Here is a 72,089-nt window from a genome sequence, read left to right as displayed (position 1 = left end):
CTCCTTTGAAAGCCTCGTTTTTAGTCTTACGCATCCGACCTGGAAAACTTTGCAGCCAATCTTATTTGTTACAGTGTATCGTGCACCAGGTCTTTATTCAGAATTCTTATCAGAATTCTCTGAGTTTTTATCAACTTTGGTTCTTAAAACAGACAAAGTAATTATCGTAGGTGACTTTAATATTCATGTTGACGATGATAAAAATAGCCTTACTGTTGCATTTAACTCTATATTAGATTCTGTTGGTTTCTGTCAGAGTGTAAATAAACCAACCCACTGCTATAATCACACTCTCGACCTTGTTCTGACTTATGGTATTGAAATTGAGCAACTATTAGTCGAACCGCATAATCCTGCTTTATCCGACCATTTCTTAGTAACTTTTTTAGTACTATTACGAGACTACAAAGCATTAGTCAAAAGCTCTTGCAGCAGAAACCTATCTGTTAGTGCTATAGCCACATTTAAGGAAGAGATTCCACCAATACTTAACTCGATAGCATGTCTGAATGTAGGGGAGGAAACTTATACAAAATGTACACCACCCCAAATTGATCATATTGTTGATAGTGCTATAGATGCGCTGCGAATAAAATTAGACTCTGTTGCTCCTTTGAAAAAGAAGAAAATAAAACAACATAGCATAATGCCGAAACCCGCAAAATAAAGCAAAAGTCTAGACAACTTGAAAGGATATGGCGTTCCACTAAACTTGAAGAATCTCGTTTAATTTGGCATATTACTCTCAATGAATATAAGAAAGCACTGCGTAAAGCGAGAGCAGCCTACTACTCTTCATTAATAGATGAGAATAAGAATAATGCAAGATTTCTTTTCAGCACTGTAGCCAGGCTGACAGAGAGCCACAGCTCCATTGAGCCTTCTATTCCCATAGCACTCAGTAGTAATGATTTGATGTGCTTTTTTAACGATAAAATTGTTACTCTTAGAAACAAAATTAATGACCTCTTGCCTTTGACCAGTATAGTGTTATCAACAGCTCCCGGAAACGTAAGTTCTAATATTACACGAGATAGTAAACTAGAATGCTTTTCAGCCATAAACCTTGAACAATTACATTCAATGATTCTCTCTTCTAAACCATCAACGTGGATGTTAGACCCAATTCCAACTAAGCTGTTGAAGGAAGTTTTCCCATTAATTAGCACTTCTTTATTAAATATTATGAATATGTCTTTATTATCAGGCTATGTTCCACAATCATTCAAAGTAGCAGTGATAAAACCGCTTCTTAAAAAGCACAACCTCGATCCAGAGGTTTTAGCCAACTATAGACCTATTTCTAATCTTCCGTTCCTCTCAAAAATTCTTGAGAAAGCGGTCGCAAAACAGTTGTGTGATTACTTAAAAAACAATGATTTATTTGAAGATTTTCAGTCTGGCTTTAGAACACATCATAGCACAGAGACAGCTCTGGTTAAAGTCACAAATGACATTCTAATAGCCTCAGACAAGGGACTTGTCTCTATTCTTGTTTTGCTCGATCTCAGTGCTGCATTTGATACTATCGACCATGATATCCTATTGCAAAGACTAGAGCACTTAGTTGGCATACAGGGAACTGCTTTAGGCTGGTTTAGGTCCTATCTATCTGAACGCTCTCAGTTTGTACGTGTTAACGATGAATCTTCCACACAAACCAAAGTTAGCCATGGAGTGCCACAGGGCTCAGTGCTCGGACCTATTTTGTTCACATTATATATGCTTCCGTTAGGCAATATTATAAGGAATCATTCTGTAAACTTTCATTGTTATGCGGATGATACTCAACTATATTTATCAATCAAGCCTGATGAAATTAATCATCTAAATAAAATTCAAGACTGCCTTAAGGACTTAAAAACGTGGATGACCTTAAACTTTTTGATGTTAAACACGACCAAAACTGAAGTTATTGTACTTGGCCCGAAGAATCTACGAAACAAATTATCTAAAGATATACTAACTATGGATGGCATTAATTTGGCCTCCAATGAGACTGTAAGGAATCTTGGTGTTATATTTGATCAGGATTTATCCTTTAACACCCACATAAAATCAATTTCAAGGACCGCCTACTTCCATCTACGTAACATTGCAAAAATCAGGCATATCTTGCCTCAAAACGATGCAGAGAAACTAGTCCATGCATTTGTTACTTCTAGGCTGGATTATTGTAACTCTTTATTATCAGGGAGTACCAAGAAGTCAGTCAAGTCGCTTCAGCTGATTCAAAATGCTGCGGCTCGTGTACTAACCAGAGTTAGGAAAAGGGACCACATTACTCCTGTTCTGGCTGCCTTACACTGGCTCCCTATAGAACACAGGATATAATTTAAAATTCTTCTTCTCGCCTACAAAGCCCTTAATGGGCAGGCGCCATCTTACCTTAAATAACTCATTATACCCTACTGTCCTACTAGGGCATTGCGTTCCAAGAATGCAGGGTTGTTGGTTGTTCCTAGAATCTCTAAAAGTACAATGGGAGCCAGAGCCTTTTCTTATCAAGCTCCACATTTGTGGAATCAGCTTCCAGTTTGTGTTCTGGCGGCAGACACCCTATCCGTTTTTAAGAGTGCGCTTAAGACCTTCCTTTTTGATAAAGCTTATAGTTAGGGCTGATTAGATTCAGCCCCTAGTTTTGCTGATATAGGCTTAGTTTGTCGGGGGACATCTTACTTCTTCCTTCTCTCTGTCTATACCTGTGTACTCTCATGTTCCGATTAACCCAGCTTCCCCAAATGTCTTTCTTTTTGGTGTCTATATACGCTGGGATCCGGAGTCATGGATGATCCTGCGGTCCTGTGTCCTGGATCGCGAGCGCTGGATCTTGAGTCGTGGCTGTGGTCCTGGATCATCGGTCCTGGATGGATATCTTCGTGGACTCATCTTTCTATTATACACACATGCATTTCCAAACATTTGGACTACCTATGTTGCAAATGTATTATCTTTTCAATTTACACACGGCATCTATTGCACGTCTGTCCGTCCTGGGAGAGGGATCCCTCCTCTGTTGCTCTCCCTGAGGTTTCTCCCATTTTTCCCTTTAAACTGGGTTTTCTTCTGAAGTTTTTCCTTGTACGATGTGAGGGTCTAAGGACAGAGGGTGTCGTATTGTCATACTGATATTCTGTACACACTGTGAAGACCACTGAGACAAATGTAACATTTGTGATATTGGGCTATATAATAAACATTGATTGATTGATTGATTTATAAAGGTACAGGCCGGCGCATACCGCTCATGGAATCCCTCACCATATGAACTCTGACCCCTCAAGTGTATGAAAGAACAGCCAGAAACAGAGGAAGAGAGGCAGAACGTGACTACGTGATGCATTCTCCTAAATATTAAACGAGTAAGAGGTGAAGAAACACAAAGCCATCATGCTTCCCCTTAGAATAGGGTGGAAATTATGAAGACCCAAATTATGAAGAGGGACAACAGTGAAAAGGCCCAACGTGTCCAACGTACTAGCACTCTCCAAAGAGACAGAAAGTCAAAGTATACGCCGAGAGGCACATCGTGACTACGTAAATGCACTCTCCCGTATAAATGAGTTCAAGGGAAAGGGGGTGAAAAACTAAAGTAATCAAAAGCAGGAAGTAGAGAGGCCTAAATGCCCTCTCCTAGATTCAGTTAAAGGAAAGAACTGGGGAACAAACAAGTACAGGAGGAAAGGCCCAATGAGTCAACGTCAACACACTCTCCTGGAATAGTTCAAGGTAAACGGGGTAGGAAGCCATAAGTGCCCACTACCCTTCTGTGAAGAAAGAGGGGATCTGCAATGGCTGGAAACTCAAAATTAAAGAGGTAGAAGACCCAGACACTGTCATGACAACAGTCAACATATATAAGAGTGCAGGGGAACTTCACACAATTTGGGCTGGACTTTCTCCTCATAAAGGAACGGGCCCAACAGGAGAAATCTGCCCCCACTGAGAACAACCACACCCTGCCAGAGACGGACACCACCCCCACTTCTGGCTGCCCCACAGCTGAACCTGAGGAGGGACAACCCGCCGGCACAGAACAGGCCCAGGACCCCCAGCTGAACCACACCATCACTGACCTGAAGGTGAATTTCACAGAGTGGGAGAGAGAGCTCGTACAGTTGCGAGAGCTGATCAGCCAACAGCCAACCCAGGACACCACGGTCCAGGGGGACTCGTCTGCCATCAGCACAGAGCTCACCAAGCTGAGGCAGGACAGAGACAGCCACAGGAGAGAGCTGTCCACCGTGAGGACTGAGGTGCGAGAGCTGCAGCAGGACAGAGAGAGTCACATGGCACGGCTGGCCGCTCTGACAGAGGAGGTGAGGGAGCTGAGAGAGGAGGGACAGAGCTACAGGAGAGAACTGACTGCTCTATCTGAGGAGCTTCAGGAGACAGAGAGAGTTGCACAGGCCCTGAAAGAGCAGCTGGACTCACACCCAGACCACAACCAGAACCCTGTGGCCCCCATTGAGAGCAGCCAGAACCCTCCGACTCAGCAGCCACCCTCTACCCCCAGCTCCATCTCTAGCCCACAGGCTAACCCAACTCCCAGATCTCCCCCATCACACAGATGAACACCACCCCTAGCCCACAGACCAACACCACCCCTCATCCTTCCAGACCAGCACAGCAGAGAGGAAAGCCAGACATTGTCATCCTCATCGACTCCAATGGCAAATTCATTGATGAAAAGAAACTTTTCCCCACCCACACAGTGGCTAAAATCTGGTGTCCAAACACCCAACATGCCATGGACCTGCTGTCAGAGGAGCAGCTGGGATCCCCAAGCCACATTATCATCATCCACACTGGCTCCAACGACCTGAGGAGCCAGCAGGAGAGAGTGTCAGAGTCACTCAGAGGAGTGATGGAGAAAGCCTCCACCACCTTCCCCAACAGCAGAGTGGTCATGTCAACCCTGCTACCAAGGAAAGACCTCCACCCCGACACCATCCACTGGATCAACAGCAACATGTCCAGAGACTGTATCCTGAGGCCCAACGTCCACCTGGCCCACCACGGATATCAACTGTCTATACGACCAAGTCCATCTGTATAAAAATACAGTCCCCATCTTCGCCCGGACACTGAAAGACGTCGCTCTCAATAGAGACCAATCCACACCACAAGGAGCAGCCCGGCCCAAAACCCCCTTAGACCAGAAAGGCACCCCACTGGACCACCACCCAGACAACACCCATGGAGACAAGATCATCCTCATCTTCTCCTACACCATGACCCACTAAGATCCCACCAGGGCAACTATGATTACCCTCAAACAAGGCCAGAACCACTCCTGTCCCCAGGGGTCCTACCCCAACCACAGCGACGGAAGCTACACCCTGACCCACTGAGTTATGCTCAGGCAGTGAAGAGAACAGCAGGCCCAACCCTTACCACCACCACCCATTAATGCAATCCAGATCATTTATTATTTCATGTTGGAATGTCCAGGGTCTGAGGTCCTCTGCTTTTGGCCTTAAGAGCAGGACCCCAGACTTCACCAAAGAGTCAGGAGATGTCCGGGGTCTGAGGTCCTCTGCTTTTGGCCTTAAGAGCAGGACCCCAGACTTCACCAAAGAGTCAGGAGATGTCCGGGGTCTGAGGTCCTCTGCTTTTGGCCTTAAGAGCAGGACCCCAGACTTCACCAAAGAGTTAGGAGATGCAGATGTGATGGTTTTACAGGAGACCTGGAGTAGAGGAGACATGTCCACTGGTTGTCCCTTAGGCTATAGAGAGATAGTGTTCCCATCCACCAAACTCAAAGGAGTGACCCAGGGCAGGGATTCAGGAGGATGCTCATTTGGTACAAGGAGAAACTTGTACACTCAATAGAACTCATCAAAAAAGGCACATTTTCAATTTGGCTCAAAATAAAAAGAGAGGTGGTCGCCATGGATAAAGATATTTTCATGTGTACAGCCTATATCCCTCCATCAGAATCACCTTATTATAGTGAAAATAGTTTCTCCATTCTTGAAGATGAGATCAATCAGTACCAGGCCCAGGGAAGTGTACTGATCTGTGGGGACCTTAATGCCAGGACAGGTATATAACCAGATTCTATTAGCCCACAGGGAGACAAACATATACCTGGCCAAATCAGCATTCCCCTCCCTTCACATCCCCACAGGAACAACTTTGACAAAACTGTCAACAAAAGCGGGCGGCAACAACTGCAGCTGTGCCGAACGCAGGGCCTGTACATTGTTAACGGTCGGCTTCGAGGGGACTCCTTTGGTCACTACACACACAGCTCTCCTCTTGGCAATAGCTCAGTAGATTATAGCATCACAGACCTCGACCCCTTCTGTCTGAGGGCGTTCACAGTCAGCCCCCTAACACCCTTATCTGATCATAGTAAAATTACACTCTACATTAAGAAGACAGTAACAGACCCTCACACAACAGAACCCAGTAAACTGAACTATTCCAAACAACCTTATAGATGGACAAACAATAGCAAGGACGAGTACCAGAAAGCAATCAGACATCAAACAATTCAATCTCAATTAGACAATTTTCTATCCACCCCGTATCCCCACAGTAACGATGGCCTGAATCAGGCTGTGTGGCACCTTAACAGCCCACCCCGTATCCCCACAGTAACGATGGCCTGAATCAGGCTGTGTGGGACATTAACAGCCCACCCTGTATCCCCACAGTAACGATGGCCTGAATCAGGCTGTGTGGGACATTAACAGCCCACCCTGTATCCCCACAGTAAAGATGGCCTGAATCAGGCTGTGTGGGACCTTAACAGCCCACCCCATATCCCCACAGTAACGATGGCCTGAATCAGGCTGTGTGGGACATTAACAGCCCACCCCGTATCCCCACAGTAACAATGGCCTGAATCAGGCTGTGTGGGACATTAACAGCATCTTTGACAATGTGGCAGATTTATCCAATCTGAAAAAACCACAATATCATAAATCAAAAAAGTCAACCAATGAAAAGTGGTTTGATACAGACTGCAGACATCTGAGAAAAACCCTCAGAAGTTTATCAAATCAAAAACACAGACAATCTGACAATCCTGAGCTCCGCCTCCAATATTGGGAAACACTGAAAGTATACAGAAGAACACTCAGAACTAAAAGGGAGCAACATGTGCAGCACCAACTTGAAATCATTGAAGAGTCCATTGATTCAAATCATGTCTGGAAGAAATGGCACTCTTTCAGCAAAGCACACAAGGAAGAACTGGCTATTCAAAATGGGGACATTTGGAAAACACACTTTGAAAACCTGTATAGTACCGTTACACTGAATTCGGCCCAAAATGATCTCCTCAACAAACTACACATTCTAGAATCAGTCGTTAAAGACAATCAGAACCCTTTAGACTATGACATTACTGAGGAAGAGCTCCTGGCTAGACTCCAGGCCCTACAACCAAGGAAGGCCAACGGTCCTGATGGCATTTTAAATAAAATGCTCACATTTAGCAGCCATAAGTTCAACACTGCCATGTTGAAACTATTCAACCTCGTTCTGGGCATTGGTCATTTCCCTGACATCTGGAGCAAAGGAATCATCACACCAATATTTAAAAATGGAAATAAATTTGACCCAAACAATTACCGAGGCATATGTGTCAGCAGCAACCTGGGGAAGTTATTCTGCAGCATCCTTAACAGCCGACTGCAAGACTTCCTCAGTGAACATAATGTCCTGAGCAAGAGTCAGATTGGATTTACACCACAACATCGGACCACAGACCATATATATACCCTCCACACCCTCATTAATAAACATGTTCACCAAAATAAGAAGATTTTCTCTTGTTTTGAAGATTTCAAAAAAGCATTCGACTCAATTTGGCATAACGGTCTGTTCCTGAAGTTGATTGAAAACGGTGTTGGGTGGAAAACATATGATATCATTAAAACAATGTATACCAATAATAAATGTGCGATGAAAATGGTCAATATGGAAACAGATTTCTTCCCCCAAAGTAGAGGGGTGAAACAGGGCTGCAGTCTCAGCCCCACCCTGTTTAACATTTATATTGATCAATTTGCAAAATCATTAGAACAATCCGATATCCCTGGACTCACCCTCTCTGACACACAAATTAAATGCCTCCTGTTTGCAGATGATCTAATATTGCTAGCTCCATCTAAGGAGGCATTACAACAGAAAATGGATCATCTGAAAAGCTTCTGTCAGACCTGGGCCCTGACAGCTCACCTGGAACCCTTCTGTCAGACCTGGGCCCTGACAGTTCATCTGGAACCCTTCTGTCAGACCTGGGCCCTGACAGTTAATCTGGAAAAGACCAGGATTATGGTCTTCCAGAAACGACCCAGGGGTCAGGGAAATCCACACCGGTTCTTACTGGGCTCCACTGGCATAGAACACACACACAGCTACACATATTTGGGACTCAAAATTACTTCAACAGGAAATTTCAATCTGGCCATTAATGATCTCAGAGACAAAGGAAGAAAGGCTTTCTATGCTATCAAAAAGTCTTCAAATATAGATATACCTGTTAGAATCTGGCTCAAAATATTCAATTCAATAATAGAACCAATCATACTGTATGGTAGTGAAGTGTGGGGTCCTCTTGGAAATCAAGACTTTGATCAATGGGACAAACACCCAATAGAAACCCTATATGCGGAGATATGCAAGAGCATCCTGAGAGTCCACAGGAACACCCCCAACAATGGATGCCGAGCTGAGCTAGGCCAATTCCCCCTTTTAATTAGGATACAAAAAAGAGCAGTCAAATTCTACAACCACCTAAAAACCAGCGATCCCAACTCCTACCATTACAAAGCCCTCCATTGCCAAGAGGAGAACATAGAGAGGAGTCCCCTCAACCAGCTGGTCCTGAGGCTCACCTCCTCTAACAGGACAAGGCCTCAGGACAGCCCTCACACAATCTGGCCCAACCAAATCATAGCTAAAGAAAAAGAAAATTACATCAACTATTGGACATGTACCACGAGAGCCCAAAACAAACTTCAATGCTATTTGTCTCTAAACAGACAGTACACGGTGGCAAACTATCTGAGCGCCATGACTGATCCCAAACTGAGGAAGACATTAACAATGTACAGACTCAGTGACCACAGCCTGGCCCTAGAGACTGGTCCACACAGGCAGACCTGGCTGCCTAGAGAAGAGAGGCTGTGTCAGCTCTGTCCTCAGAGACAGGTGGAGACAGAGAGAAGAGAGGCTGTGTCAGCTCTGTCCTCAGAGACAGGTGGAGACAGAGAGAAGAGAGGCTGTGTCAGCTCTGTCCTCAGAGACAGGTGGAGACAGAGAGAAGAGAGGCTGTGTCAGCTCTGTCCTCAGAGACAGAGAGGAGAGAGGCTGTGTCAGCTCTGTCCTCAGAGACAGGTGGAGACCGAGAGGAGAGAGGCTGTGTCAGCTCTGTCCTCAGAGACAGAGAGAAGAGAGGCTGTGTCAGCTCTGTCCTCAGAGACAGGTGGAGACAGAGCAACACTTCCTGCTGCACTGTCAAACATACCAATACATTAGAACAAAGTTCTTTACAAAGATAACATGTAAACTCCAAGATTTTGAATCACTGTCTGACCAGAATAAAATGCAACATGTATTTGGAGAAAATAGTGCCAGCAGCATAGAAGCAGCGAAATATGTGAGCGCATGTCACAGCCTAAGAGACAACAACAACAACAACACATAACAGCTGTTCCTCTCAGCTCACTCTGATTGCTCCTCTACTTCATGTGACTTTCTTTTCTTCCTTTTTACATTTGATACTTGAGGTTTTGTAATATATTGTTGTAAATTGTTTAATGAATGAATTGTATTTGTATGTTTTTCTTATCATATATCCTTGACGCTTTGGCAATATTGTTCACCTGACATTCATGCCAATAAAGCATATTGAATTGAATTGAGCTGAAAAGGCGTCCAAGAACGCTTCCCCTCTAGTCCAGGGTGAACATGTAGGATAAGAAACAGAGATAGAGAGCACAACGACCTATCTCTTCGTCAGATGCACTCCCCCGCCTGGATAAGCGACTCTGTGCCCCATCCCCCTCTACCGGACCTTAGATCCAGAGGGAGAGGGGAGGGACCAAGCCCAAGGGGGGGTTTAGGGTTTTAAAAGAAAACCCAGCAGAGATCCAAAAATGGATGAAAAAGTAATTACAAAACGGTTTATAAAACCAAGAGGTTATTTCTCACATTTCTAAAATGTTCTAATCTAATTCAGGGTTATACCAACTCAGCTCCAAGCAACCAGACGTAGCAACCAGTCAGTCCAGTCAGAACCTTCTCTGAGGTCTCCCCGCCCGCAACCTACTAATCATAAAAAAACTGAAACCCCATAAAATCCCAATAATATTAATAACACTTAATAATATTAAAAATAGTATCAATTCTGTGGATAACTAAATAAATAAATAATTAAACAAAAGCCAGAGAGAAAAAGTGAGTTTTAAGTGTTGATTTAAAAAAAAAAAAACAGGGTCTGGGCCGACCTCACATGGAGGGGCAGAGTGTTCCAGAGCCTGGGGCCCGCCGCTGCGAAAGCTCGATGCCCTCGGGGTTTGAGCCTGGTCTTAGGCACTATCAACAGCAGCTGATCAGCCGACCTTAAGGCTCTGCCTGGGGTGTAGCGATGGAGGAGTTCGGCTATATAGGCAGGAGCCAGCCCATTTAGGACTTTGAAAACAAATAAGAGTTTAAAATCTATTCTGAACCGAACTGGAAGCCAGTGCAGTGAGGCCAGAATTGGGGTGATGTGGTCACGCTTTTTATGGCCAGTGAGAAGACGTGCAGCTGCGTTCTGCACTAGCTGCAGGCGTCTAATTGAGGCCTGGTCTATACCCACATACAGAGCGTTGCAGTAATCCAGTCTCGAGGTAATAAAGGCGTTAATAACCCTTTCTAGGTCATTAGAAGATAAAAACGACTTGGTCTTAGCCAATAGTCGTATTTTGAAAAAGCAGGTCTTGACTACAGTGCTAACCTGCTTATCAAATTTAAAGGCGCTGTTGAAGGTCACTCCAAGGTTCATGACAGAGGGGAGGATATTTTTACTGAGGGAGCCCAGAATATCAACCGGGGAGACTGTTGGTTGGGATCCAAAAAAGATGACCTCGGTCTTGCTCTCATTGAGGGTGAGGAAGTTTTGGCTCAGCCAGGATTTTATCTCCATTAAGCAGTCCTTCAACTGCTGTAGTGAGTTGGCATTTTGATTGAGAGGCAGATAAATCTGTACATCATCAGCGTAACAATGGAAGGGTTTATTATGTTTTGTGAGAATTGAACCTAGGGGCAGTATCTACAATAGGAAAAAGATGGGGCCCAGAATCGAGCCTTGGGGAACCCCACAGATAAGAGGGGCTTTGGCAGAGGAGAAGGCACCTAGCTGCACTGAGAAGCTACGGTCCGTCAGGTAGGACCTGAACCATGCAAGGGCAGAGCCTGTAATACCTGATCCACAGTGTCAAAGGCAGCAGTTAATCCAACAGCACCAAAACAGCTGGGCTACCTGGGCGGCTAGGGGCAGATCATGAAAAACTCTTCAAAGGGCTGTTTCAGTGCTGTGCATAGGTTTAAAGCCAGACTGACATTTTTCGTGGATGCCATGCGTGGTTAAAAACGACCTGCATCTGGGCGTAGACTACTCGCTCCAGGGCTTTAGATAAAAAGGGTAGCTGGGAGATGGGCCTGAAATTTGCGAGAATGGAGGGATAGATTTTTCTTTTTAAGTAGTGGCTTAACCACGGCATGTTTGAAGGCAGCTGGGACACATCCTGAGCTAAGAGAGGTGTTTACAAGCAATAAAACACTTGTTCCAACGGATTCAAAAACATCTCAGACACCATTCCCTCTCGCTTCCTTAGTGGCCACAGGTGCGAAAGCTCTCTCCAGAGCTGCTGGAAGCCCAATCTCGGGGACCGGAGAAAGTGGAGCAATATTCTCGCCACGCCAAGCAACAGCCGAGAACAACCTCAACCTATAAGTAACCTCGTAAGCCAAGCTACTGATGCTGGACAGGTTCTCAGTGGCTGCACAATAAACAGCAACAAACACATTCATGTAAATAAATAGCCAAATAATGGATCAACGCTCTGTCTAATATGTTCACTAGCTGTTAGTGTTGTTGCATAGCAACCACCTCGCACCGTTTCGTGCAGAAGGCAACGGAGGGACCATTTTATTTTGATCATCATTATTTACTAATAGAAACAAATTGGAGTGTAGTTTTCTTTTATATTGCCACACTTGGTAACCGTTTTATAAAAGCAATAGCTCACTTCAGGCCGTGATATATCCTCATTGCATCACAGCTAAGGGGGTTGAACCACGCCCCCTAGCTGTGATACAATGAGCATATACCACGGCCTGAAGTGAGCTATTGCTTAAATGTACCATTCAAACCTAAAAGCTTACAAGGTTTAAAAGATACCTTCTCCTTTTAAAATGAGAAAAAGTCTCGAGACAGAATCCAGCTCAAAACGTTTATTCAGTCATCAGAAACGTCCATGTTAAAAGTGTCACAGGAGAGGAGGATTATGGGTAATGTAGTCAAACATGATCATCTACATATGATCAGATCAGCTGATCTGTCAGGTGAGTTCAGTTCTTCCCCCCCATGGTGTGCTTGTCGAACAGGTACTCGGCCATCTTGTTGGTGTTGGAGTCCATTCTGCTCAGATTAGCGATGAAGTCTCCGAGCTTCTTGATGGACTCGACCTGCTCGTTCAGGTAGTGAGTCTCCAGGAAGTCACACATCTGAGGAGGAGAAGAGAGCAGACGTTAACAACTAAAGCTTCAGAGACGTTGAACCCCAGAGATCATCAGTGTGTAGTTCCTCATGTTCAGCAGGTGTTCCTCACATGAGGGTCGGCGTGGTCTGAGGCCAGTTTGTGCAGATCCAGCAGAGCCTGGTTCACGTTCTTCTCCAGCTGCAGAGCGGCCTGCATGGCCTCCAGACCCGAGCCCCACTCGTCTCGCTCTGGCTTCTGTAACGAGGGAACACCACCAGTTAGAGGGGGAGGGTACATAAAGCAAAGAGCCTCAGTCTTAGGCTGCGGCCACACGAGGACGAAAACGGCTGGCGCTGGAACTTCCTCCACAAAAGCAGCGAAGAAGCATGGTTGTCATGGTTGCCCTTCTGTTTATTCTCCGCGGTGGGGGCCGAGGGAACCGGGCAGAGTTTTTCGCCAGTCAACGTGTATTAAAGTTTAAATCTTCCGGACAAAATGATAAGTGCCGGTCAAAGGTCTTCTTTGTTATTTATTGAGCTTTAAAACAAATGAATAACGACTCTATATATTATAGTAATAAAATACACGGAGCCTCTCTTTTTCCTCCCTCTCTTCGGACAGCGCCAGTGTCTGTCTCATGCAGCAGCTGATCCAGTAATGAGTGACCCGGCCGACAGTAAAAAAATAAACATATTTATAACTAGTTTAGGCAGTTTGAGAGGTAATTAAAATAGCTAAGGGTGATGATCTGACTTGAAGTGTGTGTGTTTTGCTGCAGCGGGAGGAGGTGCAGGTGGGCAGAGCTGCGTGTCTCCGTCCTGTCAGATTAGACTTCACTCGCGAGAGAAAGATAAATAATCTGAATTCAGGGTGCAGTTTACTTTGACGTGGGGTGAGCAGCAGAGGTGGGGAGAGGCGGGGCTATTGCCTCATCATTATTGCTGTAGATGTTGCACAAACAACTGTAGCATGGTCAATAGCATCCGGAGCACGATAGCAACTCTGCGATCGGCCATTATTGTTGTTGTTGTTGGTGGCGAAACACTTCAGCAATGGCGCGGGGTAAGCGGAGGTGAGCAGAAGAGGTGGGGAGAGGCGGGGCTAATGCGCAATCACTATCAGTGATCTGAAAATGTTCGGATAGGGTGTACACACGGAGCCGTTTGACCCCCCAGAGTTGCGTATGCCTTTCTATCCACCTTGGGACCCGTTATCGTTTCCTCAGTCGTTTAGTGCCGTATTCGGTCGTCCTCGTGTGGCCGAACGGTCTATATGACACTAAACAGTAACGCAAACGACTGAATTCGTCCTCGTGTGGCCGCAGCCTTAGTCTTAAATAAGTGAGAAACATGTTTATTTTAAGACAGACTTAGGAACGCCACCACTAAGTTTGTCCCTTTATAATAACCCGTATGCACTTGCAGTCTACAACACTTCTCTTCATTTAAGCACACTAGTTTCTCATGTTTACATAAGACATTTAAAAATATTTGTTTATGTACTTTTTTTATATGCATTTAATTATATTTTGTACTCGAGCCCAAAGCCTTATTCACAAGCCGCTGTAACAAGAATAAAAACCCTTTAAAGTACATTTAATCTATTAGACGACATGTCAATATACATACTAAGATTAGTCCTGTACAATAAAACAGGACGAGGTGCAAATGGAAATATTCTGTATTTTTCCAAGCTACGCCTTTAATGCATCCGTTAAAGTCAACGCCCTGTTGCATTATGGTACATATAGTTGGATAAATGACCCCCACCCTAAATGAGCTTTCTCACGGCGCTGCCAAGTCACCTGAGCCGAGAGCCAATGAAATCTGTGGCTTTAACGGCACTAGGATGTTGAGATTTAGGGTAAACATTTTTTACCAAAATAAGAGTATTTAAAGTCTTAATACTGCAGTTTAAGTTGTTCACGGTGTACCAGAGATGTTCACAAGTCTTTTTTTGCAAGTCCAAGTCAAGTCTCAAGTCTTTGGTCACGAGTCCAAGTCAAGTCTCAAGTCTTTGTGGGGTGAGACTTGATCAAGTCTCAAGTCTTTGGTCACGAGTCCAAGTCAAGTCTCAAGTCTCTAAAAAAATAAAAGTCTCATGTCTCTTCTGGTTGTAATAAGCCAATGGTCTGCTGCTATCCAGTCTGATAAGAATACTGCACAGCTATATCTAAGAAATTCAAAGCATTTACTATATCTATTAGCATACAGTATCAGTACTGATTAGTTGTTTGTTATATGATCACTTTAAACAGGCTATTGCAATATGAGGAAAAACATCACACTGTAGCTAAATGCAAACAACTTATAAGCAAAACAATTCAGAATCAGAAATACGTCAAATACCTCTTTGTATCAACCGTATTGTTTAATTACACTGGGTCTCTAATGACATCTTTTAAGTCTACTATTAATAAACATATTCCTCTATCCTCTCACTCAAAGCCAGTGTCATGGTAACCTGATAAACCTGTAACATTAACGTTACGTGGTCAACAATAAACCTGTAACCTGCCTATAAACCCACAGATGTATTTATGTATGTAACTATGTATTTTTCTACGTTTAACGTTAGCCAGTAGATGGTGGCAGCGGGTAATGATTAACGTTACCGACCTTTTTTATGTCATGTCAAGAGTTGGATGTCAACGCCACTCAACTCAAACAAGTGTGACAAGCAAACATTTACTCATCTTTTCAAATATTCAGTTACAAAGCTAGTAGCAAGCTAAGTTAGCATTACATAGCTGATGCTGAGCTAAACATGTTTGCTAACGGTCCATGTGTTAATGTGACTGACCTCTCCGGGTGAGTTTTCAAGTGCCTGATGAAATTCGACGTTGTTGCGCCAGCATCCTTGATTTTGATATTGCAGACTTTGCAGTGTGCGCTCCTTTTGTTGGTGCTGCCGGCATTTGTTCGAAGTTTTTGTAGTTGAACCTACGGTACAGCCGCAGGTGTGCCGCCGGTGCCATTGTGTTACTACGAGGTAGTAACACTCATTACGTCTGCGTAATGAGCCCGGCTAAAGTAACTGGATGGCCTACCTGCCTGTCAGCCTTCCATCTGGGCACAAACTTATCTCGTGCCCTCATTGGTCATGTGCGCGTTCGTGTGTGTTGGAGGAGGCGGGCTCTATAAGGAAGTAGCAGCCTCTAGCAGATTATCTCCGGTTGTGTATTTTCAAATTCTAGCGATCTCGAGCCGGTTTCTCTCAAATGTACCTACCCCACCTTAAATACGCCAAAAATAGAAAACACAATGATTGTTCACGAGTCCCAACACACGAGTCCCAACACACGAGTCCAAGTCGAGTCTGAAGTCTTTTGGTCACGAGTCCAAGTCAAGTCTGAAGTCTCTGTGTGTGCGACTTAAGTGCGACTCGAGTCCGAGTCGCAGACTCGAGTCCCCATCTCTGCGGTGTACTGAGTTCAACAGCCTCTGCTTCTTGTTTGTTTACCGAGCGTTGCATAAACAGGATGTGGGTGGATTGAGTGACTCAGCAGTTTATCTGGTAGACTATCTCAGGGTGCGTCGGGCAGACATTTTGTTCCAACAGGCGCTCACCTTGACTAAAAGCTCTCTGAGCAGGTTCTCTCTCACTGACCCTGCTGTGATGTTACATGTTTGTGGTTCGTTGCTCGTGTGTCTTGATGTGTGTCTGGTGGTGTTACACATGGAGCTGCTGTGATGCAAGGAGCATTTCAGACTTGATCTGACCATTAAAGTATTATCGTATCGTAGACGTCCCGCAGACATGACGTCCTGACAGATATTTACCTTGATGTCCTGCAGGAAGATGCGTCCTCGACTGTTCTGGAAGGTGAGCAGCTTGTCGGCGTGCTCCCGCTCCTCCTCGCTGTTCTCCTTGAAGAAGTGAGCGAAGCCGGGCAGGGCCACGTCGTCACGGGAGAAATAAAAGGCCTGCAGACACAGGATAGAGACCGGTCGTTACACACAGAACAGGTCGAGACAAACGGTCTTTATGAGCCGAGGGCAGACAGAAACATGAGTCATGATTTTAGGGTGGGGATAACAACCAGCGTAAGCATGACACAGCATTATGTGTACTGAATTGTGGACAGGGACGAGAACAGTCAGAAATGGAAGCAGTATTTAGATCCATAACTTAAGTAGAAGTACTATCATCTTAAAATACTAAAGTGTCCGAATTAGATAAAGTCAGTAATACCCCTTCAGTCTGAGGTAGAAACAGAGGAGGGTCTGTAATCTAAAGACAGTTTAACAGAAGTGAGAATAATGTAGTCTGTAGCCTTTAGGTTATGCTAATGCATGTTAGCTTAACACAGGGATTCTGTGATTTTATGAGGACATCTGTAAAACAATAGTCTGCCATCTTGTATTTGTACACCCTGCATCACCAGATTACTCCACGGTTATGGAGATAATGTTGTATTTGATTGGGTACCAAACAGTTAAACAGTTTTTAGTTTGTGTGTGTCCTTGGCTCTCTAGGCACTTGTGTTTTGCCCACCAGAGACTACGTGGTTCCCCTGTGACGTTCGCTTGTTTACTCATAATACACTTAAACAATTTAATACAGGCACACAATTAACATGCAACGGTGTAAGAAGAGTGTTTCTTACCATGGAGGTGTAGGAGGCGAACAGCTCCACGTTCAGCATTCGGTTAACGGCCGCCTCGCAGTCGCGGTGGTAGTTCTGTCTCACCTGGGAATCCATCTCAACTGGCGTTTCTTCGCTGTTTTTATTAACAAAACGGTACAAAAATAAAGCTTACGAAGACTCTTCGGAAGTGCAAATTGAAGCAGAGGTTTTTTCCTGTGTGTCCGGAATGGATTTAAGTGCGAATTCAGATAGAGATGAAAGAAAAGTTCCGTTCAAACACTGTTGAAGCAAGAACTGTTTCTTCCCGAGTGTGTGAAATGGCAGTTGAGTCGCTTCCTGTATATATACCAGACGGGGGTCGTGGCGTCACTGCGCGTCTCCTCCAATCAGTGAGCTTTGGAGATCACGTGACGGTGACTAGGCATTCTCTCTTCAGACTGGTGACAATGACGTTTTGACATCAAGTTTATATACAGAAAATGTTATATTGTAGCGCCAGGAAAAGGGAGTCGGAGGCGGTGTATTCAGAACGGAGTTCCACTCTTTATTATCCATTAAATATATAGAGAGGTCAACACATCGTCTGCTCTGCTTAACGAGCTAGCAGGAATGGAGGCTAACTCTCTCGGTGTTCCCACTAAAGGGTCCGTGTGGCAACACAATAAGAGAGGTGAATTATGTCCCATAACGTGTCACCACACAAGCCCCCCCAGAATTCACGTGTAAACAAAATCCGTATGGCGGGGAGGAACAATCCGCCTGCCCCCACGAGACCTGCGCACCGGAGTCGGTACAGCGACCTCCGCCCGTGCGGCCCCTGACAGAGGAGGGACCGGAACAACAGGTCCACACTCCCTGACAGGAATCAAAGCCGGGGGTCGGCCCCGTCTCGGCGGCCGAGCCAGCACCACCGGCCGGTCCACGTCCAAGTGAGCAGCCTTCACCCGGTCAACCGAGACGTGCTCAGCCTTACCGCCCATGTCGACCACCAGGTGTTTTTCACCGTGTTCCAAAACCCGGAAAGGTCCGTCGTAAGGGGGCTGCAGGGGGCCTCTGTGTGCGTCGTGACGGATGAAGACGTGCCCAGCTGAGCGTAGCTCCGCGGGAACTTGAGACCCTGGCGCACCGTGCTGAGGGACTGGAGCGAAAGCCTCCGCCGCGTCACGCAGAAAAACTCGCTGGGCCGTGGCAGACCAGGGAGCTGAAGCATTTGGGAGGAAATCCCCCGGAACTCTCAGCGGCTGACCGTAGACCATCTCCGCTGTAGAACACTGCAGATCTTCCTTAGGTGCGGTCCTCAGGCCCAGCATCACCCAGGGCAGCTTGTCGACCCAGTTACCGTCCGTAAGGCCGGCCTTGAGGGACGCCTTGAGGGACGCCTTCATGGAGCGATGAAAGCGCTCGCAGAGGCCGTTAGCCTGAGGGTGGTAAGCGGTAGTCCTGTGCAGCTTGACCCCCAAACCGCCTGCCACAGCGTTCCAGAGCTCGGACGTGAACTGAGAGCCCCTGTCTGAGGAAATGTCTGACGGGGTGCCAAAACGACAAACCCACGTTGCAATGAAGGCCCGGGCAACGTCTGCGGCTGATGTCGAAACGAGCGGAACTGCCTCCGGCCAACGGGTCGTTCTGTCCACCATGGTGAGGAGGTAGGAAAACCCCTGAGAGGAAGGCAACGGACCAACCAGGTCAATGTTGACGTGATCAAACCTCCTCTCAGGCACTAGGAAACGCTCCAACGGGGCCTTCGTGTGGCGGTGCACCTTAGCGCGTTGACAAGCCACGCACTCCCTGGCCCAAGTCCTCACATCCTTTTTCAGCCCATGCCAGACGAACTTCGCGGCCACCAAGCGCACCGAAGGTTTAACGCCGGGGTGTGATAGGCCGTGCACCGCTTCGAACACAGAGCGCCTCCAGCTGGCAGGGACGCCAGGCCGCGCCAGGCCCGTGGAAACGTCACACAGGAGGGTAATGCCCGCGTCGCCGAACACTACGTCCTCCAAGCGCAGCCCCGCGCCCTCCACCTTCAGAGCCTGGACGCCGGGATCTGTGACCTGGTCCGCCGCCATGCGAGTATAGTCCAGGCCCAACTCGACGGCACCGATGACGACTCTGGAGAGGCAATCAGCAACCAGGTTCGACTTGCCAGCCACGTGCTTAATGTCCGTAGTGAACTCTGATATGTAGGAAAGCTGCCGCTGCTGACGTGCCGACCAAGGCTCCGCCACTTTTGACATGGCGAAGGTGAGCGGCTTGTGGTCGACAAACGCCGTAAATTCACGGCCTTCCAGCATGAAACGGAAGTGCCGCACGGCCAAATAAAGTCCAAGGAGCTCTCGGTCAAAGGCGCTGTACCTGCGTTCTCTGGGCGTCAGCTGGCGGCTGAAAAAGGCGAGCGGCTGCCAAGCGCCCTCCACCCACTGCTCGTGCACTGCGCCGACCGCGTAGTCCGACGCGTCCGTGGTGATGGAAATGGGAGCCGTAGATGATGGGTGTGCCAGCAAAGCCGCCTGAGCCAACGCGGTCTTGACCTCAGCAAAAGCGACGTCCGCCTCTGCTGTCCAGTCGATCGCCTGGACGGGGGTCTTGCCTTTCAACATTTCATACAGCGGCCGCATGATGTGTGCGGCCCGGGCGATGAAACGGTGGTAGAAGGTCACCATCCCCAGAAACTCACGGAGCGACCGGGCTGTGAGCGGGCGAGGAAAAGCCGCAACAGCCTCCACCTTCGCTGGCAGAGGTGTCGCACCGCCCTTGGTGACGCGGTGCCCCAGGAAATCAATGTCAGACACCCCGAACTGGCACTTTGCCGGATTGATGATTAATCCGTGTTCGTTGAGCCGTGTGAAAAGGGCTCGGAGGTGGGACAGGTGCTCCTGCACTGAAGCGCTGGCGACGAGTATGTCGTCGAGGTAGACAAACACAAACGGCAGGTCCCGCAGTACCGAATCCATCAGGCGCTGGAACGTCTGAGCGGCATTCTTGAGTCCAAAAGGCATCCGCAGGAACTCAAAAAGTCCAAAAGGTGTTATCACTGCCGTCTTGGGAATGTCCAGGGGGTGCATGGGCACCTGGTGGTATCCACGCACCAGGTCCACCTTGGAAAACACCCCTGTACCGGCCAGATGCGCCGAAAAGTCCTGAATGTGCGGCACTGGATAGCGGTCAGGCGTAGTGGCATCGTTGAGTCGGCGGTAATCCCCGCACGGGCGGAACCCGCCGTTCGGTTTGGGGACGACGTGCAGGGGGGAAGCCCAAGGACTGTCGGAGCGGCGGACAATGCCCAGGCGCTCCATGGTTGCAAACTCCGCCCTCGCCACAGCCAGCTTAGAAGGGTTCAACCGCCGGGCCCTGGCGTAGACAGGAGGCCCCTCGGTAGTGACGTGGTGCTCCACGCCATGCTTAGTGGTAAGCGCAGAGAAGGTGGGCAGCGACAGGTCTGGAAACTCGGCCAACAGTCTGAGAAACGTGTCTGCCCCTGACAGCGTTAGCCGTCGTCAATCGCGGTCCGTGCCCTCCCCGGGTGACGTCTTCACTCGACGCGGGAACTACGCTCCGTTGAGCGCCCGTGTCACACAGAAACAGGCTCCCCGAAACGCTGTCGCTGACGAAGAGGAGCCTGCACGTGCCGCCGACGCTCAGGGCCACTACCGAGCGCCGGCCCCTCCGTTTCCCGGGGGTTTGTAGCTGCACGGAGCGATGCATCTCTTCGCCCTTGTCCCGAAACGTGCGTGGTAAGAGCACTCTCCGGTGTCTCCACGCCGGCTTGCCACAGCCGTGTCCGGCCCCCGCCATTCTGTCTTGACTGCAGATGGGCTGCTGCGCGTCGCGGCTAACGTCTCTGCACCGGGCTGTTGTGTAGCCAGGAAAAAACGATCCGCTTCCTCAGCCAAGGCACGCGGCTCCGTGACAGGCGTGTTGGCCAGCGCCGTCTGGACCCGGGGAGGCAAGTGACGCAGGAAAATCTCCGTGAATAAAATCCGGGGATCTTCCCCCCCTAGCAGATTTAGCATTTTCTCCATTAGCTGAGATGGCTTGCTGTCTCCCAGGCCTTGAATGTCAAGTAACTGGCGGGCCCTCTCCTTAGCAGATAAGCTAAATGTCTTAAGGAGAAGGGCCTTAATCGCCTCATATTTGCCATGATGTGGGGGGGCTGCGATGAATCCCACCAACCTGGACGACGTAGAGCAGCCCAGCGCTGCTACCACATGGTAGTATTTCAGGTCCCCGTCACGGACCTGTCGGCAGGCGAAGTGCGCCTCCACATGTGCGAACCATGCCTCCGCGGCGTGCTCCCAGAATTCCGGCAGCTTTACGAACACATCGCGTTCAGCCATGCTCGTTAATTTTCCGGAAACTTTCTCGGAAACGTCAGGGTCACCAGTGTAGCGCCAGGAAAAGGGAGTCGGAGGCGGTGTATTCAGAACGGAGTTCCACTCTTTATTATCCATTAAATATATAGAGAGGTCAACACATCGTCTGCTCTGCTTAACGAGCTAGCAGGAATGGAGGCTAACTCTCTAGGTGTTCCCACTAAAGGGTCCGTGTGGCAACACAATAAGAGAGGTGAATTATGTCCCATAACGTGTCACCACAATATACATATTTTTTATTATAATTAATTTCATTTTATTCATCTTTTTTTTTGCACATTTTTACGGAAGAGGATTAGGGCCACATGAATCATTTTTTGGGAGGATTTAAAAAAAAAAACGTGTTTTCTTTTCAGATAAAAAAAACGTGTTTTTTTTCAGATAAACAAAAACGTTCTTTTTTTTGGGAGAAAAAAGTCAGAAATACCGGTAACTGTAGAACCAGCTTCAGTGAGAGACTTACACATGCAACAATGGAGGACGTGAGTGAATTTCTTCGCGCCAGAGGGGTCCAAGAAATAAATAATGGTTTAGTTCGTTGACACGCAAGTTTGTGCTTGTTGGAACAGTGATGACTAAACAACATGGTTTTCATGTTTCTGTAGAGATTTCATTAGGTGTGTTTAACAAGGCAGCTAGCAGCTAGCTGACAATCAAGGCTATTAACCATCAAAATGATCAACATCTCAAACATCATCTCGTCTAGAATGGAGTAAGACAGTTGTGGTTGTGGCCCACAACTGTCTTACTCCATTCTAGACTTGTTCGCATTTTATGAAACAAGTTAGTGAGGTTAACAGTAAGAGTGTTTAACACTTTCTGGCTTTAAATTAAAGGTAGGAATTTTGTTCCTGCATATAAAGTGTTCCTGATAAATAAGATCAGTACTCCGTAATGGACACTTTTACTCAGTTTGCTGCGCTGCTCTCAACGATGCCTGCAGAGCCGGATTTGGATGACTTAATTAAACTATACTTCAGACTTTCCCTAAGTAACAAAGAAATACTTGCTATTTTGGCACACACTAAGCTACGGTGGCCGGCAGGTGCAAACGCGGAACAAAGGCCAAAAACACATACATTAGCAGGAAACAGCTGCAAATTCTAAAATGAAAAACAAACAAATCCTGAAAACAAATACAACCAAAAAACGCTGCATTTACAGAAATGATGCAAACTAAATACAACACACAAACCCCGAAAACAAACGCAACAAAAAAACGCTGCAAATACCAAAATGATATGCAAAGTGCAAAGCACGTACAAATCCCAAAACACATACAAAAAAAAACATTCCGGAAGTGCTCCAGGCCTCTAGGGGGCGCGCTACGTGGAACAGATTGATGTCTGACCAGACAGAGAGAGAACGAACGACAGTGATGGAAATTGAAGCCGGAGGAAACAAAGTTGATCGAAGTGGACAAAGTCGATATATAAAAAGGTAAGTTTTGTTTTGATACAAAGAGCGTCATATTTACCCAGCTAGCGTTAGCTTGTTTGGTGAAAGAGCTTGCAAGTCAAGAGACAGCACTGTGCACCTAAATGTAACTCTTGACATCATATAGATATATTATAGGTGCAGAGAGGAGTTGGTTTATTGTGCCCCAATGTAAATCCTAATGTGAGAGTTAAACAATATATTGTACCTTGGTCAGTTTGGATTTATCGTGGCATTTATTCTTAATTAAAGTGAATCTATTTGATTTCACTCAATTGTGTGGGACATTCCAAATGTTCCAAAAGTGAGCACTCCACGAATAGACAACAGTTTGCCAGGTTAAAATAAAACATTGTCAACATATTATTTTGTGCCACAAGAAGTAGAATGTTTTAACAGTACAGTAGTTTGAATATATTTGTTGTTTACCTTTATCAGACCTCTCAGGCACCCACAGCCAGCGTCTGATCGGGTAAGACTAATTACAAATGTAATTATACCATGTAGGTTTGAATTTGTGAACATGAAATCAATAAATGCCTTTGTGTGCTAATGACACTGTCATTACATCAACTGCACTTATTTCCTGGGTAAAAATAGGATGGAGCTGTAACGACTGAATGCACACAAGTAGAGGACTCAATAGCACAACTCGGAGACAGAGGCTTAGGATGCAAAAAAGGTCTTTATAGCCAAGGTTCGGTACACGGGAGATCAGTCAATAAGGCTACCAAAACAGACGAGGATTAGACAGGGACCGGGTCAGGACACGAAGCTGGGTCAGGTACACGTGGAATCAGATACTAGGAAAAACACTGCTGGAATGCTAGGAAGAACTAAGACGAACTGGCACTGAAGGGACTGTGGATGCAGACTAAGTAGGCAGAGGGAGAGATGATAATGGGGCACAGGTGAGGCTAATTAGGGAAGGGAAGCAGGTGGAGTTCAACCAAGGGCAGGAAAGCTGAGACTGAAATGAGAGAAACAACAATGAAAACAGGAACAATAACAAAACATCAACATGCTGGCTAGGGCCTTACAGGACCACCAACCCCATTCCAGGAAGAGGTCCAGTCTGCCCCGGGTCAGAACCACTTCTATAGGTAAACGAGGTTGACAGTTGCATCGTGACACAGTTGTGTGGTGTGTATCTTTATTTTTACATTTGTTTGTTTGTATAGCCTCCAATCACAGTGGGTAACATTGCCAGGAAGCAGAACAATTATACTTTTATACATTTCCAAATTGCACCCACAACATCTTACGATCTTAGTGAAGACGATACAAAAAACACCCACAAATATTTTTCAAAGATCAGATATTCTTTGTTGCATCCATTTCAAACGTTTACAAGGATTGTGCAGGAGTATGACCAAAGTGCTGTTTAGAACCCAATGTATTAAAAAAAAATGGGAAGAGGATCGACATCCTTTAGTAAATATAGCTGTCATACATATATCATGTATTTGAAAGTAATTGTTCGACTGTCTTCTCACTGCAGCAACTACACAACTGTGAATGCACTTCTCATTATTGATAGCCAGTCTGAGCCAGAAGACAAAATGGAGCAACGGTAGTAATTGTTACTATTACCACTTAATTGTTCTATTCTATTCTGTAAATCTTATTATAGAGGACATTGTTGCAGAACTCTCTGCAAAAAGAACAAATACATCTTGCAGCAGGTTCAATATGAATAGAGCCAGTGTGTGGGATGGAGCAACCCGCGGCTTCAAAGGTGCCTCATTCGACCCCTCTCATTCGACGTCAGTTAAGTTCACTGATGATGAGGGACGCACTGAGGATGGAGGGGACACTGAGGATGGAGGGGACACTGGTGGTCCCGAGCGTGAGTTCCTGACCCTCCTTATGGAACGCCTGAGGATGAAGAAAACATCACGTCAGCAACTGCTTGTGCCCCATGGCGGTGTGACTTTCCAGCCGCTCACTGTCTCCGATTCTAAATGTATAATGTTCTCTATAAAGATACAACTAATACACAATTATGAATGTATAATATAAGCTGTGTTGTGTATTTAATCATGCATTGGTCTACAATGTAATGATGGCTTCTACATATTTCACATAAACAGACAATGAAAAAATGTGTCCTTCATGCTGAGAACTAGTGCATCTGCAATTAACATTCTAAACAGAGCAGTGTGTTGAATCCTTATTTCTTGTATTTGAAACAGATGCAATCAAAAAAGGTGAACTTATTGCTGATTTATTGCAAGTAAGGAAGTTGTTGAACATGAGTTTTGGTCTTAATTTGCGCTGCTCAATATGGGCCGAATAAGGCAGCAGCACCACAAGAATAGTTATTCTCCCATAATAACACTTGACACATATGATCTATTCTTATGTAACAAGACATGAAACTATAAGTGTTAATTGTGTCTAAATAACTATCTAAGAACATGTTTTGAATGTTAGACATGGAAAATATGGAATCATTCCTTTATATACTCGTAATATCATGATAAATGACATGAAACACATTGAGTTGTTTCAGCACTCTTTATTTGTTGTTAATCACCTTTGAAACAGGGAAGAGTAGCCAGAGATGCTCTATGGCAGTCACCAGAACAACATATTTTGCAAATGTATTTGTTTGTTTCTCAGAGCCAGTCTGAGAGAATCAAAGGCTGCATGTAAAGACTTATGGTCGGATACATCTTTGAAGTGTTACTGACTGAATTAGCCGAGGGAGTAGGTGTAATGAAGGGTGCCACCTTCTTCAAGAACGCATTCATGCTCATGGGTTCCCAGCTTAATTTGCCGCCGGCAGACTCCAAGCAGGTCATCGGACCAGAAGTCCTCGTCATAAACCTCAAGCCTCATCACTTCATTCTCTCGGGCGTTGAAGTGAGTGAACTCTTCCTCCCACCAGGGGTTTCGGTCGTTGTCGCGAACTGATGTTTCACCCAGAGTGGTAGATCCATAAAAAACCTTGCCATCCGGAGTTCCTAGAAAGCTTGAATCAAGGTTAAACAGCTTGAGCTGGGCTTCAGCCACTGTCAAGAGCGCAGAGGACCAAAAGCAGGAGCGGAGAACAGGAGGCCATGGCTGCAGAAGCTGTGGAAGATGAACATGTTAGAAAAATGTCACTTAGCAGCTACAAGGATTCCAAGGAACAGGAGGGCTGTGTACTGGGTAATACATCTACAAGTGGTAGTCCTCCCTGGAACTCTCTGGGTGCAAAGCCTAAGAGTAAATCATTTCCATGGGATTTGGGAGGACGGATAACAGGCAGAGCCCAGCGCTCAGAAATCTATGATGCGACCGGCTGGCCTGCATTGTTATCACCCAGGAAGAGCGCCTCTTCAACCCCTAAACAGCCGTGGACAGCTGCTAAAGGGAGAACTACAAAAAATCCTCCTAAACCACCGAGTGTGCCAATCCAGAACAGATACGCTCCGCTGACCGAGAGCCGGAGATCTCTTTCTGAAGACCTGGATAACCTGTCCTCTTCACACAGCAGGGTAAGGACCAATAGCTACTCCAAAAGTAAAAGGCTAGAGGGAAAGCTAACGACTGGGCCTGAAACTCTGATTGTGGGTGACTCTGCTGTAAGAGATGTAAAAGGTCTGTGTAGTAAGAACAACACCAAAGTACTCTGTTTTCCCAAGGATGTGGTCTCTGACTTGGCTGAGAAGATCCTGCATATTGGGGCTGAACATCCGACTGTGAAGAATGTGGTACTGCACATTGGAACAAATGATGTTGTGAAACAAGAGTCAGAAGTGCTGAAAGAAGACTTTAAATGTCTGTTGGAAACTGTCAGCTCTCTAAATGCAGATGTGTTCATCAGTGGCCCTCTACCGCCAGTCAGAAGAGGAGTGGAGAGATTCAGCAGATTGTTTGCACTGAACACCTGGCTTTCAACTGTCTGTACTGACCATTCTGTGCATTTTATTGACAATTTTAACTTTTTATGGGACCACAGACATCTTTTCAAGGCAAATGGAGTTTGTCTGAACAAGTCAGGAGTGAAATTGTTTATCTCTAACATATTCAACTGCCTGCGTCATCAATCTGTTCCCTCTGCCAAGGACAAGCGGCAAGAGGAATCAAAACAAGAGAAAGACACAACACATCGCACAGACAACCCTGAAGAATTATCACTGCACCCGCCTGAGGAATGTTCTGATTATGGGAGACATATGAGACACACGGAGGAGTCTCCTCTGCCCGTCACCCCCCCCCCCCCCTGTCAACGCCTTTGAGGATACTCTTCATTCATCCCCCAGCTCTCTCTACTCTCCGCTCACCCTTTCACCCTCGCCCACCAGTTCGATGACCGCATGAAGGCGACACGCAGGGTTGGCAGCATGTCCTTTACCCCCGCTCCTCAACGACGCCCACCAAAATCACCGAAGCAGAGATGCGCACCATCTCTCCCGGCTTCATCACCATGCCTACCACAATCATCCAAACCAAAACAATACCAGGAAGATGGAAGCAGATTTCCAAACCCCCCTTTCTACAGTGTCGCCCTCACCCTGCTGATGAGAGGAGCAGGGTGGTGGGTCCTCCCTCCCCTTCAAAGCCTGATAGGGATGTGTGTGTACAAAACGCTGCAAACTGATATGTGCTGGGTCCAGGCTCAAGGGCGTATGGCACACTCAACTCTTTCCAGGACAGAGCCTGCCAGGAGCTTTGCCGATATCTGTGTTGATAGGTAATAGATTAAGAGCGGTGAATCATCTTAGAAACAGGAAGCGCTCAAACGTTTGTGTGAGTTTATCTAATTTAGCAGTGATTCCATGTCAGCCACAGCTTGTGGCTGACATGGAATACAAAAAACATGACTGATAGTGTGTTCAACAAACTTAAACTAGCTTTATTAAATGTCAGGTCTTTGGCAGGAAAAACATTTTTAATCAATGATTTTATCACTGAGCACAATCTCGATTTTATGTTTTTAACAGAAACTTGGATTGAACAAAATAACAGTGCAGCTGTTCTTATCGAATCAACCCCTCCCAACTTTAGTTTTATGAGTCAGGAAAGAATGCATAAGAAAGGGGGTGGAGTTGCTATTCTGTTCAATGATTCCCTTCAATGCAGGAAGACATCTTATGGGAACTTTGCTTCTTTTGAATATGTGGCCCTTCAGCTGAAATGCTCCTCTCGAGCTCTGTTCCTAAATATCTATAGACCACCCAAATACTGTGCAAGCTTTTTTGATGACTTTACTGAACTGCTGTCTATAGTGTGTATTGACTTTGACCGTCTAGTCATTGTTGGTGATTTTAACATCCATGTTGACAACCCCCAGGACAGAGGGGCTAAAGAACTGTTTTGTGTTCTTGATAACTATGGACTGACTCAGCATGTGACGGAGCCCACGCACAATAAGGGGCACACTCTGGACACTGGGCACACTCTGGACTTAATGATCTCAAAGGGTCTGAATATCTCTGAGGTTGTGGTGACTGATGTTGCGCTCTCTGATCATTCCTGTGTTTTCTTTGAGAGCTCTATTTCTGTTCACAAAAATGTTCAAAAAGAGGTAACCACTAAGCGATATTTAACTGTAAAAATTTAAATTTTAAATTTTAAATACTAGGGAAATGTTTACTCAGAATATTTCTTCCCCACTTGCCCCTGCTAACATCTCAGTAAATGAGCTAGTAGATCATTTTAATTCAAAAATTTAAAATGTTATAGATGCCATTGCTCTAACTAAGGTAAAGGAAGTGTCTGGCAAGAAAATATCTCCATGGAGAAAGGCCATGACCATGAGAGCAGAAAAAAGAGAGTGTCGAAAAGCTGTACGCAGGTGGAGAAAAACAAATCTCCAGGTTCACTTTGAAATCTATAAAGAGAGACTTGGCCTTTATAATTTGGAATTGAAAAACGCACGACAATCGTTCTTCTCCGACATCATTACCAAAAACAAAAACAACGCACGTGCCTTGTTTGCTACCGTCGACAGACTAACTATCCACCAGGGCGTGCAATGATTTAGCCTTCTTCACTGACAACATTCAGAAAATCAGACAAGCAGTCAGTGCCTCTGCATCAGGAACAGCAAATGTGTTGTCTCTGTGTCCACCTAATATCAATTCAAACACCATGACACAATTCCATCAGATTAAGGATAAAAACCTAGAGGACATTATACAACTTCTGAAATCCTCCTCCTGCTGCCTTGATATTATTCCAACAGGATTTTTCAAAGATTTTTTCGTTGCATGGCCTCAGATCTACTTCATATAGTAAACAAATCTCTTCACTCAGGTATTTTTCCACAGGCCCTGAAAACTGCAGTCATTAAACCGCTCTTAAAAAAGAATAATCTAGATGCTTCAGTAATGAACAATTACAGGCCCATATCAAACCTGCCATTTCTAGGTAAGATCATTGAAAAAGTTGTTTTTCAACAGTTGAGTAACTTCTTGCATTTAAATAGTTGTTTTGATGTGTTCCAGTCAGGCTTTCGTCCAAACCACAGCACTGAGACTGCTCTTGTAAAGGTCTTTAATGACACCCACTTAAACACAGACAGTGGCAGAACTTCAGTGTTAGTATTATTAGATCTCAGTGCTGCGTTTGACACCGTTGACCACAGCATATTACTCGACCGACTGGAAAACTGGGTGGGACTTTCGGAAACAGTTCTAAATTGGTTTGAATCCTACCTAAAGGACAGAAGCAACTTTGTTTCTATAGGTAAATACTAGGGCTGTCAAGTTAACGCGTTAATAACGCCACTAATTATTTTAACGCGATTAACGCATGTGTATTTTTTTTCCTCGGCCGCCCCGTAGTTTCAGAGCGCATCGAGTTTAAAATACCATCTACAAACTGATGCTGCTGACAGCCCCGCTCCTGCCGCCTGCTTGTGGCAGACCACTCTTCCACGCTCACCGGCAGGCACCGACTGGCCATCGGGAGGACCGGGAGGGTGTGTGTATGTGTGGCCCGAGCGAGCGAGAGAGAGACCTTACGTGCATTGTTGTTGTTAGCATCGGGTGCTAGCTAGCTGCGCTAACGGATATAAGGAGCTGTTTAAATGAAAACAGAGGGGCGCTCTATCCACACAACTGCGCCGAGCACTTGACTTTATGCAGGTAGTCAGACAGTGGGACATTTTACGAAAAGTCAGCACACTCATGATTGCAGCAACATGATTGCAGCTCCCGTTCGAGCATATGCTGAGTTGCACATAGCTCCAACACACACACACACACACACACACACACACACACACACACACACACACACACACACACACACACACACACACACACACACACACACACTTTGTATTGTATGAGAGAGGTTCCAGGTTGTTGCGTTTAATATTCATGAGAATAGTTGTCATTGTTCAAATGATAATAAACATTAGCATAAAGCATATTTGTCTACTCATATGTTGATAAGAGTATTAAAAACTTGAAAAATATTCCTCTAAGGTACATTTAGAACAGATCAAAAATGTGCGATTAATTTGCGATTAATCGCGATTAACTATGGACAATCATGCGATTAATCGCGATTAAATATTTTAATCGACTGACAGCCCTAGTAAATACACATCTGAGTTGACAAATATGACATGTGGGGTACCTCAAGACTCCATCTTGGGGCCTCTTCTCTTTAACATCTACATGTTACCACTGGCTCAGATAATGAAGAACAACAAAATAAGTTACCATAGCTATGCGGATGACACACACATTTACGTAACAATTTCACCAGGAGACTATGCTCCAATTCAAACACTGAGTAAGTGCATTGAACAAATCAATGACTGGATGTGTCAGAACTTTCTCCAATTAAGGCGAGACACGGCAGGCAAAAACATCGTTTTTCAAGTACTGGTCAATTTTGAGATTTTGTGCTATTTTGATTTCTTTCAGGCTTTTGGAAGGAAAACGTACAAAATACACATTTAAGTGTTTATTTTACTATAGTTTGTCTATTTGCGTCTGTAGATTTCTCCTAAATTCACCAAAAGTTAGCATTCTAACGTAACATAAAGTACCGCGACCGCTGTGTGCAGCATGTCAACAGAGATATCGTTGGAAAGCTCCGTCTCTCCTGCACAATCTCATCGGATCAAAATATGGTCATTTCCTTTGTATCAGCAAGAAATGTTTGATCAAATGGGAATACTGCTGCTAGACAAAGAACAGATGCTCCCCGGCTCAGGTTACTCTGAAGAAGTGAAAAGGTAAAGCTCAAACGCTGTTCTGAGCAAAATGACAGGAACATTTGAATATTATTATTATTATTATGAACAGTGCAGTATTACCTGTAGTCCTGATGCTGGTCTCTCTGCACACTGGGTGCTCTTCCTTACGTTTTTAAAGGCTAGCAAACCTCTTATCAGCTTCATCCCGCCCTCCCACAACACATCGACCAACCTGCTACACGACCTGCTACACGTCCTGCTACACGACCTGCTACAAAACCTGCTACAAAACCTGCTACAAAACCTGCTACACGACCTGCTACACTATCAGCATTTTACAGACAGACTTAGAATGTAAAATGCAGCTAAGTCCCCCCTGATCAGTGCAGAAATAATTTGTTAGGGACAAAAAGCCTATAAAGAGGCACAGCACAGCGCTGCACCATCAGGGTCTGATTTATTAAAACAACAACAGTAACTGAGAAACACTTAAATGCTATGCTTAAATGCTATTTCAAATGTTTACAATCCGTCACTAAATTCATGGCAAACCAATTTTAACATCATGCAATAACACTGAGACGACATTAGTTGCATTGAACTGATCTTTTTAATAAGTTGTACTTAATGTCGTGAAACATGGGCTTGAGCTTCACTGAGGACCTTTGTCATTCTGACAGGGAGGCAAACTGCAGTTATTACACTTAGTGTTTTAAAATATGTGAAACTCTGTTAATATAAAACCCACACTGCTCAAACTTCCTTACTTTTCTTAAATTGGTATATTTATTTATTTATTTATTTCGGGGCGTGGGGAACGAAGAGAAAAAAATATATGAGCATTTTATGAGCATGGGATTTTGACCCCTCATATAAACATATGCATAATTCTGCGCTATACTTTGCGGCCACACGCCGTTGCCAAGCAACGCTTATTGTTTAGGTCCTTTGAAAAGCAGGCAGTCATATCATTAGCTAGAACTAGCTAGATCTGATAGATTTGGACATAAACGCGAGTGAAGTCTAACCGGACGAGAGAGAGAGATCAGATCCGCTGCTGCTGACGGAGAACACGCAGCTCCGCATGATCACAGCTCCCCGCTGTGACGGACCGCTGAGCAAAATACACTAAGAGTTAAGGCCCTGACACACCAAGCAGTCACCAGAGGACTAGCCGACGCTGAAGTCGGCTGTTGCCTGGCCGTGTTCTCCTGCGTTTTGGCCATGTGTCGCACGGGAACACACCGCACCGACTTCAGTGCATGAGTGGCAATAACTTTCCTTACCAGCAGGCGGCGGTAGTGTGTATTCGTTATTCAAAAGAGGCAACAACCGGAAGACAGTGAAGAAGAGTATCTTTTCTCCGTAATATCATACAGAGCTGGCCTCTCCTGGATCAAGGTGATGAGCAGGTCTTCGTTTGCATCATTCCAGATCGCCATGATGAGATGAAAATGAATAGCAGTCTGTGTGTGCCTTCTTAAATCGTTTGTTTACGTCCCTCACTTCCGCTTCGCTTCTCATGCACTGATTTGCTAGCTGAACAGCCAATCAGAGTGATTATTTGGTCCGACTGCCAGACCCGATGCATGGCCGATTCAACATGTTGAATCGGCCATGCATCGGGTCTGGCAGTCCAAATAAGGCGTGTCACGGTCGACGGTGCGGGACACACCAACCTGACTACGGCGCCGCGAATGCCCGACAGCCTCTGATGGCCTCTGACTCCCAAAATCGGGTTGGTGTGTCAGGGCCTTTAGACCTAACACACTTAGCTAGTTCATCTACTCTGGAACTAGCTAAAACTAGTTATACATATATTTATTCTTTACTGTCGGGTCACTTATTACAGGTTCAGCGAGCTGCACGAGACTGACGGGCTGCGGGAGAGGGAGAGGAAAAGAGAGCCGTTTATTATCCAGAGTTTCTGTAAACCTTTGAAGAAAGTAGTTCATCTACTATTAGCAGTTTGTTTAAATGCATTTATGTTTTTTCTTTCTTAACATAAAATAAATCTCACGTACCCACTCCAACGTACCCTAGGTATACATGAATAAAAAGTTACAGTGCAGTCTAAGATATGAATATTTCACACAGAAGTTCCACTTTACTGATGCCTTTCTTTAAGGTTTCTCCGAACATGAGCTGTGTGCGCTTGTATGGCACATCCGTCCCGAGCAGCATGCACAGAGAAAAGCAGCCAGGACAAAGTCCCCAGACACTGTTTCCCTGGGTTACCAGCCCCAAATGTTCATCAACCAAAAACGAAACACAACCGCTCAGTTTCAATTAAAAGCAGCGGCAAAAAGAAAAGATAATAAGAAGACCTTCCCGTAAGAAAAGACTTACTAAACACATCAAACCCTGTGTTGGATCAATTGTGTTTTACAATACATTGAAATACAAATGTGTTAAGGCCTTCTGAATGTAAGCATGTCTTTGTGTTCATATGTTTTAGAAATGAAGGAGAATGAGAACCATTCAACGGGGTCATCAATACATGTCCACTTGGCACAGAGGAGGAGATCAGGAATAAGGAGTGCGGACATGTCAAACTGCAGCTGGCATTTCTCAAGAGGTCAAAGACCCTATTCATTAGTCCATGATCAAACATGTTTGTCCAGGCCAGGGAGACTGTAGTGGAAGGGTGATCAATAGAATACATATTGATCAGTCAGCATATTCATATACATTGCACTGGAATACCTCAATATGAGCTGGAGATAGCTTTGAAGAATGACCTGCAGCTGTAAAGCGGACCCTGTCCCAATTCATGAGGACCCTCTCAAGATGACAATAGAATATTCTGATATTGGGCAAAGTGCACCCCCTGCTGGTGAACACGTGCTATCACTTTGAGTCATGTTCTGCTTTTCCAGGTACAATCTGGAGCAAAGAATAAAGGGAAAGATGAGCATAGTTTGCAACATATTCTTTTTCAAAGATGTTGATATTTGCTTCACGTTCTCTCTCTAAGGAAGAAAAGGTGAAAACAAACCTGAAGAAACTCCTCCGTGAGCGTAAGAGAAGGATCTCCAGCAGCCTGACAGCAACAATGGAGGAGACCATGAAAGAATGCTCTGACAGGAAGACAGAAGACCACGACAGACATAGAAATACACCTCCACATATTTTGATGTCAACATGTTTCTGTTTGATGAAGGAGCAAAAGAAATGAAAGGAGAAGGCACGCTGAGAAACATGAGGGAAACTATTGAAATGCACGTTCATGGTTCAAAAGACGTCATGTTTGCTAAGGCTGAAGACGCCATGATGAAACAGCTGAGAGACCTGATGCTTTGTCACATTTTACATTTCCTCCTGCAGTGAAATGAAACTAGGAGCACTGCAACACAAACATACATGTCCACACATGTCAGTGTTAAGTGATCAATATTTCAATGCCGATTTAGTGGGAGATCCCGGAGAAAGTGGAGAGCAAGATGCAGGAATCAATCCAGCTGTCACTCAAAACCATTGGTGTCTCCATCCCAGGTGAAGTAGACACAACATCACAAAAAATGCTGTACATTTGATCGTCATTTAAAAGTGACCCTAATTTCCATCCGCAGTCCCTCAATATATATGTTCTCTGGATTATGACTTGTTTTCTGAATAACACTAACAGTGCTTTTATTCCAGTAGTGATGAACCGGGTCAAGCAGCTGCAGTGCGTCCATGATGTGCACAGGTAGGCTTTAGTGAAGCTGATGATCCAAACTGTTAACAAGTGTTTGTACTGTTTAATGCATTATAACTTATTCTGTTTATGCTATCAATCTGCAAGTCTCTGTATATCTGTACATTCTACTATCCTATGTATATACAGTATAATGTCCTGAGCAAGAGTCAGATTGGATTTACACCACAACATCATCGGACCACAGACCATATATATACCCTCCACACCCTCATTCATAAACATGTTCACCAAAATAAGAAGATTTTCTCTTGTTTTGTAGATTTCAAAAAAGCATTCGACTCAATTTGGCATAACGGTCTGTTCCTGAAGTTGATTGAAAGCGGTGTAGGGGGGAAAACATATGATATCATTAAAGCAATGTATACCAATAATAAATGTGCGGTGAAAATGGGCAATATGGAAACAGATTTCTTCCCCCAAAGTAGAGGGGTGAAACAGGGCTGCAGTCTCAGCCCCACCCTGTTTAACATTTATATTGATCAATTTGCAAAATCATTAGAACAATCCGATATCCCTGGACTCACCCTCTCTGACACACAAATTAAATGCCTCCTGTTTGCAGATGATCTAATATTGCTAGCTCCATCTAAGGAGGCATTACAACAGCAAATGGATCATCTGCAAAGCTTCTGTCAGACCTGGGCCCTGACAGCTCACCTGGAACCCTTCTGTCAGACCTGGGCCCTGACAGCTCACCTGGAACCCTTCTGTCAGACCTGGGCCCTGACAGTTCATCTGGAAAAGACCAGGATTATGGTCTTCCAGAAACAACCCAGGGGTCAGGGAAACCCACACCGGTTCTTACTGGGCTCCACTGGCATAGAACACACACACAGCTACACATATTTGGGACTCAAAATTACTTCAACAGGAAATTTCAATCTGGCCATTAATGATCTCAGAGACAAAGGAAGAAAGGCTTTCTATGCTATCAAAAAGCCTTCAAATATAGATATACCTGTTAGAATCTGGCTCAAAATATTCAATTCTATAATAGAACCAATCATACTGTATGGTAGCGAAGTGTGGGGTCCTCTTGGAAATCAAGACTTTGATCAATGGGACAAACACCCAATAGAAACCCTACATGCGGAGATATGCAAGAGCATCCTGAGAGTCCACAGGAACACCCCAACAATGGATGCCAAGCTGAGCTAGGCCAATTCCCCCTTTTAATTAGGATACAAAAAAGAGCAGTCAAATTCTACAACCACCTAAAAACCAGCGATCCCAACTCCTACCATTACAAAGCCCTCCATTGCCAAGAGGAGAACATAGAGAGGAGTCCCCTCAACCAGCTGGTCCTGAGGCTCACCTCCTCTAACAGGACAAGGCCTCAGGACAGCCCTCACACAATCTGGCCCAATGAAATCATAGCTAAAGAAAAAGAAAATTACATCAACTATTGGACATGTACCACGAAAACCCAAAACAAACTTCAATGCTATTTGTCTCTAAACAGACAGGACACGGTGGCAAACTATCTATAATGGCAATTTCCTGTTCCTATGTCCTATGTATTGTTGCCATTACTTCACAGAAGGGCTGAAGAGTGATCCAGACGCAGACACATACAGATGACTTTCCGGTCCTTTGTTGCAGTTTATAATGAGGTTTATTCAGCGTTTACATACCAGGGTTTAATTGTACAGTTTTGGTTGTTATGATGAGCATCTGCCGGGCTGGTGGAATCGGTATGCTCTCTCCTTCTGTGTCCCTCCTCTCCTGTCACCTATGACCTCCTTATATACACCCGGTGCAGCTAAACCCCGCCACCCAGTGTTCATAAATAATATTGCACTATACATATAACTTAAATAAACTGACACACCAACAACACCCATAAAATGTCTCCTACACACCGGCCCCTAATTGGCTTTAGTATAAAACAAAAACAATTACCAATAAATAATAAAGGAGCTATATAAATGGTGTGTATGTGTTGGTATGTCATTCTTAAAGAATGTTTAGTTTCCTTTCTTCTCCCTTATTTTAAGGGTCATCAGTCTTTGCTGTTCTTAGGTTGAAGCAGTCGTGTTGCCATCCTGTCCAGCGCTTAGAGAACCTGTGGGTTTTATTTTTACCCAATTCCAAGCTTCTCCTTATAGGGCTCCTGCATTGATGAGTCAGTCACTTCTTCAGGTCTGTCACTTGGATTCAGCCGCTGCCCTGGTACCATAACTGCAACATCGCAGATGAGCTGCTCGGTAAGGTGTTTGTTGGGCAAGCTTGGATTTTCTTGTCTGAATGGCAAGTCTAGGCAGTAGTGTCCATCTGACATCTCTTCCACTTCTGGCTCGGTCTCCACTTTCACTTCTGGCTCGGTATCTGCTACAACATGTCCATCCTCTTTGGCGTCTGACATTTTTTCAGAGTGATTCATAATGTTCAGTAATTGTTTGTCTTCTCTGGACATTTCCTCTGTTTCCTTGCTTGTATTTTCCTTGAAGTCATGATTGTATTGTTTGACCAATAGCTCCTCTAGGCGTACAATGGTTATCCGATTGACAGCAGCAGCAGGGTGGCTATTAGCATCTCTGCTGTCGTTGCTTCCTTTTAGGGGACCATAAAAGACCCACCCCAGTAGGGTCTTTGCAGCATACGGTCCTTCTCCTTGGCTATTGATCAGCTCCCAAGGTTCCAATACCTTCGGAGAATTTGTCCCAATGAGTAGGTCAATGCCAGAAGCAATGTCATTAATTTTGATGTCCTTTAAGTAAGGCCATTTTTTCCAGATCTTCTTGTAGAGGAATGTTCTCCTTGGAAACAGGCATGGTTTTATGTGTGAAGACATCGGATAGTTGCAGGAAATTGTTTTCGTCCAGACTCGATATTTCCAAACCTGAGATATGATGACTAGACACAATTTGTTTCCGATTGATTGTCTTTAGGAGAATGTTAGTCCTTTGTCCTGTAAGGTTTAGCCTCCTCATTAAACTTTCTGTGCAAAAGGTAGATGAACTTCCATGGTCCAGAAATGCATAAGTTTGTCCCCTTTGTGGCTCTTTACTTGTACAATGGAGAAGATGGAGTTTTCATCACCGGCCCCAATGTGCCCACATGTATGAGGTGAGATGACTATTACTTTCCATTGGCTTCTCATTCTGTCTTGTGTGTTCTGCTTCCTCTCTTTTGCCTTTTTGTTCAATGTGAAGTATTTCAGGATGACTTTGATTGCACACATAACATGTCAAACGACTGTGGCAGTGTTTGCTCATGTGTCCTATTTTTAGGCATCCAAAACACACCCCTTTTCCTTTCAAGAAGTCAATTTTCTCTCTGCGTGTTTTCTTCAGGATGTGTGGACACTGCTCCAATGAGTGACCACTTATTTGGCAGAACAAACACAAATGTAGGGAGTTGGTGGTTGATGGAGGTATTTTCATTCCATTCGTTGTTGCATGTTCTAGCACTGGTGTTCTTGGGCAGGTAATAATTGTTGCAAAACTACTTGCTCTTAGGCGTGGGTTTCCCTTTGAAAAGGTAGAGATAACAGTTTTGATAGCTGCAGTTGGTTTATCATCCTGGATGCTTCCAAACAGAGGATCTGACAGTATCTTCACTTGCCTTTCTATAAAGTTGACAAGGTCAGGAAATGTATCTCGATGCCCACGCTCTTCCTGTAGCTGACATGCTCTATTCCTCCACTTGTCTCTGAGTTTGTAGGGTAGTTTCTGAAGTATGTGTTTCATGTTTGAAACAACATTCATTTCATCCATATAGGTGAGATGTTCCATTGCATTGCAACAACCTCTTAAGAACAAAGAGAAGGCTTGCAGTGCTTCCACATCTTCGGCTTTGATCATTGTCCAGGTAAATGCTTTGTTCATGTATGCAGTGGCAATCTTGTGTTCATTACCAAAGTGTTCTTTAAGCAGCTGTTTTGCCCTTTGGTAACCTTGAGCTGGAGGCAGATGTTGGCAGCTGCGTACTAGGTCCTTTGGTTGTCCTCTGTGTATTGCTCTAGGTAATGCAGGCAGTCACTTTCATCGTCAGTTTTCCGCTCTACTCCTCTTTCAAATGCACGGATGAAGGCTTCAAACTGCAATGGGTCACCGTCATAAACAGGAATGTCTCTTGGAGGTAAAGTAGAAGTGAGATGTTGTTGAGCCAGCATAGCAGTGATGTCATGTTGCCTCTGGATTAGGTTATAGATGTCACCTTGATTACCATTGTTGATTACAGGTGGTGTGATGTTAACATGTCCCTGCACATGTGTCTGTATACTTTGTCTGGGAATAGAGGTTTCGGCTTGATGAGGCAATAATTCAGTTGGTGGTGTGATGTCAACATGTCCCTGCACATGTGTCTGTATACTTTGTCTGGGAATAGAGGTTTCGGCTTGATGAGGCAAGAATTCAGTTGCATGTAGGTTAAATCTTGCTGTAGGGTTTCTGAAGTAAGAGCTCATCCCATCTGATGCTCTAGAGGTGTGTCTTGATCCCATACTGAGCACATTTAGCCTGGCATTGGCTTCTGCCAGTTTAGTTTGTATATCCAATTGTTCCTTTTTCCGTTTCACCTGTTCTTCCTGTTGCTCCAACTGTTGTTTCTGTTGCTCCAACTGTTGTTGTTTCTGTTGCTCCAACTGTTGTTCCAACTGTTGTTTTAATTGTTCCCCTTGTACATCAAGCTCATGTTGACTGTTCAGTGCTGCCGCCCTTTCGATTAAAGCCGCCCTTTCTGCCTGGGCTTTAATTCGAGCAGAAGAGGCAGATGATGCATGTGATGAACCAGTGGTGTGTTTTGACTGAGGGTGTGATGCCTTTGAAACGCTGTCATCAGGTCCGATGTCATCTGAGCTGACACTTTGTTCTATGGCACGTCCCACAATAGACTGTCCACTCTCAGATAACCACACATTTGCATCTTGTATAAATCCATCAAATATATGCATCTTTTCTTGCAGCCACTGCTTTTGCCTTCCCATTTCTTCTCCAGGCAGTTGAAGGTCGGTTAATGATTTGTGATTTGCTTTTAATTCATCACACAGCTTCATAAAGTCAACCAGTTTCAACTGTATTTCCTTTGCATTGTCCTTTGAGCTCATACGCTCTTTCAGTCTTTCCATTAACTTCTTTACTTGCTTGTAGCTGAAGTTTCTTGATTTTTGACAGTTTGCAATAAACAATTCCAATCCTTTGGCAGTGTGAGTGATAATCCTTTTTTCTCTCACAGATTGCAGTCCAACAGCGCCATCTTGTGACGTGACATCAGATTTCACAGACATGATTAATGTTCACTGTCCCTTTAAGTTTCGTTTTCAGGAATTGTCCGTTAGCGACAGCGAGCTGTTTCAAACAGCTGACATCGTTGCAGCATTACATCCATTTACTAAGCCATTGTCCAATACAGCGTAATATCTCCAATACAATCCTCTTATCCTGCTGCACAGTGCACATACCTGGCCGCTTTCCCAATCTTGGCTCTCAGCCTCTCCGGTGAGCGCAGGTGGGAACAATCTCCAGCTGATTGTGGCGTGTGCAGCTGATCCGTGATGACGATGTCGATTGTGCAATAATCCAATTGTTTGTTTCCGGTGAAAACGATCCACCGGTGAAGTGATTCTTACTGTCCAGTTTTACTCCGAGAGTACGATTCCACTTAATATAATGGCAATTTCCTGTTCCTATGTCCTATGTATTGTTGCCATTACTTCACAGAAGGGCTGAAGAGTGATCCAGACGCAGACACATACAGATGACTTTCCGGTCCTTTGTTGCAGTTTATAATGAGGTTTATTCAGCGTTTACATACCAGGGTTTAATTGTACAGTTTTGGTTGTTATGATGAGCATCTGCCGGGCTGGTGGAATCGGTATGCTCTCTCCTTCTGTGTCCCTCCTTTCCTGTCACCTATGACCTCCTTATATACACCCGGTGCAGCTAAACCCCGCCACCCAGTGTTCATAAATAATATTGCACTATACATATAACTTAAATAAACTGACACACCAACAACACCCATAAAATGGCTCCTACACTATCTGAGCGCTGTGACTGATCCCAAACTGAGGAAGACATTAACAATGTACAGACTCAGTGACCACAGCCTGGCCCTTGAGACTGGTCCACACAGGCAGACCTGGCTGCCTAGAGAAGAGAGGCTGTGTCAGCTCTGTCCTCAGAGACAGGTGGAGACAGAGAGAAGAGAGGCTGTGTCAGCTCTGTCCTCAGAGACAGAGAGAAGAGAGGCTGTGTCAGCTCTGTCCTCAGAGACAGGTGGAGACAGAGAGGAGAGAGGCTGTGTCAGCTCTGTCCTCAGAGACAGGTGGAGACAGAGAGGAGAGAGGCTGTGTCAGCTCTGTCCCCAGAGACAGGTGGAGACAGAGCAACACTTCCTGCTGCACTGTCAAACATACCAAGACATTAGAACAAAGTTCTTTACAAAGATAACATGTGAACTCCAAGATTTTGAATCACTGTCTGAATAAGACAGAATAAAATGCAACATGTACTTGGAGAAAATAGTGCCAGTAGCATAGAAGCAGCGAAATATGTGAGCGCATGTGTTTAGAGTTCTAGGTGAGGTCCCGATTAATTTATTCCAGTAAATTACTCTGACCTCACTAATTGACCCGACCGAAGTTACTGAGTCTATGTAAGTTTACTGCTTGGCTCAGATCCACCAAACGTCAGCAAGATCTCACCTCTATTAACTCCCGAAGAACCAGGTTCAATTAACTGCTGTTTCTATTCAGACAACTCTTTTAATCTGTTTAAGCGATCCCGAAGGATTTTGGTATCAGTAAATGGGGTGTGTTCCTACCTAAACATGTGTGTGGCAGGGTGCAGTCTTACCTTTGAAGCAGGAGAGGAGAGCACAGATTTTCCCTTTTATTGTCCCAATCCAAAAGGTGAGATCAGTTTATTTGAAGAAAAAATAGGTCCAAACCATTTAACACATTATAATCATACAAAACATATCAAAATGGGGTTATATATTTTTTTATCTAAAACCTTAATTCATATTCATTCAAAAGCCCAAATCATGTATTCCGGTCGTTATAGCAACTTCCAGCATAAAATCATGTATTCCGGATCGTTCTATTAACTACCAGCATAAAATCCATGTATGGATTCCGGTCGTTATAGCAACTTCCAGCATAAAATCCTGTATTCCGGATCGTTCTATTAACTACCAGCATAAAATCCATGTATGGATTCCGGTCGTTATAGCAACTTCCAGCATAAAATCATGTATTCCGGATCGTTCTATTAACTACCAGCATAAAATCCATGTATGGATTCCGGTCGTTATAGCAACTTCCAGCATAAAATCATGTATTCCGGATCGTTCTATTAACTACCAGCATAACATCCATGTATGGATTCCGGTCGTTATAGCAACTTCCAGCATAAAATCATGTATTCCGGATCGTTCTATTAACTACCAGCATAAAATCCATGTATGGATTCCGGTCGTTATAGCAACTTCCAGCATAAAATCATGTATTCTGGATTGTTCTATTAACTACCAGCATAAAATCCATGTATGGATTCCGGTCGTTATAGCAACTTCCAGCATAAAATCATGTATTCCGGATCGTTCTATTAACTACCAGCAAACCACTTACCGAGAGCCGTCTAACCCAGCTCTGAAAGACAGAGCCTACCGGGAGAGAGTATACCAGGGGTTTCCCCCCCTCTCCCCGACGAAATCCAAAAAAGCCAGTCTTTTTATGCTCAAAAAACCGGATAGAAAAACCCACAAACACCTCCTCTATACCCAACCAACATATTCTATTGGCTCTGGCATAAGACACACCTTCCCAAGTTTGTGTTAAACAAAACATGACTGGACATATTCTATGACTATGACATAACCACCTTTTTGAGGCCTCCATGTGTTTCTGCTTAAGTCTGGAGCCCCCCTCCCTGCTGTGAGAGGAGAGGGAAGAACCTGCCCACTCTCTTATCAGAGAGCAGGGCATAAATCATAGGCCTTACACTCAACTTAACAAACCACTTTGTTTTGTTTATGCTGTAAATATAGAAAAACCTAAAATATGAAGCATTTTCATTGTGGGTTATACAAGAATATAATTGATTATATTTGATTATAACTAACTTTCGTTTTAAGTATTCAACATACTATGAAGCTGTCAACACCCTCTTTTGAAAACGCAAAGTTATCAAACAGCACCAACTAAAATTGTAAGCATACATACATATTCAAAAACCATCAAGAAGCATTCTCATTATGATTGATCATATATGATTTATAATTAACTGTCGTTTTAAGTATTTACTTCATACTATGAAGTTCTCAACACCCTCTTTTTAAAACGCAAAGTTATCAAACAGCAACAGATAAAATCGTAAAAACACATACATATTACATCCGTAAAACTTCATGCATCAATATCATGAAAAGTACTTCAGTATGTGTAATCAGGACGACCTTTTGATGAACCTGGTGTGGAGAACGCCGAAAACATAGTACCTCACTGGAATGTTCTCGTCATCACAGGTCAGGCACCCGAGTAAAAAGAGTCATGATGATCATAGATTTGTGCGCACCCCCACTCGGCCTGACACTTGCAGGAGCGGGGGGCCTACAGTATCTGTTGTTCCAGTGTAGACTCCTAAATCCATGTTGCTATCTGATGTAAATCATTGACCCTGACCATGGAGGGGTTGAGGTTCCTCCCTGGATGACACCTCCAAACGAAAGCCAGATAACTCGGTCGACAGTTGTTGTGGATTTTTTAGACCTCGTCAATAATCGCTCATGACTTTGTGACAAGGTCAATGAGGCCCCACACAATGATAGCACAAACGAGGAACCAGAAGCATACGGAACAGCTTAGCTGGCACTCGCTCATGGCATCCTGTGTGTGCAGTGTGAGTGTGGTGCTGGTGGTGACTTGGCACGTCACTTGTTGTCGTCTGTTTCTACCGTCTCTCCCGGCCTGTGACTACGACCTTGCAGTGGCTGACGTGGACCCACGTAGTGAAGTGGACCAGTGTCAGGGGTAGGTAGGGCTGCTGCTACCTGGCGTCTGATGTCTGACCATGCAGTTATCAGGTAGTCGTCCCTTTTTGGGAAATCCACTGCGATCGGAGTGGCTCAGCGGGTAGAGATGCAACCTGTCCCTCAGAGCTGGAAGAAACATCATCCTCCACTGGCAGGGGTACAGGTGACTCAGCCGCTGGCTCCATGCTGCACAGGTTTCCTGGGTCCAGGACTTGGCTTCACTTGAGGCATAGTTTCCCCGCTAGGGAGGTTCAAATCCTCTTGGTAGATTGCTGAGGTATTAATCTCAACAATATAGCTAAGATCAAGTTTAAATCATTTCTCTGATTCATAAAAAGTTGTTTTCAGTTTAAAAACTTCCCCAAGGGTTTTCTCAAGCACTGGGCCATAACTTACTCTTATCAGTTTAACGACCTGACAGCCCTGCACCTCCATGCTGTGTGAAAACCAGCAAAAAAGAAGGAGGAAGATGTGCTCAAAAAAATCTAATTTAAATGAATACTGTTGTAGGGTGTAGGCATATAACGATTAAAATAACTGAAAAGAAAACTAATAGTGTAAAATTAAAAAACAATGAGAAAAATAATACAAAGGTTATTTCCCATTTCCTCTTTGATACTGAGGTATTCTCCATTCAAGCTCTAATGATCCATATGCTAATAGACAGAGTTTCGTCTTGCCATCTTTCTTTGCATAATTCACTAACGATTCTAACAGTTCTACCGCTAAATCCTTTGCATTTGAGCTATTACTTGTTACTCAGACTTAAATTCCCTCTTTTGCTCTATAAAATATCCCTTGGTACCGAATTTACCAAGACAAATTCTAGATTATTGCAGGAAGATCCCACAAAAAACCATCCTCTCCTGTGGAAGAAAGCACATTAACTGCCACGGGTGTGTGCAAAACATGTCATGTGATGTGAGACTGATAGCTTCAACAGTGGATTGGGTTAAGGCCGCAGTCATATTCCTATCTGGATTCTAAACTCGGTTGGCTCGGGTGACGGTCCTCTCTTCTGGAGTGAAACTATGTTCCCAGAGATTGACTTCACTGTATCCAAACCTTCTGATTTAGTTTTAAGCTAACCCTTCTCTGGACTTCGCCCCTTTCTGGTCACCCATACACGATTTCTGAACTTAAACGGAAAAGGTGTGATAGTTAGATATGACCTGACCTTTGCCCTAGGTAGCTTTTCCATACATATAGGAATATATTCAGCCTTGTCAAATTGATTGGAATGTCCCAATTTGTTTTACAGTTTGTATACTCCACTCTGTGGCTGCTCTAACGCCTGATACTTATATGGTAACGACCAGATAGGTGTGAATCCCTTTATCCTGCAAGGGTGACAAAACGTTCTTATTTTTAAAGTGAGTTACATTATCCATTCTTATTCTCTCAGTTTTTAGGAAAAACATACTTATATGTTCCGCCATTTCAGCAGACACTGTGTTCCAGTTGCTCTGGTCAGAGGATAGACATGTTTATGACTCCCTCCATTATCACAGATCACAAGGAAAATACTTGTTCCCACTGGGAGTGCGGGTCAGAAAAGGACCTGCTATGTCAGCACTAAAACTGATTATTGGTTCTTCCTCTATTATTTTAAGATGCTCAGGATAAATTTTCTTGAACCCATCCACCTCTGCACATTGAAGACATATTGACCGTGTGTGTTGTAAGTGCATTCGCAGTTTTGGTATGAGTATTTTATTGTGGAGACAATATTTTCTCATCCGAAATAGGCCCTACATGGCCTAAACTGCTGTGTAGTTCACGCACAACCTGAGGAGCTTCTTCAGGGGTTACGTGAATGCTTCCACCCTTTTTCCATATTCTAGGAAATATGGAAGTCAGGTGGTTAACTCGTCCCGGCTTTAAGCAAGGTAAAACTTCTCTATTACCCTGATAGTCTAATTTGATCTTATCTGTATGACTTCGGACATGATTCCATTCTAAGTTCATGCCAGCCCTTAACTCTGCTATTAGACTCCATTGATTTGCATGTGTCAGCGCTTCACCTTTCACATTGGTAAACTGCCTTTGTTCCCAGTTATTAAGCTCTTCTTTACCCGCTTTGTAACAATAATCAGTAACAATACGGATGTGTGTTATTTTACGTTGTTTAGCAAAAAGAAGTCCCTCAACAAATGGCCTTTGCCTCAGCAGTTTGTGCTGTACCTGGTATTGCACCCTTTTGCTTGCAAAGTACTTCACCTGAATTCGTTTTCATTATAAAGGCCCAAGTGGCTGCTTGGTCACCTTTTCACCTTTTCGCAAACTCCCCTCTGTAAACAGTGTTATCTTTGGAGCAGCGGTTTTTCTTTAAGGGTTTCAATGTGTCCCTGTGTGGCTTACTACCTGTGGTCCTAAACTCCACATCTGATCCAGACATCATCCTCTGCCATTCTCCATTCTTATTCTCTCAGTTTTTTGATATTGATATTTTTGTTCTGGTGCTAAGATAATTTTTTGAATCTCCCTCTTTTCTTAACAACTGGAGCTATGTCTATTTTAGATCTAACTTGGTTAAGAGGTGATTTGTTCTTTGGTGAGAGGAACACTATTCCCCTTGTGCTGGGTGGGGGTGGGGGTGGGTAGCCTGCTTACAGTCTCCAGATCTCCCTCTCTGTGCTGAGGCCATAAAACTTTTAATGGGTCGCTCCGTGGTCTGCTCAGATTTTCTGACCCTGTCTCTGACCCTGTGTGTTGGGTTTTTCTGCAGCACCTCGGGAGCAGAGAAAGGGGGAGATTCTTTTTTCCAAAAGTGCAAGCTCCTTCATGAGCAAAATAGTTTAGTTGATTTTGGTAAAGTATTTGAGCTTTAGCTTCGCAAAAAAACTTCCTCATATTAGTTTTGAAGATATTTTTGGGGTTTGATATCTGCTGATAGTTCCCACTTAGGTTTTCTCTTCAAAGTACATGCAAAACAACCAGTATTTGTGGGTCATCTGATCACCACCTTGCCTTCTGACAGTTGAATAGTCCTTATCATATTATCACTCTGTGCTAGGACCTATTCTCTTTGCCAGAGCTGCTGCTATTCCTCCTGCATGTTTTAGCTTCCTATTAGCAGGGTTCACTAACATGGTTTGTTGACTAGTTTAAGATTTTGACATTTATTATTTCCAACATTCCTTTCCCCTGAATATCATGTCTAACACTGTGTTTTCTTCTAGGATTAGTATCATACTATGAAGTTCTCATAAATGACATTTTCTAGCTTTTATCCCTGTAGGCTGGAGGTAGGGTCTCAGACATTATACCACCTGCTTGTGGCTCTCTGTCCAAACGGTAGTCTGACAGGAAAGTATTTTGGTCGCGGTACGCCCGTGGGTCTGGGCTAAGCTGACCAGGGCGAGCAGAAGCTCCGGATGTTGCTTCTGTGTATCCCTCCCTGTGTGGTTGGCTCTGAGTCATTAAATTGCGTTTTAACCTCATCAGCCATTCTTTTTATTTTATTTTTTATTTTATTCAAGGATTTACGTTCACTCTTTTATACACATGCAAGTTTTTAGGCTTTTACTCACGCCGGATGTACAGTCCGACTATACCGTCTCTTGATTCTAGGATCTCTTCTGGATTCAGCTAGTGCATGCGGACACCTCAGTTAACGAGTGTTATGTATCGAGCTTCGAGCTATTTCAACAGCATAGGTACCTTTAAACCTATGTTATCTTTATTAAATCTCCTATTAACTCTTCCCCACGTTATGTTTTAACGCAAAAATTCAAACCGCAGCTCTTTGACAAGTCCTACCTATAAGTTTCAAAGTAATTTGGACAGATACTGAGCAGTGCTCCTACGGCTGACTTCACTAGCCAACAAACCTGTGATTAAAGGGACCACAGGGACTTCTCAATTTGGCTAGGGGAAAAAGAACCTACTTTAGCTTCTTTAACAGACAGCAATATCCGATATAATATAACCCTCAGTCCGGTGCAATAGTATCACTTAAATTACTACACTTTAAGTTAAAATATATATTCTAGGATTCGGGTAGGTATTTTAACAAGACTTTCAGCCTGTATTTCGCTGATTTGTATTCATCGACTTTTTTCACTAGGTCGTTTTGGTTCTTGTATTTTGACTCTGTAAAAATATTACTTTTCACAGAGCCCCACGTTGGGCGCCATGTTTAGAGTTCTAGGTGAGGTCCCGATTAATTTATTCCGGTAAATTACTCTGACCTCACTAATTGACCCGACCGAAGTTACTGAGTCTATGTAAGTTTACTGCTTGGCTCAGATCCACCAAACGTCAGCAAGATCTCACCTCTATTAACTCCCCGAAGAACCAGGTTCAATTAACTGCTGTTTCTATTCAGACAACTCTTTTAATCTGTTTAAGCGATCCCGAAGGATTTTGGTATCAGTAAATGGGGTGTGTTCCTACCTAAACATGTGTGTGGCAGGGTGCAGTCTTACATTTGAAGCAGGAGAGGAGAGCACAGATTTTCCCTTTTATTGTCCCAATCCAAAAGGTGAGATCAGTTTATTTGAAGAAAAAATAGGTCCAAACCATTTAACACATTATAATCATACAAAACATATCAAAATGGGGTTATATATTTTTTATCTAAAACCTTAATTCATATTCATTCAAAAGCCCAAATCATGTATTCCGGTCGTTATAGCAACTTCCAGCATAAAATCATGTATTCCGGATCGTTCTATTAACTACCAGCATAAAATCCATGTATGGATTCCGGTCGTTATAGCAACTTCCAGCATAAAATCATGTATTCCGGATCGTTCTATTAACTACCAGCATAAAATCCATGTATGGATTCCGGTCGTTATAGCAACTTCCAGCATAAAATCATGTATTCCGGATCGTTCTATTAACTACCAGCATAAAATCCATGTATGGATTCCGGTCGTTATAGCAACTTCCAGCATAAAATCATGTATTCCGGATCGTTCTATTAACTACCAGCATAAAATCCATGTATGGATTCCGGTCGTTATAGCAACTTCCAGCATAAAATCATGTATTCCGGATCGTTCTATTAACTACCAGCATAAAATCCATGTATGGATTCCGGTCGTTATAGCAATTTCCAGCATAAAATCATGTATTCCGGATCGTTCTATTAACTACCAGCAAACCACTTACCGAGAGCCGTCTAACCCAGCTCTGAAAGACAGAGCCTACCGGGAGAGAGTATACCAGGGGTTTCCCCCCCTCTCCCCGACGAAATCCAAAAAAGCCAGTCTTTTTATGCTCAAAAAACCGGATAGAAAAACCCACAAACACCTTCTCTATACCCAACCAACATATTCTATTGGCTCTGGCATAAGACACACCTTCCCAAGTTTGTGTAAAACAAAACATGACTGGACATATTCTATGACTATGACATAACCACCTTTTTGAGGCCTCCATGTGTTTCTGCTTAAAGAGCCTGTGACACGGTTTTCCCCCATCATCCAAACCCATCAATTTGAGTACATATTGTCCCCTTGAAAACCGTTACTGAACTGATTTTGGATATTTGTACTTTGATAACCATTAATCTGCCTTCAATGTTGACAATTTTCTGGATCTTCTCGCGGATTCTTCAAGTCCCGCCAAATGATGGGTGACGTCATTGCGGGCACAGCGCTCCAGCTGCACCGTCCAGGATCCCAGTTTCTGCATGTAAACCTTTATATATATACAGTCAGATGTAAACGCACGATGGTGCACACAGCAGCAAGCTCAGACAGCGATGACAGGTTAATGTTGAACGTGTCTGAGAGCTCATATGAGGCTGAAGGATCGGTTTATGTTGTATCTGTTAGAAGTTTAGGAATGAGGTGCGTCAATATGGGCGATCATATGGTCATGTAGCCAGTGGTGGAATGGGACTAACAATCATCCCGGGTCTCTCGACCGGCCCACTTCGGTACCGCTAGTAAATTGTCAACGGAGGGAGCGGGGGATGTAAAATACAAATATAATGTATAATGTCTGTGTCTTTGACATTAGCGCTACTAGCCACCTGTGCCCTGTACTACGAAGCCAGTTCAACAGACCCTGGATATGTTTGAGTAACAAACAAACTAACAACAAACTAACAAACGAGATCTCGCTAAGCGGTCCTACGACGCTGGTTATCAACTCGGTAAATCAAGCCAGGGTTTCTCTCTCCAGCTGAGAGCGCGTTCACGTCTAAGACACGAGTGGATCTGACTTTAATTACATTTGTCTCGAGTGTTTCGTCAACATAATGTGTTAAATAATACTTCTGCATCCAGTCTGTGACAATGTGAGTGTTGCACGGCCAGATGAGGCTGGAGAAGCTGACTCAGATAAGGAAATATATGATATATTATGATATTATATGATCGATGATCTGATTGATGATGTAATATGAATGATAAGTGCGACACGTCGGCGTCTTCTCTGCATACGGCAGTTTAAACTGTATTTCCTTTATCCTGTAATATGACTTGAGAGATTTAAACTCCGCACACTGAGTTAATCTCTTTTCTATAGACACCGGAGGCGGGCAGCGTCAGGTAAAAGAAGTTATTTAGCCTTCTCAAACCTGAGCCTCACGCGCCGCCTATGGGGGATGTGCTAGTTACTTATCTGACCGGCCCACTTCGGTACCGGCCCATCGGGATTCGTCCCGATGGCCAGTCCGCCACTGCACCCAGCCCACGTAAACTGTCAACGGGGGGAGCCTCGCTGCGGGGAAACGGTGGACCTAGTGTCCCGATCGGAGTGGGAATAATAATAATAATCCGTGCATTTTATCCATTAATTTCCCCAACATTGTGGTAAAAAACCACACGTTTAATCCACGTTGGTGTACTACTACAACTACAAAAAGCATCGGTTTGTTTTCTCATCAGTAAATGCAGACCGGCTCAAACAAACGATTTTTAATCATCATCCTCACTCATCATTTAATGTATCATATGTTCGCCGAATTGACATGAAAGCACTAATAAATGTAGTTTCATCCACTTGAGTTTATAACCATAAAAATAATCGATTTGTTTTTATATCACATCCGACGGGAGGAAATTCAGCAGATCTCACTCCCGATTTTTAATCCTAATGTAATCATCATCTTCACCACGATCATTTATGTTTATGTCGCCGAATTGACATGAAAGCACTGACACATATGAATATACTGTAGTCAACTTCATTAAGACGTTATTAACGTGCCTAAACTCAGTAATTCACCATTTCTACGCATGACACAACACACTTTGTCCGTGTTTGGCTCTCGAAGCGTTCCCGCATTGACGTCACTTCCGGCTTCCCCCAAAACTTCAAAATGAGTGAAGGAATTTCCCCGCGATGTTCGAAATTATTGATATTTAACGAAACGGTATCGCTTTTTCTTTTTTAAACTGACGGTTCGAGATTACTAGTAGCCCAATATTTCATTGCACAACAGTTGTTGGGATGGTGTCACAGGCTCTTTAAGTCTGGAGCCCCCCTCCCTGCTGTGAGAGGAGAGGGAAGAACCTGCCCACTCTCTTATCAGAGAGCAGGGCATAAATCTATGGAATATGGAATGCCATTTAAGCCAATATTAAATAAATAAATATATACATAAATAATTAAATAAATACATATATATATATAAATATGCCTATGAAATTAATTATAAAATAAATAAATTAGGCAATACATATGTATACATGTACATTTAAATACACAATTATTTATTTCATGGGACTTTTATTTCATAATGACACATTTATTTATTTCAAGAGACTTGTATTTCATAATGACACATTTATTTATTTCAAGAGACTTGTATTTCATAATGACACATTTATTTATTTCAAGAGACTCGTATTTCATAATGACATATTTATATATTTCAGATGACTTGTATTTCATAATGACGCGTTTCTTTATTTCAAGAGACTCGTATTTCATAATGACTTATTTCATGTGACTTGTATTTCATGATCAGACATTTCCATTCATTATATGCAAATGAACGGGGCGTGGTTAGCTCACAGGTCCAGAGACCCAGACCAAAGCAACAGCACCACACTGGCTACTCGAGAAGAGCAAGAAAATGGAGGAGAAGGACTATAAGGCAAACTACTAAATGAAAATAACAACATGGAAGACGTCGGTGGGCTCCAAGACTTAACTGGTTCTTATCTGGTCCGCCCAATGCTGCTCTTCTGAGAGAAACCGCTCTGACAGCTCTCTCTAGTCTCTACTGGGAAACAGCTAAAAGTCCTTCTGGAGGTAAGCAACGCTACACAATTACACCCAGTCTGAGAGTAAAATATGTCTCGAAGGTTCGTTTTGCTTTCTTACAACGTTAAGTTAATGTTAACGTAATCTTACGTTTGCTAGGAGGCTATCGTTACGAGCTAGCTGTCTTAGCTAACAACAGTTAGCAGCTAACGTTTTCTGCAGTTTGTGTTGCCCCTGAAAAACGTGATGTAGTTATTTAAGGGTATGTTAAATTAACGTTATTTTACAAGTTGAGAGAGTTAAGTTGTGTTTAAAATCGTCAATGTAATGCACGTTAGAGGTTTTGTGTTGGACATGAAGTTAGCTAACGTTAGCTAACTCCACCAGTCAGCTAGCTTAATACAAAGAGGGGTTTTGTGCTTCATTGAAAACTTTTCTTTGTTAATCTACCTGAAACTGTAGGGACAGTTTGTTTCTACTCAACTATACAGACCATTGTTGAGGAGATTAAAAACATACTGTACATGAGTTGGGTCCAACATATACCTTGAGTAATGTTACTTGCTAAAAATGAAACATCATCATCAGATGAGGACATCACCAAAGTGTGTGAGCCTGTCAGGGGATTTGATCTGTTCTCTGCATGTCCTAAACACTGCTCTGGTATTACTTATCTTGTAACATGTAAGTCTCCCGCTCTTGTCATCTTTCAGGCTTTGCATTTGAACTCCTATGACTGGTTGCGGACTTGAAGGGAACGCCTTCCTGACATCCAGGAAAAAGGTGAGATTATAATACATTTGAATGCCAAAAGCAAGTTATTGTTTTTAACTTTTTAAATATGATTGTTTTGGGGCATTTCAGTTGTATTGGACAGGCAGTAGAGATCTACTGGAAACAGTGGAGAGGGAGGAGATGATATGCAGCATACGGCCAGCTGGATGGTTGCTGCTCCGTGTGGAACGTGTCCTATCAGGTAAAGCACTTTGGTACCCAGTTATTTATGGTGTTGAGTTTGAATTTAGCTTTTGGAATGTAATTTCCAACTGTGCATTGTAAAGACTGAAAAAACAGCCTCAGGTTAAAGCTTGACATGATTTGGTCTTTTACTTAAGAAGGTGTTTGTCCTCCTGTGTTGTCTTATTTCCTTATCTTTCTTTCAGGTGTAACATCTACCAATGGTTGTACATGACAGATACCTCCTCCGCCTCTTTGCTGTCTTACTAGTCAATCCTTCTGATCAGGTCCTTTCCTAAATAGTGGTAAGTTTTACAGTTCAGTGTACGTTAATTTAGTAACTTAATGCTTTACCGCTGTTGAATAAATCCTATATTGCTAGTCATTTTATTAAAACTACGATTTGTAAACTTTTTGATTCCAATTACAATAATCTTTTTGTTATAATTGTAAAACATATCTTAACATCCATCAGCAATCAATACAACAAATCATCCAACACTAAATAGAAGAAATCTGGACCTATTTATTTTGATACAGCAGCATGTGTTGGGACTGCTCATTGATGTCATCAAGAGCCATTGAGTCTACCTTTTGTAGTCGGCCTCTCAGAATGTTTAGCATTTATTTGTATTTTAACATTCCTATAATAATTAGTTTTTTTATTGTTTTGTTCTTTATTTTTGTTGTGAGAATCACTTTGCAATTATTGTGTAAGTGCTATATAAATAGTTATACTAATATTATTGTTGTTACTATTATTAATAATGTCTTCTTTGTTTTCTTTATTCATCTCTGCAGAAAGGATCATGCCAGCCCACATCAAACACCTGATCAAGAGCTTGTGAACCTCACTGCTGCAGACGCCTGTGTGATATTCCACTCTGACTGGAACCCTGAATATGACCTGCAGGTACGATATATATATATATATATATATATATATATATATATTGTTGCGAGGTGGGGGTTTTTACAACCCAACTCCTCACCGCGTGTTGTTTTGACGAGTCCTGCTTGAAATCATAACAGGGAAGGAATTAGAAGACAACAGGATACCAGTTAAACAATAATCCGTTTTAATTAAACAAAGTAGTATAATGCAATACGATATAATATAATACATTACTTATACAATTCAAATAATCATATAAGCAATGTGTGGAGTACTCCCGCCCTTATTCACGCCCTGCGGACATCCTATTCGTCTTGACAACGCATGAAGAGAGGACTAACCACCAGAAAAACATTTCCCTAGTGTAAAGAAGGGGTGGCGTTTCATTGGGGAGATACCAAAACGCTATCTCACAGGGAAATCAGCGTCTGGCAGCTTTGAAAGCCACAGGTGTTGGGAAGGCACCCCATTAAAACTCAAGGAAAATGTCCCTCCCCATTTGTAAAACTTATCGATGGTTTAACCCAGAAAACATTATCAGGGATAATCTTTACACTCCAAACAGAAATCACCCTTAATTCTGCATCTTCCTTCTTCACAAATAGCTTAAAACACTCTTTTGATAAACAGGTAAAAAGTCAAAGAAAAAACTATTGTGCTCATCTATTTCTAACAAAAAAGGGAACATTGTTTCAGAAATCTATAAAAAAACCTCTCTATATTGGAGAGGAAAAATGTACCTTTTGTTCCTTCAACTATTAACACACAGGAATGTATAAACTCACACATACTTATTCAAGATACATAGATTTCCTAAAAACCTGGCCTGCCAGAGATCTCAAACAGAATTTCCTCTCCCCACACCACACACCCTGTGCTGCATACCTCGACCTCCCCCACTGCAATAAAACTCATTTTTTACAGCCCTTTGTCTCTCGCCATTTTAGTCCTCACATTTATGAAAGGATCAAAACAGAGAAATCAGTATAAAACACAAACACAGGTATTGCTTGAACAGTATTCACTTAACTGCTACTATTTGATAATTACCAGGGAACTCAACAGACCTCTTTTAATGTCTGGAAAGTGCAACAAGACTTTCTGCCCTTTTACATGTATCACAGTTCTTTGGTACAATATCTCACATCAATTTCCACAATTCCCTCTTTTGCACTCTTAAAAAAAGAGTGCAACTTATACAAGGCACTTGAACCATAACTATTGTCGCTCCTCTCCACTGTGTTCATCTCTCAACATTATATTTAGAGCCCTTTAAACATTTAGAAACAGCCCTTCATAGCAATTTCTTATGGCAGAATGAGAGGGAGACCAAAAAATGTCAAAAAACTGCGTCCTTGTCTGCTGAGTCTCCATACTCGTCCTCCGAGACACAGGCCAACAGTGTCAGGAGGGGGAGAAGCAGCTTTTCCCTCAATGGTGGAAGTGATTAGTCTGACACATAATGAGCGGATGCACGGCACACAACAACACCCACAGGTTAGTCTTTGTCCATGGATATAACTCGAATGGTTTCATCAGACCCCTCTGAGGGCAGGATGGGCTGGTTACACGCAGCACATTTAGGCGCCAGGACCCTGTGGTAGTCTTTCAGACAGTAGATTTTATTCTCAGTGTCCACAGTGAAGGGCACTCCGTCCAGGCTCTCGTTGCAGATGACGCAGCGGAAGCAACCGGGGCGGTACAACTTCCCCAGGGCCTGCAGGCCTGCATGTCCATGATCAGATGTCCACCTGCGTTGCACTTGTCTGCAGACTGCTGGAACCCAGAGTACAGAAAGTCCTCTTCACAGAAAACCCTTCCTGCGTCATAGTAGAACGCCTTCCCTCTCAGCCTTCGACTACAGGCGCTGCAGGTGAAGCAGCTGTCATGGTAGAGGCTGCCCATAGCTTGGCAGGCCTGGCTGGCTCCATACACCGTCTTGTTGCACTTAACACACACTCCTGTTTCAGCGGAGAGTGGAGTCCCCTGTGCCGTCCTGGCTTGCCGTGTCTTTGTTCCCTCTGATCCGCTGACGGCGGCTTCTGGGCTGCCTGCTAGAGAGATGTCTTCCTTCTCCTCCGGCTCGCTGATGGCGGCTTCCGAGTCGATGCTGAATAGATTTCCTTTCGATCTTCCTTCTCCGGTCCGATGATGATGCCTCCTGGGACGACTGCTGGATGGATGTCCTCCCGATCCTTCTCCTCCAGTCCGCTGATGACAGCATCCGAGTCGACCTCCATGACGAGAGCCAGATCTGTCCTGATGTCGTCTAGGGTCCTCGCAGGTGTTTTCCCCGCCGCACACTGGCTCCAGTGTGGTACCAGTTGTCCCCCTTTCCTTGTAGGCGGACGGCATGGGATGTCCCCTGGGTCACTCGGTCGGGGCCGGAGAGCCTGGGGTTGACAGTCAGCCTCCTGCGTCTCGGGTCCCCCTTTCGGCGTCAGCAACCTGTGTGGAGAAATCTGATACAAATCCCTCAAGCCTACGCTCCGGGCTCTGGGGCCCTCGGCTGTTTGACCCACCAGTGCGTGGGCAACTTGGAGCCTGTTGGTGGGGTGTCTTAAAACAACAGACGTGTGTGCACAGGTTTTCTAAATTAATTGTCCTGCTTCAGAATCTTAATACTTGGACTGTGCCCACTAAATAAGAACCACAACATCTTTAGGTAAACTAAATAACATATTTCAATAGCTCTGAATTTCTGACAAGCATCTGTGTTTATTTTTAAATGAAATCCCTGAGATCCCATTAAAAATCTAAATATGATTTGAACTGCTAATGTTTCTGGTAAAGAAACACACTAATGTTATGGATTCAAAAACAACCAAAATCACGATACTAACAAAGTGAATGGCTTCCTGGTGATACTGCTTCTACCCGTCAGTGCTTAGATATTATCCCACTGAAAAAATGAATACAGAATTCCAACAAACTGTCATCAAATGTCTTTCTATTATAAATGTAGATGGAATGTATATCCCCATAATGACCTAAACAATAAAGTCTATGGCTTTTACTTCTTTACCAGGCTAGTTACATGATGTTGTCTGTTGAAACATTACTCACAGGTCAGCTCCCAGCATTCCATTCTGGACTTACATCTCTCACAGTAGCCCCTTGGCCACTGATTCTCTATCTGTGTTACCTGCTATAACTCAATCAATATTAGAGACATGTCAACATTCATCAAACAGTGTGTTATCCCCAAATATGGAGCAGGTCAATTCTAAAACTGTCAATCAATGGTCAGATTGAACAATCGAGTTGTGCCAGCCGGTTCCTTTCAGTCCCTAAATAAAAAAAAATGTACATTGTGAAGTTTACACTCCCCCTTTTTTTACACATTATCTCATGTGTAAACAAAATCCTGCATGGGAAGAAAACCTTCAGGTCATAATGGATTATAAGACAATACCAAACATTTTTCCAAATGTGCATCCATTATTTCCACAGTAAACACTTGAGAGTGTTTCTCTCCATCATTCAGTCCTAAAAGAAACAGAATCTTCATGTTTTAGTTTGAGTTTCACATTCTGCAAACAGCCACCTCCTGTGGGAGTGAAATATCAAGTAAGTTAGATACGGTTTCCCCTTTTGTGCAATGTTAGGAAACCTCTCATTTCACACATTATTATCACACAAAAATAATGTGTTAGTCCAAAACATGCTTGATTAGTCATCGTTTTAAATCATGCAGTTGCACTGATCAGGTGCAGACATACACACACTCACACTCACACTGTCAGGTTGTAAAGTCAGGTTTTGGTCAGGTACACCTCAGAGTCAGTCATTGAGAGTGCCTTCCCAAGTTACCCTGTCGGTCAGGGTCAAAGGTCAGTTGGTCTTTTTGGCCATGTGTCGTGTCGTGCCCTGCAGAGATGTTCCAGCTCAGGCCAGCATCCTCCGTCTATAAAAATCTGTATATATGGAGCGCCATCATTTATTAATTCACAATTACAACTATAATGTTCAAGATATCTCTGTTTTCCCAAATTCCCTGAAAAGTGTTAGCCAAAAAATGTCACTTCCTTATTGTACTACTACTGCAGTTCATTTACACCTAATCAATATCAACACGTCTAATACATGTAATTCAGAAACTTGTGTACATCACTATTATCTTGTGTCAAAACATTATCAGGATCTGTAAAGCTCTGCTATGTATTCCATAACTCATTCTATTAATTTATCTTCAATTCTGGTGCACTTAAAGAACAATGTTACCCTCTTTAACAGTGCGTGGAACCCTGGGTGTCCTGAACATGTAACAATCACTTCTTCCCTTATCAAGGACCTAAAAACAGAAGTAATTTCATCAATGGTTTGTAGCTGAACTTAGGAATCATCCCTCATGGTAGGTATGTTTTTACTTTTTAACATCTCTAAATGTCAGTTAATTACTAACTAAATGAATGTCCATTAGGAGGTGGTGCCGCTAGTCCTCTAAACTCATAATCTGGTGCCGTGCGCTTCCTGTGAAGCTGCAAGTAAGATTTTAAAAACCACTGCAGGGTGGGTCGAGTGACCCCTCCTCCCTATTGGTCGTCAATAATATGCACCCTTCTAATGGGTGATTGAAGGCCCCACATTATTTCCCATTTCAGCATCAGCCCTCTTTACTCTAAAATTACTTTTTAAATAGGAATATGTAGAAATGGAACAAATATTCAATCTTCAGAAAAGTTCTTAACCAATGTCTATCTGGTGACTAGCCAACATATTTTAAAATGTCAGATGTATAAAAATAAGCCTAAATACTCCCTTACCATCAAAGTCCAAATCTAGACACAAGGTGAACAGTTTTGGTAACGGACAATTTAATCTAAAAACAAAGCAAAATTGGACTTGTGTCCTTGTTTTTTGTTCTTCAAAATACATTAGCAAATACCCTGCGAAGTATTCGCAACATAACTAACCCTCCCTAGGATATGAACTCCATTAATCCCTTTACTCATAGTTAGTTTATATGTCTAAATTATTATGTGTGACCTAATAATCAGATGTCTTGTTTGTCAACCAAGAATATTAAACTTTAATCTTTTCAGTATTCCAGACCATCGTTTAAACAATCAGCCTCCCTTCTCAAACACTAATGTTATTGTTGTACACCCCCCTCTGGAAAACTCTTGCACAGTTATGCTGTCAAATCATCGCATATTTTCCTCAGAGTCTGAACCGTCTGAGACCAGCCTGTCTCAAGATCTTGTCACATTGTGAACAGTCAGTAATGCGTTGTCCTCTGCAGCTGTAGCCAATAGGATCAATGAAACTCTTGCACTGGGATGTCCTGAGGGGGAAGGCACCTCTGGATCAATGTGCTACAGTCAGCAGACACACTTGTCCTCTGCACAGCAGGAATCCCCCAAAACTGCTGTTCCTCTTCCCACCACTGTTGCCTTGGCAACGAGGTACACGCAAAATGTCAAACCCTCCTCAGATGCGTTCTTTGCACAGTTCTTCTGTTTCTGTAGTGAGCAACTCTTCACCAACACACTGATTCAGAGTACAACCCAAAGGTGGCGCACAACTTTCCAGTGTGATCACAATAAATCAGCAACTGGAGATAAACTCAATTTAAATCTCTCCCCCAAAGGGTTACAAAATAAAACGGCTGAGTGTCTATATGGTCAGGAATGCTGAAACATGTGAATGTTAAAACAAATCAATGGCAGTAGTCTACCCAGATTCTTTACTCCATTAACAGTAGTAAAACCACATTGTAAAATCTCTTTTGTCTAGTTGAAGTCCTGCTTACTTCATTTTTAAAATCTTCTTTAATTTGAAACCAAAAAAGGTCTTTAATGGTATCAATTGTGGACTTCCTTAATATGAATTGTAAATGCAACATATGTTCTCTGTAGAACACAGATATGACAGTAGCTGCTGAAACTGGTTAATAGCAGTTTTCTGTCAACCTAGTTAAGCATGTTGTTGTTATATCTAGTAAATATATTTTTATTTCATGTTTACTCACAAAACAATATGACATTATTTAGAAACAAGTTTTACTCTCTCTGAACTCTTCAAAACATCTACTTCTCTTAACAACCTCCCGTTTACTTTCTACTCTTTCTTCATAAACTTACAAACACAATTAATGTCTACTAATGATATTATAAAAACACTAGGTGGAATAATCCACTATTATGTTCAATTTGAATCAAACTTTAACCTGCTTCATATACTCAGCAAACAGTATTATTACTTTCCCTCAACGTTACTGTATGCAATCAATGCCTTTGAAATATAAGTAAACTTCTCAGTAAATGACAAATACCACGAAATTCACAATGCAATGTTTCTTATTTATTTAAATATCTACGACACATTGATCTATTAATCTTCAATGTTATTCCCTCCTTTTTCAGAGGAAAGCTGTGCAGTGGGGGCTTTTTCAAACCCACGCCTCCAGCCAGCTTGACTTCGCAATCCTTTATCTGACTTTTCTCCCTTATCTTTGTTTAGTTTCCTCCGGTTTACTAATCCGTGCTTTTTTTTTGGTTTAGGTCCCCCAGTTTTTTTACAAGTTGTCGTTCATAAACATTTAGAGCTGAGCTTAAATTTCCTAGAGCTTCATCTCCTCCCACTCTGTCTTCTTCTATCATTTTTTTTTTTTTTTTTTTTTTGGAGGAACCCAAGGTCGGCACAAGCCTTTTTCTTGTCTCCCTGTTTGAGTCCACTGAGAATCAATCTCTCAGTCTGTCTCCATTGCTCTCGGAAACTTCCGGGAATAGGGACGTGTAAATCTTTATTTTCAAACTGTCCCTCCATGGTGATTATATCTTATTTATCTGACTAGGTTGCTATGTGTTCAGTGTTATTTATTAATATATTGGACAATACTCGTCGTTACTCCTAACGCAGTTAATGTATTTATTTAACTGTCCTGCCCTTAATTCAAATGTGTAACTATTTTGAGTGTAAAAAACTGCAGTATTACACCCCCACTTTGAATGATGTATATTTATATATATATATATATTATATTATATTAATCAAGAAGTACTACCAGAAGCACTTATAATGCTATTAACGGACTGGCTTACCAAAAGGCAGTTGAGTAGTACTTGAAATGTTTTGGCTCTATTAACCCAGATATATATTTCAATTATCCTGTGTTCTTATTTTTTATTTTCCTAGTCTAACGCACTTATTGTGAGTCGCTTCGGATTAAAGGCGCCTGGTCAACTGGAATGTACTAATGCAAGAAGTACTACAAAATACCTCCACCAGATGGCGGCACCTCACCAGTTCCACCTCACTTGAGGGGAAAGATGCTTCTGAGAGCAACCAGCTTAAACTATGCGTATTTATCTGGTCTTTTCTCCCTTATTTATTAGTAGTTATTCACATAAAATTATTCCCCGTACAGTCTATCGAGCTTTTTTGGTGCGATGTTTATTTCAACAGATAATGCGACCTTAGAATGCGCTTCGACACGGCTTTTCAGCTATGTGACATCCTCATGGAGCCGAAACCCAGGTCAACAGAATCCTTTATCGTCACGTTTAGCTTCTTAGATTAATAACCCCACAGAACAAGAGAACGAGATTCCGTTCGTTTCAAAATGGCTTTTTGAAATGTGCGTATCTCCTCTTGGTATTTAATTACATATAATACACTCCAGCGTCCTATGAGGCTGAAGAAGTATTATTCAGTTTCGCCCTGCATGGATATCTTTTCAGGAAATCCACTGGACTCGCACCGACTGAAATTGCCGACTTGATTTCCCTAAAATCAACGGGGCCCTTCACCTTAACCTTACATTTCTCGTCGCTTCACGTGTAGCATTCTTAAGGTTCTCCGCCTTTGCTTTATCATCATAGTAGTCCAAAGTTACCTACTTTATTCTATATGTACTGCATAATTATACCACAATTATAGTCCGTCGTTACCTATCTATGTTAATGTATGCAGTACACTATCTTATGAGATTAGTAGTCCGTCGTTACCTACCTATACTAATATATGCATTGCATTATTTAATCATCTAGTCTATGACACTGAGAAATATTCCTGACAACTCTAAAAAATTTGAATATATCCAAATCACAGATTTCGAGTGTAACGGGTATCCGTGCTTACCTGTGTTTTTGTATAGAGCTCTGTTTTTAGTTGTCAGAAGTATTTCGAGGTGCCCCCCTGGACTGCTTCGTCCGCTGGCTCCTGATGTGACTCCCTGTGAACTCCCACTCGCTCACGTCGGGGTCACCACTTGTTGCGAGGTGGGGGTTTTTACAACCCAACTCCTCACCGCGTGTTGTTTTGACGAGTCCTGCTTGAAATCATAACAGGGAAGGAATTAGAAGACAACAGGATACCAGTTAAACAATAATCCGTTTTAATTAAACAAAGTAGTATAATGCAATACGATATAATATAATACATTACTTATACAATTCAAATAATCATATAAGCAATGTGTGGAGTACTCCCGCCCTTATTCACGCCCTGCGGACATCCTATTCGTCTTGACAACGCATGAAGAGAGGACTAACCACCAGAAAAACATTTCCCTAGTGTAAAGAAGGGGTGGCGTTTCATTGGGGAGATACCAAAACGCTATCTCACAGGGAAATCAGCGTCTGGCAGCTTTGAAAGCCACAGGTGTTGGGAAGGCACCCCATTAAAACTCAAGGAAAATGTCCCTCCCCATTTGTAAAACTTATCGATGGTTTAACCCAGAAAACATTATCAGGGATAATCTTTACACTCCAAACAGAAATCACCCTTAATTCTGCATCTTCCTTCTTCACAAATAGCTTAAAACACTCTTTTGATAAACAGGTAAAAAGTCAAAGAAAAAACTATTGTGCTCATCTATTTCTAACAAAAAAGGGAACATTGTTTCAGAAATCTATAAAAAAACCTCTCTATATTGGAGAGGAAAAATGTACCTTTTGTTCCTTCAACTATTAACACACAGGAATGTATAAACTCACACATACTTATTCAAGATACATAGATTTCCTAAAAACCTGGCCTGCCAGAGATCTCAAACAGAATTTCCTCTCCCCACACCACACACCCTGTGCTGCATACCTCGACCTCCCCCACTGCAATAAAACTCATTTTTTACAGCCCTTTGTCTCTCGCCATTTTAGTCCTCACATTTATGAAAGGATCAAAACAGAGAAATCAGTATAAAACACAAACACAGGTATTGCTTGAACAGTATTCACTTAACTGCTACTATTTGATAATTACCAGGGAACTCAACAGACCTCTTTTAATGTCTGGAAAGTGCAACAAGACTTTCTGCCCTTTTACATGTATCACAGTTCTTTGGTACAATATCTCACATCAATTTCCACAATATCTGCTCTGTCCGTCCTAAAGATAGTTCAATACGGCTACAACAACAACAACAGTCTTTCCGTTTATTCCCTCGGTTCTTTAAGTGTATATTATTTTCCCACTTAATGCTTAAAAACGTTGAACAGCAGCTGCACATGATGCTCTTTTGACCCCTCTTTTAATTTTTTATTTCAGGCTCAAGCTCGGTTCGTCATCGTTTTGGCCAGTCTAAGGCGGTGAAGGTGTACCGTCTGATCACTAGAAACTATGAGAGGGAAATGCTGGATAAAGCTAGTCTGAAGCTCGGGCTGGACCGTGCCGTCCTGCAGAGCATGAGTGGGAACAACAACGGGGTGAGAAAAATAAAATCTGTCATATTTCTAGATGCCAAGTCATGTTTGGGTCAGTCGCTGTTGCAGTACACTTAGTTTATTTTCAAAAAGAGTTTTCTAAATCCACTTGTGTAAATGTCTCTCTGCGTCGCCTTTAGCCGGTCCAGCAGTTCTCCAAGAAGGAGATCGAGGACCTGCTGAGGAAAGGAGCCTACGCCGCCATCATGGACGAGAACGACGAAGGCAATCGCTTCTGCTAGGAGGACATGGACCAGATCCTGCAGTGAAGAGCCACCATCATCACCATCACCAGGTATGTTCTTAGCAGCACGAGCCACTTGCGCTTTGTGAGACACCAAGTTCTTGGTTATTTGAAATGTAATATTGATGATGTAATAATTAAAACTAGGGATGGGTACCGAGCCCTGGTATTAAATGGGCCCCGGGGCTGAATTATGAAAGACCGTGGTACCGTTAACGTCCAACGTTATCGATCTTTGTATCGGTGCTGGAGACATTTAAAAAATAGATGTCATATGTATTATATCTACATAAACATTATATCGCAGTCTTACTGTTGCCAACTCCGTTTCTAATATGCAATAAGACTACAAAGTGCGTCTATGATTTGTTTTCGATCTTTCCAATCCAGACGAGAGATCTCTCTCCCCTGTCGGTGTGCGAGGGGGTGGGGCAGTTTACACACACAGAACCTGCTACATGCATGCAACACACACATGCGCGCGTGCGCACACAAACACATGGCGGAGAGAACTAAGCAGACTTAATGATTCTAGGGCTATACAATAGTTCATACTGGGTAGTTTATTTAGTTTCAAAAAAATTATCCACCGATTTACAGACGTCTCTTTCCCCATGTTAGTCAGTGGGAAAAAGTATTTCTGGGCCGGTCGATGTCACAGACTGATAAGGAAATTGTAGTACCGCCGTTTGGACACAACGAATATTTTCCTCAGAGTCCGGCACACTTCCTGGGGGCTTTGTCTTGAGGTGGAAAATGCTTGTTGCCAATAGTGCAAAAAGAGTTTAGCATGTAAGGGCGGTAACACGAGCTATTTGTCTAAACATTTAGCAAAAGTGCTCCACATTCAGACGGAGGAATGCACCGGACTGTCTTTCTAGTAGCTCTGTAGCTCCATGCACGAGTAACGTTTCCACGTCAGGTGTATATTATGTATGCTAGCAGCAACACACAAAGTTAACTCAATGATACAAACATGGGTTAATGATTAGAGGTAACTGAGTTATTTATTTTGTTAAAGTTTCAGCTATTCTGTTTACAGTTCTGTCATCAGAGTATTGAATACGATTTGTTAAAACATTGTTGTTTCTTATTTTCAGTTTGCCTCAAGCTGTGGCTGTACGAGAAAGACGTGGAGGACCAAGAGATGCTGGCCAGATTGGCAAAGACCGGAAGATACATAATAGAGAAGATAATGGGAATTAACAAGAAAAAGAAAAACATTTTTTATAATTTCTTTGTTGCCGTTTACATTTTGAATTCGGTCTATCTACGCTGTAAAATGTATTATCTCTTGGATTTACACACGGCATCTATTGCACGTCTGTCCGAACTGGGAGAGGGATCCCTCCTCTGTTGCTCTCCCTGAGGTTTCTCCCATGTTCCCCTTTAAACTGTGGGTTTTCTCCGGAAGTGTTTCCTTGTACGATGTGAGGGTCTAAGGACAGAGGGTGTCGTTTTTCTCATACTGATATTCTGAACAATCTGTGCTGTTGTATTTGCTGTAAAGTGTCTCTACTGTAGGCTATTTTGATTATATGTACAGCACTTTGGCTCCACCAAAAATCGTTTATAAATGTGCTATATAAATAAAACTTGATTTGTTTAAGGTTACATCACCCATTATGACAATTTGCTTTCCTTTTTCTCTTCTCTTAACTGAATAGTCCTGTCTTTAAGTATAATACAATGTAAAGTCCTTTTCCTGCACCATTTTTACTGTATGTGTTTGGAGAAATGACACAATCAATGGCCCAGAATTGTACTTTATAAACTATGAATCTTGTGGTGCTTGAAGAAATACAGACTGGCTAAACCGGCCAGGTTATATATTTTGTAGCCATTTTTTTGCAATATTTATAAAAATGTCACTAGTTATTTAAACAAACCACTATCTGAGGATAATACAAGCAACCATAAAACACCCTTTACTAAAGCCATTGAAGCCCATGAAGAATTTATCCTTTCACAAAACTTTTCAACTGCTGTAAGTTAGGGCACTCTGTGCAGAATTAGCGAGGAATGAACTGGAGCAGAGAAATATTCATATATTAAAAGACAGCAGCTTCATAAGAGGCCAACAAGAGTGACAGTGTGTCAGTGTGCTGAAGGATAGACCAGCTATCCAGGCCAGACTCTAAAGACTTTCCAAGGGGTACACATGCTGCTGCCGGAGTACTGACTGGAAGTATTGCTGGTATCAAGTCTACCATCCTCTTAAAATACTCTGTCCAACAATATCAGTCTCATGACAGAGGATTGTTGGAAAAGTACACAGTAAGTACTTCATAGTTCTTGTGGGGGTAGTTTCAGTCGTACTGAGTCCAACAGGATCAATTATCTCACGAAGAACTAATGGCAACACAAAATAATTCCCTCATCAAACAGAAGTGGCCAGATTTTGTTCTCAGCAGGGGATTTTGACAGAGTATTCCTCAAACAATACACAGTTAAAGTACTTCAATGTATTGAAAGTAGCAGGCTAAATAATACAAAGTCAAACGGTATCAATTTAATTAAGTGGTAAAATGGTAAAATCATATTTTTATCATTCATCAAAGATAGCAGAAAACATGCATTATGTAGCCTACTAAGGAGGGGACTCTGACAGAGGATTACTCACAAAGTAGCTACACAGCAAAAGTAGGCTACTTCATTTTATTTCTGGTAGAAGTCAAAATAGTACGGAGTCCAACAGTGTCAGTTTCCTTAAGAACTTGTGGTAAAACATATTTGTATCACTGGTCAAATATAGCAGGAATGAAGAGCAGCTGATTTGAAAGAAAAAAAACGCGAGAGATGGCGGAGTGACCGCAGTGCAGAATCGCTGTAGCCTATAGTTTAAATCTCCTAACAATGTTGTCCATTTTAGACATAGGCTTATTATATTTACAGCCCTTAGTAACATCCATTTTCTGGGCTCAATATGTGTCTTGGCCGTTTTCGTTGTGATCGATAAATTCACCTTGTTTCCCTTTGTTTATAATATTATCACCGCTTTTGTTTTGAAATCACTTCCGTGAGTTTCGCCCCGCCCCCCGTTGCACTGACCATTAGACCATTTAGTAAGGTAAAAAGCAAAAAGGCCTCTCAAACGCTCTTCCGTTTACGTGTTTAATAAAGAAAAACAATTGGACGGTAGATACACAGATTTAAAATAGATGCATTTGATTTAAAAATAACAAATATAATTCAAAATGTAAACAGCAACAAAGAAATTATAAAAAATGTTTTTCTTTTTCTTGTTAATTCCCATTATCTTCTCTATTATGTATCTTCCGGTCTTTGCCAATCTGGCCAGCATCTCTTGGTCCTCCACGTCTTTCTCGTACAGCCACAGCTTGAAGCAAACTGAAAATAAGAAACAACAATGTTTTAACAAATCGTATTAAATAATGTGATGACAGAACTGCAAACAGAATAGCTGAAACTTTAACAAAATAAATAACTCAGTTACCTCTAATCATTAACCCATGTTTGTATCATTGAGTTAACTTTGTGTGTTGCTGCTAGCATACATAATATACACCTGACGTGGAAACGTTACTCGTGCATGGAGCTACAGAGCTACTAGAAAGACAGTCCGGTGCATTCCTCCGTCTGAATGTGGAGCACTTTTGCTAAATGTTTAGATAAATAGCTCGTGTTACCGCCCTTACATGCTAAACTCTTTTTGCACTATTGGCAACAAGCATTTTCCACCTCAAGACAAAGCCCCCAGGAAGTGTGCTGGACTCTGAGGAAAATATTCGTTGTGTCCAAACGGCGGTACTACAATTTCAATCTGTGACGTCGACCGGCCCAGAAATACTTTTTCCCACTGACTAACATGGGGAAAGAGACGTCTGTAAATCGGTGGATAATTTTTTTGAAACTAAATAAACTACCCAGTGTGAACTATTGTATAGCCCTAGAATCATTAAGTCCTTAAAGCTGTAAAATGCACTAAAATCCGAATCTAGATTTATTCTCTCTCTCCATTCATTCTAGTGAGCCGAGAGTGTGTGCTCGGGGGGGCAGGACTTAAGGGGTGCTTAGTTCTCTCCGCCATGTGTTTGTGTGCGTGTTGCATGCATGTAGCAGGTTCTGTGTGTAAACTGCCCCACCCCCTCGCACACCGACAGGGGAGAGAGATCTCTCGTCTGGATTGGAAAGATCGAAAACAAATCATAGACGCACTTTGTAGTCTTATTGCATATTAGAAACGGAGTTGGCAACAGTAAGACTGCGATATAATGTTTATGTAGATATAATACATATGACATCTATTTTTTAAATGTCTCCAGCACCGATAAAAAGATCGATAACGTTGGACGTTAACGGTACCACGGTCTTTCATAATTCAGCCCCGGGGCCCATTTAATACCAGGGCTCGGTACCCATCCCTAGTTTTAATTATTACATCATCAATATTACATTTCAAATAACCAAGAACTTGGTGTCTCACAAAGCGCAAGTGGCTCGTGCTGCTAAGAACATACCTGGTGATGATGATGATGATGATGATGATGATGATGATGATGATGATGATGATGATGATGATGATGATGATGATGATGATGATGATGGAGGCTCTTCGCTGCAGGATCTGGTCGATGTCCTCCTAGCAGAAGCGATTGCCTTCGTCGTTCTCGTCCATGATGGCGGCGTAGGCTCCTTTCCTCAGCAGGTCCTCGATCTCCTTCTTGGAGAACTGCTGGACCGGCTAAAGGCGACGCAGAGAGACATTTACACAAGTGGATTTAGAAAACTCTTTTTGAAAATAAACTAAGTGTACTGCAACAGCGACTGACCCAAACATGACTTGGCATCTAGAAATATGACAGATTTTATTTTTCTCACCCCGTTGTTGTTCCCACTCATGCTCTGGAGGACGGCACGGTCCAGCCCGAGCTTCAGACTAGCTTTATCCAGCATTTCCCTCTCATAGTTTCTAGTGATCAGACGGTACACCTTCACCGCCTTAGACTGGCCAAAACGATGACGAACCGAGCTTGAGCCTGAAATAAAAAATTAAAAGAGGGGTCAAAAGAGCATCATGTGCAGCTGCTGTTCAACGTTTTTAAGCATTAAGTGGGAAAATAATATACACTTAAAGAACCGAGGGAATAAACGGAAAGACTGTTGTTGTTGTTGTAGCCGTATTGAACTATCTTTAGGACGGACAGAGCAGATATATATATATATATATATATATATATCGTACCTGCAGGTCATATTCAGGGTTCCAGTCAGAGTGGAATATCACACAGGCGTCTGCAGCAGTGAGGTTCACAAGCTCTTGATCAGGTGTTTGATGTGGGCTGGCATGATCCTTTCTGCAGCGATGAATAAAGAAAACAAAGAAGACATTATTAATAATAGTAACAACAATAATATTAGTATAACTATTTATATAGCACTTACACAATAATTGCAAAGTGATTCTCACAACAAAAATAAAGAACAAAACAATAAAAAAACTAATTATTATAGGAATGTTAAAATACAAATAAATGCTAAACATTCTGAGAGGCCGACTACAAAAGGTAGACTCAATGGCTCTTGATGACATCAATGAGCAGTCCCAACACATGCTGCTGTATCAAAATAAATAGGTCCAGATGTCTTCTATTTAGTGTTGGATGATTTGTTGTATTGATTGCTGATGGATGTTAAGATATGTTTTACAATTATAACAAAAAGATTATTGTAATTGGAATCAAAAAGTTTACAAATCGTAGTTTTAATAAAATGACTAGCAATATAGGATTTATTCAACAGCGGTAAAGCATTAAGTTACTAAATTAACGTACACTGAACTGTAAAACTTACCACTATTTAGGAAAGGACCTGATCAGAAGGATTGACTAGTAAGACAGCAAAGAGGCGGAGGAGGTCTCTGTCATGTACAACCATTGATAGATGTTACACCTGAAAGAAAGATAAGGAAATAAGACAACACAGGAGGACAAACACCTTCTTAAGTAAAAGACCAAATCATGTCAAGCTTTAACCTGAGGCTGTTTTTTCAGTCTTTACAATGCACAGTTGGAAATTACATTCCAAAAGCTAAATTCAAACTCAACACCATAAATAACTGGGTACCAAAGTGCTTTACCTGATAGGACACGTTCCACACGGAGCAGCAACCATCCAGCTGGCCGTATGCTGCATATCATCTCCTCCCTCTCCACTGTTTCCAGTAGATCTCTACTGCCTGTCCAATACAACTGAAATGCCCCAAAACAATCATATTTAAAAAGTTAAAAACAATAACTTGCTTTTGGCATTCAAATGTATTATAATCTCACCTTTTTCCTGGATGTCAGGAAGGCGTTCCCTTCAAGTCCGCAACCAGTCATAGGAGTTCAAATGCAAAGCCTGAAAGATGACAAGAGCGGGAGACTTACATGTTACAAGATAAGTAATACCAGAGCAGTGTTTAGGACATGCAGAGAACAGATCAAATCCCCTGACAGGCTCACACACTTTGGTGATGTCCTCATCTGATGATGATGTTTCATTTTTAGCAGCAAAGTAACATTACTCAAGGTATATGTTGGACCCAACTCATGTACAGTATGTTTTTAATCTCCTCAACAATGGTCTGTATAGTTGAGTAGAAACAAACTGTCCCTACAGTTTCAGGTAGATTAACAAAGAAAAGTTTGCAATGAAGCACAAAACCCCTCTTTGTATTAAGCTAGCTGCCTGGTGGAGTTAGCTAACGTTAGCTAACTTCATGTCCAACACAAAACCTCTAACGTGCATTACATTGACGATTTTAAACACAACTTAACTCTCTCAACTTGTAAAATAACGTTAATTTAACATACCCTTAAATAACTACATCACATTTTTCAGGGGCAACACAAACTGCAGAAAACGTTAGCTGCTAACTGTTGTTAGCTAAGACAGCTAGCTCGTAACGATAGCCTCCTAGCAAACGTAAGATTACGTTAACATTAACTTAACGTTGTAAGAAAGCAAAACGAACCTTCGAGACATATTTTACTCTCAGACTGGGTGTAATTGTGTAGCGTTGCTTACCTCCAGAAGGACTTTTAGCTGTTTCCCAGTAGAGACTAGAGAGAGCTGTCAGAGCGGTTTCTCTCAGAAGAGCAGCATTGGGCGGACCAGATAAGAACCAGTTAAGTCTTGGAGCCCACCGACGTCTTCCATGTTGTTATTTTCATTTAGTAGTTTGCCTTATAGTCCTTCTCCTCCATTTTCTTGCTCTTCTCGAGTAGCCAGTGTGGTGCTGTTGCTTTGGTCTGGGTCTCTGGACCTGTGAGCTAACCACGCCCCGTTCATTTGCATATAATGAATGGAAATGTCTGATCATGAAATACAAGTCACATGAAATAAGTCATTATGAAATACGAGTCTCTTGAAATAAAGAAACGCGTCATTATGAAATACAAGTCATCTGAAATATATAAATATGTCATTATGAAATACGAGTCTCTTGAAATAAATAAATGTGTCATTATGAAATACAAGTCTCTTGAAATAAATAAATGTGTCATTATGAAATACAAGTCTCTTGAAATAAATAAATGTGTCATTATGAAATAAAAGTCCCATGAAATAAATAATTGTGTATTTAAATGTACATGTATACATATGTATTGCCTAATTTATTTATTTTATAATTAATTTCATAGGCATATTTATATATATATGTATTTATTTAATTATTTATGTATATATTTATTTATTTAATATTGGCTTAAATGGCATTCCATATTCCATAGATTTATGCCCTGCTCTCTGATAAGAGAGTGGGCAGGTTCTTCCCTCTCCTCTCACAGCAGGGAGGGGGGCTCCAGACTTAAAGAGCCTGTGACACCATCCCAACAACTGTTGTGCAATGAAATATTGGGCTACTAGTAATCTCGAACCGTCAGTTTAAAAAAGAAAAAGCGATACCGTTTCGTTAAATATCAATAATTTCGAACATCGCGGGGAAATTCCTTCACTCATTTTGAAGTTTTGGGGGAAGCCGGAAGTGACGTCAATGCGGGAACGCTTCGAGAGCCAAACACGGACAAAGTGTGTTGTGTCATGCGTAGAAATGGTGAATTACTGAGTTTAGGCACGTTAATAACGTCTTAATGAAGTTGACTACAGTATATTCATATGTGTCAGTGCTTTCATGTCAATTCGGCGACATAAACATAAATGATCGTGGTGAAGATGATGATTACATTAGGATTAAAAATCGGGAGTGAGAGCTGCTGAATTTCCTCCCGT

General features: G+C 42.9%; 1 protein-coding gene and 2 long non-coding RNA genes across 3 annotated transcripts; 1 reads left to right on the top strand and 2 right to left on the bottom strand.

The window, feature by feature from the left end:
* Positions 1 to 12,444: 12,444 nt before the first annotated feature.
* Positions 12,445 to 17,626, bottom strand: LOC117459695 (ferritin, middle subunit-like). The gene is made up of 4 exons (XM_034100766.2): positions 17,317 to 17,626; positions 16,490 to 16,633; positions 12,837 to 12,962; positions 12,445 to 12,732 (listed from the first exon to the last, which is right to left on the bottom strand). Exons 1-4 carry the CDS (start codon positions 17,410 to 17,412, stop codon positions 12,577 to 12,579), a joined length of 522 nt encoding a protein of 173 aa, XP_033956657.1. The 5' UTR covers positions 17,413 to 17,626; the 3' UTR covers positions 12,445 to 12,576.
* A 34,200-nt stretch (positions 17,627 to 51,826) lies between these two features.
* On the top strand, positions 51,827 to 53,077 carry LOC139435255 (uncharacterized). Its single transcript, XR_011644548.1, has 3 exons — positions 51,827 to 52,156; positions 52,822 to 52,891; positions 52,973 to 53,077. It is a non-coding gene; the product is annotated as an uncharacterized lncRNA (long non-coding RNA).
* A 15,276-nt stretch (positions 53,078 to 68,353) lies between these two features.
* Positions 68,354 to 69,751, bottom strand: LOC117459698 (uncharacterized). The gene is made up of 4 exons (XR_004553552.2): positions 69,666 to 69,751; positions 69,058 to 69,169; positions 68,694 to 68,851; positions 68,354 to 68,556 (listed from the first exon to the last, which is right to left on the bottom strand). It is a non-coding gene; the product is annotated as an uncharacterized lncRNA (long non-coding RNA).
* Between the last annotated feature and the right edge of the window lie 2,338 nt (positions 69,752 to 72,089).

This window comes from Pseudochaenichthys georgianus, chromosome 15 (genome assembly GCF_902827115.2).
Source record: "Pseudochaenichthys georgianus chromosome 15, fPseGeo1.2, whole genome shotgun sequence".
Lineage (NCBI taxonomy): Eukaryota > Metazoa > Chordata > Actinopteri > Perciformes > Channichthyidae > Pseudochaenichthys > Pseudochaenichthys georgianus.
The sequence above is the reverse complement of the archived record's forward strand: the minus strand, read 5'-3'. Positions and strand labels throughout refer to the sequence as shown.

Bases quoted from the DNA above. Each gene is read 5' to 3' on its own strand.
- LOC117459695 (XM_034100766.2), bottom strand. From the start codon at position 17,412: ATGGATTCCCAGGTGAGACAGAACTACCACCGCGACTGCGAGGCGGCC. The intron at 16,634-17,316 runs GTAAGAAACACT...CTGTGTCTGCAG, and splicing joins TCGCCTCCTACACCTCCATG to GCCTTTTATTTCTCCCGTGA. The intron at 12,733-12,836 runs GTGAGGAACACC...TCTCCTCCTCAG, and splicing joins CAGACCACGCCGACCCTCAT to ATGTGTGACTTCCTGGAGAC.